The following is a 68,535-nucleotide window of genomic DNA, read 5'->3' on the forward strand; positions in this document are numbered from 1 at the left end:
AGTTTATTTTTCCTGCCAAAGTGTCTCCTGTACCCCTTGACAATGCTGTTCTGATTTTTACAGATGGGTCTTCTAATGGTATGGCAGCCTATTCAGTTAACAATGACATTAAATCTTGGTACACTGGGTCTTCTTCGGCTCAAGAGGTCGAATTGCAGGCAGTTTTTTCAGCTTTACAGGCCATTCCTGCTACGCCTGTTAACCTTTATTCAGATAGTCATTATGTGATTCGGGCACTCCAAGTCATAGAGACTGTGCCCTTTATTGGGACCTCTAATAGTAATGTTCAGAAATTGTTTCGTGCCTTGCAAGCTCTCATTCACTCACGTACAGAACGATGTTTCTTTGGGCACCTCCGTGCTCATTCTCACCTGCCTGGTCCCCTCAGCCAAGGAAATGAAATTGTAGATCTTGCCACTAGAACCAAACCCCCTCTTATTTTGTTAACTCAAGTGCAGTTAGCACAGCAGTCCCATGCTTTGCATCACCAAATTAGCCGTGCTCTCAAGCAACAGTTCAAAATCACTAGAGAAGTGGCTCGACAAATTGTAAAAGCTTGCTCTTCCCGTTCTCAGTTACTACCTGTCCCCCATTATGGTGTTAATCCCAGAGGCCTTTTACCTAACCACTTATGGCAAATGGATGTGACCCATATTTCTTCTTTTGGTCGATTAAAATATGTTCATCTGACCATAGACACTTATTCTGGATTTTTAATAGCCACTTTGCAATCAGGCGAGGCTGGTAAACATTGTGTAGCCCATTGCCTCCGCTGCTTTGCATCAATGGGCCAGCCAAAATGTATAAAAACAGACAACAGCCCTGGATACACGGGTCACAAATTTCAAACATTCTTACGGAAAATGGGAATCAGTCATAAAACAGGAATTCCCTATAACCCCCAAGGACAAGGCATTGTAGAACATGCACACTTGACTCTCAAAAATCAACTTTTGAAAATAAAAAAGGGGGAACTGTACCCCCTCACCCCCCAGAATTAGCTAAACCATGCTCTCTTTATTTTAAATTTTTTAATTTTGGACAAAGAAGGTCGTTCAGCAGCCCAGCGGTTTTGGTGTACTAATTCCAACAAAGACACGCCGTTGGTCGTGTAGAAGGATCCACTGACTGGGCAGTGGTCAGGACTGGATCCAGTTCTCATTTGGGGTTGAGGGCATGTTTGTGTGTTTCCACAGGATGCTGAAGGCCCGCGCTGGCTCCCAGAGAGGCTGGTACGCCAGGCAGGATCCCTCCATAGAAAACAGGATGAACAGACTGAAGCTGCAGGATGACCAACAACCTCCACTTACGATGACAACTAGACAAGCTCTGCTGCCGTCTTGGAGTCAGATTAAGAGACTTACTGAGATTGCTTCCAAGCTGGTTCGAGAGACAGGACAGCCATTGAATTCTTGCTATCGATGCCTACCCAGGCAGCCACCTATTGGACTTACATACCAGACCCCCCTCTACTCCACCCGGTGGGCTGGGGAGAGCGTGTTGTTCCCGTCTATGTCAGTGATCCCAGGGCTCTGGGAGCACCCGCTAATGATCACATCCAGCATGCTAAGGTATTTGCTTATAATTACACAGGACTCACCCGTGATGTTCCTATCTGTTTCCACCGTGAGGGTTATTTTCCAGGCTGTGTTCTTGTATCTACTTATGTATATTACAATATAAAAGGTGTTAAATGGACTGTGTTTATGTCAAGTTTAGACAGGCGATTTTCTGGCTCTGCACCCTCTGATTTGCCGCCGCTGCCCGGAATACTTCCCTGTGAAAAGGAGCCGGTTGCTTCTACTCTGCACGTGCCCTGGAGACGTTGCCGTGAACCGACTGCGACTAAGATTCCTATTCTTGGGACGACTCAGAGCATATATGATTGGACCCCAGCGAAAACTGACAATGGGTATTTGGGAGACAAGGGTTTTGATCTCTTTTTTTTTTTTTTTTTTTCTTTTTCCCCGTAATTGCATCAGAAGAGACAAGGGTTTTGTTGAGGGGCTATGGACAACTACTTCAAAGGTATACCAGACTAGTCTCTGGAAACTTGTTGCAGGAATGGGTCAATTCTCTGCAGAGAGTATGGTGGACTCTACACCAAAAATACGCCTAAGGACTATTTCTGCCTGTGTCCCTGAGCCTTTTGTGCTCATGATAGGCAAAGTGAATATTCGCACTGTCACTCATGGTTTTGAAATATCATGCCTTAATTGTCAACTAACTAATTGTATACAATCCCTTGCCTATTCTCATAGAATGGTTGTGTTATACCGCCCTGCTTTTGTGGTGGTCCCAGCTAATGTCTCTGGTCCATGGTATGATGATAAAGGATTGCAAATGTGGAAGGAGGTGAACTCTATTTTGCTAAGGCCTAAAAGATTTATTGGGCTACTCATAACTGGCATTGTAGCTCTTGTTACTGTAATGGCATCCGCTGCTGCGGCTGCAGTGGCGTTGACACAGGAGATACAAACTGCCCATTATGTCAATAATCTCTCTAAGAATGTCACTCAGGCATTGGGAACCCAAGAGCATATTGATAAAAAGATTGAAGACAGACTGGACGCTTTGTATGATGTGGTCCAGATTCTGGGAGAGGAAGTACAAGGGCTTCGGCTACGCAGCCAGCTCCGCTGCCATGACAATTATCAGTGGGTTTGTGTAACTCCCAAACCTTATAATGAGAGTAACTATAATTGGGCTAAGGTCCAAAATCACCTGGCAGGAATCTGGCACTCCGCAAATGCATCTTTAGATTTGCTCCAACTTCATCAAGAAATAACAGGCATGTTGGAGACTCCTCCCCTTGATACTAGCATTGCTACAGAAGCCCGAGATTTTCTCAATCAACTCTTAGGGCATGTTCCATCTTTTGGAAATTTTAAAAGCTTATTCTTTATGATTATTGGGGCTTTTGTTCTTCTCCTGCTAATTTTGTGTGTTACGCCTCTGCTACTGCGACTGATTGTTAAGAATATTTTGGCTGTTAAAGTTGCCATACACTCCACTAACTTGCAAATGAAAGCTTACCAGCGACCCTCCAATTAATTATAAAGGGAAGGGAGAGATGTTGGGAGCTGTCCCGAACACGGGAGAGTTAAGGTGCCCGGAACACTGGGGTCCTTGAGACACAGCACCTGGCGCCTTAACTCATAGCTCTGACATTCTTGGCCTTTCTTCTAGCTCACGGAGGGTGCTGGAGATAGCAGTAGCAGTTATAGAAGGTCACTGAAGTAATCCTGTGCACACAGCCCTCGTAGCTTATAGCCCCCCCTAGGCCCTGCACACTCCTTTCTCAGAATTGTTAATTACACTTGGGTGCTCTTTCCTTGAACTGTCTGAGTGATCATAGTTGAGTATTTGTAGCTTTTTTGATATCAGAAAAAAGTTAAGTTGTAGATTAGAAAACTGCTTAAGCGAGGGAAAGGACTATCAAAGTGACGTAAGGTTAAAAGAAACAAGAACTGTTTTGTTTTCTGGTTTAATGAAGACATGCACCACCTGTTCCTTTGCATTTTGCTTCTCCTTTGTTCTTATCTATATAAATACAGCAACTGAAATGAACGAGGTGCGGCAGTCAGCAAGGACTCCGTCCTCCCGTCCCCATCTTTTTGTTGTCTCTTCATTTCTCAGCCTCGCCCCCTAACTCCAGGTGCCGCACGTCGCCGGCTGGCTCCGGCAAATTTGTAGTTCAAAACTGGTCTTGGCAAAGCAGACAAAAACTGGGGAAAGGATACCTTATTCAATAAATGATGCTGGAAAAATGGGATCCCTATCTCTCACAATACATAAAAGTTAACTCAAGATGAATTAAAGACTTTAAGACCTGAAACCATAAAAATTCCCAGAAGAAAACCTAGGAAAAACTCCTCTGGACATTGGCCTGGGTAAAGAATTTGTGACTAAGATCTTTATAAAGCAAATGCAATAAAAACAAAAATAAACAAATGGGACTTAAACTAAAAATCTTCTGCACAGCAAAAGAAATAATCAACAGGGTAAACAGACAACCTATAAAATGGGAGAAAATATTCACAAACTATGCATCTGACAGAGGGCTAATATCCAGAATCTATAAGGAACTTAGCAAGAGAAAAACAAAAAACTGTATTAAATGGTGGGCAAATGATATGAATAGACATTTTTCAAAAGAAGATATACAAATGGCCAACAAACATATGAAAAATGCTCAATATCACTAGTCATCAGAGAAATGCAAATTATTTAATTTTTTTTTTTAGTTCAGCATATTACGGGGGTACAAATGTTTAGGTTACATATATTGCCCTTGCCCCACCCGAGTCAGAGCTTCAAGCACGTCCATCCCCCAGATGGTGCACACCGCACCCATTACGTGTGTATATACCCATCCCCTCCCCCCCAACATCTGCCCAACACCCGATGAATGTTATTACTATATATGCACTTAAGTGTTGACCAGTTAATACCAATTTGATGGTGAGTACATTGTTTTTCCATTCTTGGAAAAACTTCACTTAGTAGAATGGGTTCCAGCTCTATCCAGGATACTATAAGAGGTGCTATATTACCATTGCTTTTTTGTGGCTGAGTAGAACTCCATGGTACACATATTCCACATTTTATTAATCCACTCATGTATTGATGGGTACTTGGGTTGTTTCCACATCTTTGCAATTGTAAATTGTACTGCTATAAACATTCTAGTGCAGATGTCTTTTTTATAGAATGTCTTTTGTTCTTTTGGGTAGATGCCCAGTGATGGGATTACTGGATCAAACGATAGTTCTACTTGTATCTCTTTGCGATATCTCCACATTGCTTTCCACAGAGGTTCTACTAGCTTGCAGTCCCACTAACAATGTCGGAGTGTCCCTAATCTCTCCACATCCACACCAACATTTATTGTTTTGGGACTTTTTGATAGAGGCCATTCTCACTGGAGATAAGCAATATCTCATTGTGTTTTTGATTGGCATTTAGAGATGCTGAGCATTTTGAGAAATGCAAATTAAAACCACAAGGAGATAATCAGAATGGTCATTATTAAAAAGTCAGAAAACAATCTGTCTGAGCATGGTGGCTAATGCCTGTAGTCCTAGCTATTCAGGATGCTCAGGCAGGAAGATCGCTTGAGGCCAGGAGTTTGAGACCAACCTGGCCAACACAGTCCCCACCTCATGAAAAAAAAATAGATGTTAGTGCAGATGCGGTGAAAAGGGAACACTTATATACTGTTGATGGGAATGTAAATTAATACAACTTATATGGAAATCAGTATGGAGATCTCTCAGAGAACTAAAAGATCTACCATTCATCCAGCAATCCCACTACTGGGTATCTATCCAAAGGAAAATAAATTATTATATCAAAAAGATACCTGCGCTTGTATGTTTATCACAGCACAATTAACAATTGCAAGGGTGTGGAATCAATCTAAGTGCCCATCAGCTGAGGACTGGATAAAGAAAATGTGGTTTATATACACCATGGAATACTACTCACCCATAAAAAGGAATGAAATAGTGTCTTTTGCAGTAACTTGGAAGCCATTAACCCAGGTGCAGTATCTCAGGAACAAAAAGCTGTTAAATACCAAGTGTTCTCACTCATAGGTGAGAGCTAAGCTATGGCTATGCATGGTCACACAGAAGACACAATGGATACTGGAGACGCAGAGGGGATGGTGGGAAGGATGAGCGATGAGAAGGTACCTGTTGGACGCGATGCACGCTGTTCAGGTGGTGGGTAATGCCTTAAGCCCAGACTTCACCATTACACAGCATATCCATGTAACAAAACTCCACTTGTACCCCCTATATCTACTGATATAAAAAATTGGTCTTGGAATATTCACTCTACACTTAAAGAAGTAGAAAAAGTTTTTTTTTTTCTTTAATCTGCCCATCTAGCAGAGGTTTGTTATTATCTTGGTAAGTCTTTAGTGTTTTGTGATGGTACTTGTCATGTTATTAAATTGCGTTAAAACAAAGAACAAAATCCCTTTGCTTCTGAGAGATCTCAAGTTTCTTATAAGTATTGTTACCTTCTTTATTTTAAAATGCCTTATTGTCACTCTGGTTATTGAGATTCCAAAGCTATCAAAGTTGCTCACTCTCGGGTACCTGTGCATTTATCTTAATCAAGCGACCAGTTTCTTCTGACAATTCTTTTTTATTATTGCCTTCCTCAAGCCCACACCCCAATACAGAACACTGAGACAGCCCAGCTATTTTTTTACACTCTAAAAGCTTTGATTTCTCTCAGCAAGTAGCCACTACTCACATGGCCACTAGGTGGCGCAAAATGCTTAATAGTTCACCTTAAAATGAAGCTATTATAGAAGTAATTATGTGTATTTGGCATGCTCTATGTATTTTAAATTACTTCTACACTATCAAAAGAGCTACCCTGTGTATCAAACCCACAATGTTGTAAAAGGTGACAAATAAAAAACAGGAGCTCAACCTTTCCTACATTCATTTTATACAGGTAAAAATATTAATATGTTTTAGTGAGTGCATGTGTTGCAGGAAGTGTAAAAGCACAGTCGTGTTCATATTCCAAGTCTGGCTTGGTGACTGTTGATACATTCATTTTAGAAGATTTTATTTCCGGCTTTGAATACCCTTGTAAATTGTGGGTATCCTAATACACACTTTATAGAATGGACTAGAACTAGACTGTGGAAAGCTGTCAGTGCCCTCACCATCTGAGATGTGTTCTTACCTTTGGACCAATGACTGGTAAGTCTTTGTGACATGGTGACATATGGAGGACTCTACTCTCTTTGGGTGTTTTTTGGTTACTCTAATAAATTAAACAACCATCTGGCCTTGGTGTTTCCCCCATGCTTGTCTGAAGGCGCTGCTATGAGCTACTCAGAAAAAATAAGTCTTTTGAGAGAAACATAGAAAGGACAGCGCCAGGGACTCAGTGGAAATGGCTCTACCAGGTATTCCTGACTCTTGATAATCCAGAAAATAGAACTGCGAGAACAAACGTGCCAGTTTAAGCTGATGCTGCCGCCCCTGGTGAGATTGTACCAGGGGACTTAAAAATTAGGGTTTACAGGACTGTTCTGGTGCAGAAGCAGCCAAATTCAGGACCAGTGGAACAAGGAAAATGGCTGGATGAAATTGTTAATCAATATTTAATTATGGTGGTTTATTTTAGAATGTCATAGATATTGTTTCAAATGTTCTATTTTCTGATAGGGATATGAGAAAACCATTTTCTTTTCTTTTTGATTTATCTATCTGGGACTCTCAGTCTTAGCCTATGCTTATGGAAACTGAAACTAAACACTCTTTGAATGGTATCTTGTTCCAGTGGAATCTCAGAATTCAGGAAAAATATCCTATAGTAAATCTTAATATAGGTTACAAGGAGAAATTAAAGCTGATGATGACTCTCAATTGGAATTCTGACAAATGCTTTTATAATATTTTAAGCTTAGAAGAAAATCTCAATTATTCTTTGTTAAAGGACATTGAGTAAAATTTTGCTTTCTGTAACTCTCCCCCATACATCTATAAACAATCAAATATTGTTGTAGACAGAACCATTGGCATAATATATGATGATTCTATAGAAAACTGGACATATATTTCTTTCCTACAAACTAGGCAAGGTGCTTTTTATGTGGGTTGCTTTGTGTTTTTACACAGCAATGTAGTAATGTGCAATGGCTCAACAGTCCTTGTATCTACAAATTTGAAATCATGATTATGCCAGAAATGTCACATCTAATGGAAAATATTTCATTGGGTATTAAATTATTAAAGAGCAACAAGCATTGTAGTTCACATGCGGAAACAAGGTCTACAGAGTCCTCCTAGGACACTGGTTCATAGCTTATTGAGTCTCCACCAGACAGTGGAAAAGAATGCTGCTTCTGACAAGCCAGGATCGCTGGCGAGCTCTGGGCATCTCGGAGAGAACGGGATTTCCTCCGGTTACAGACGCCGCAAGCAAAATTCTGAGGCCATGGGTCAAGGGAGAGTTCTCAGAATAAATGAGTTGATGAGTTACTATAAAAGTATTCCTAGTTATGACAGAAGTGTTTATAATTAAGACCTTATAGGCTAAAGCCCTCTAGATAGCTGCTAATGCTGTAGTCTTAACATCATTAAGGCCTTTGTTTTGTTAACTACACAACAAGGAGTTCTTTACATCTTAGCCCTAAAACAGGCGAATTAAAAGACACTATCAATGAATGAGACTGAATTAGAACATTTCTGAACAGTCTTATTTGGTCAGTTCTGTACCTCAATTAAGGTCAGGAACTGTGTAGGAAAAAATGTTCCAGTATTAGACATAAGACAAAATTGTGCTTGCTTGATTATTTAATATCATACTTGAACATTTCTCATAATACTGCCTGATCAAACTCTGAGTATTTTAGGGATTGTAACTTGCCTAAAAAGAACCCAGCCAGCCCTGTGCGATGAGAGGTTAATCTGTAGAGAGCCGATAAGGTCTGATGGCTTTTGCTTTTTCTCTGGTAAAGGAGATAACACCAAGGTTACGTTTTATTGCCCTGTAGTACATTAACCGTTTTGAATCTCTGACCTAGCAATTGCTCCTGTCAGAAACGTACATCTCTGTTTTTCAAATACTCTTTGCATCAAGTCTCTTGTATTCTTCCTTCCTAACTCATTAACGAGGGAACCACATAAATTTCTCCCAGAATCAGGCATTTAGAGAGGAAGTGCAGGAGCAACAGGTGAGAGGCTCGTGTTGTGTGAAGGCCCATACTACACAGAGGACGGGCCGATAAACCGCGGCACAGCCGCCGCGGCTTCTAGATGTTGCTGTGTGTTCCGGCGCTACGACCCGGCTGGACTGCAACCGCCGCCGAAGACCTGAGCCACTTCTGTTCCAGGAACCTCGCTGTTTTTCCCCCTTTAACCACTGCTTCCCTAAAAGCCAGTAGCTTCTTCTGTCACCTTTACCAGCGACATTAATACAGTACAAGGGGCCCCCTTCCTCCTGTTGCTCACTTTTGCACTGAAGTCTCAGCGGGATGAATCGGCCCGGTGGGACTTAGGCCTCTGTGTGCCTGAGCTTCAGAGGCTCGGGGAAGTGCGATCTCTCATCTCTGCTATCGGAGGCAGGACTCGGAAGGCAGGGGAAGCCCACAGTACTCTACAGCTGTTCAAATCTGACAGCCCCCGGAAACCATGACCGGCATGCATGCACTGGGCACCGTGAGGGGTGTGTGGAGCAGCTGCGGGAACACGTGCTTAGTTTGTGGGCTATGTCAGTGGTTCTTAAAGCTCAGTTAACTCACAGACTCACAGAGATGAAAAAGATGACTGTTTTTGCTTTAAGCCATTAAGTTTGGGGTTGGTTTGCTGCACAGCAATAGAAACATGTATTATGTATTTTTGTGTGTCTGACTTCTTTTTTTTTTTTTTTTTTTTTTTTGAGACAGAGTCTCACTCTGTTACCCAGGCTAGAGTGAGTGCCATGGCATCAGCCTAGCTCACAGCAACTTCACACTCCTGGGCTCAAGCGATCCTCCTGCCTCAGCCTCCCAAGTGGCTGGGACTACAGGTATGAAAAATTAGCCACCATGCCTGGCTAATTTTTTCTCTATATATTTTTTTGTTGGCCAATTAATTTCTTTGTATTTTTAGTAGAGACGGGGTCTTGCTCTTGCTCAGGCTGGTTTAGAACTTCTGACCTTGAGCAATCCACCCACCTCAGCCTCCCAGAGTGCTAGGATTACAGGTGTGAGCCACCGTGCCTGGCCTATGTGTGTCTGACTTCTTCACTCAAAATTGTTTCTATGAAATTCATCCATGTTGTTGCATTACCAGTAGTTCATTAATTTCCTTGGCTATTATAGTATTCTGTTGTATGAATACACTATATTTTACTTACTCATGCACTGTTGAGGAACTGTTTTGTGACAACATTTGAAAGTAATCTGTAGATATTATGTCACTTCACCCTGAATATTTTGCTATGTATATTTAAGAACAAGGACATTTCTCCTGCATAACCACAATACCGCCTTCACCCTGAAGACACTTAGAACCGATACAATGTCATCAAGTACACAGTCTACATTAGGTCCCCTCTACTGTCCCAGTAATGCCAATAGTAAATGTTATTTTGAGCTGTTAAATTTTGACATTGCTTGCTAGGGAGCAATAGATAATTAATAGAGTGGCTCTGCTTCTTCCAGCAGGGCTGTGCAGGGGGTTCGGTGACTTTATTTTAATTTTTCTTGAGTCCCGCAATATTTTATACATAATGTTTTTACCAACCGGGTTGTAAATGAGTTAGTTTTCTTTATGACTGCCTTTTAAATCCATGTTACTGATCAATATTTTGTTTGTTTACACACCATGAGAATTTTACATATCCTTTTGTTATCAATTTCTAATTTTATTACAGTATGGTTGTAGAACATAGATAGTTTCTAAGATAATGATACTCTGGAATTTATTGGAGTTTTCCTTATAGAATAATGCATATTTTATCTTATTCTGTGTGACTTGAACTATCATGTTTTTTGGGGGTTTTTTTTGAGACAGAGTCTCACTGTGTTGCCCAGGCTAGAGTGAGTGCTGTGGCATCAGCCTGGATCATGGCAACCTCAAACTCCTGTGCTCAAGCAATCCTTCTGCCTCAGCCTCCCAAGTGACTGGGACTATAGGCATGCACCACCATGCCCGGCTAATTTTTTCTCTATATATTTTTAGTTGGCCAATTAACTTCTTTAAAAAATTTTTTAGTAGAGATGGGATTTCGCTGTTGCTCAGGCTGGTTTCGAACTCCTGACCTTTAGCGATCCGCCCACCTCAGCCTCACAGAGTGCCAGGATTACAGGCATGAGCCACCACACCCAGCCTATCATGTATGTTTTTTGGGCTTTTTGTAGCCTTTTAAAAAAATGAATCTTACAAATCTTGGACCTAATATTATTTCCCTTCTTTGCTTTCCCTTCTTTGCTTTCACTACCCTGTTAAACTGGCTCTCTGGGGGAGAACCAAGAAGTTCTGACTTGTAGCCTTGCTGATTGCTGTAAATACTTCCACCATGGTCAGCATCAAGTTACCAGTAATTAACAACTGTCTTGCAAAATTCCTGAATAGTTTAGTCTGCTCGGTTAGCCAGTATATGACAGCTCCAGTACATCACCTTTCTTTCTTTCTTTTGTTAAAGATACTTGTGTTTATGATTAATAGATTTACCACCTTGGATTCACTTATTTTCTTAATCTTATTTTCCCTTTGCTCCAATTTCTTCTTCTTTTAAAAATGGCTTTCAATTGTCTCTGTAAGCTGCTACAAACCTTTTGTTGGAATGAGAGGCATAAGAATATGGTTATTTGGCCAATAAGGAAAGATTGAGCCTTCTAATTTCAAAAAGTTTAAATCTTCATTCAGTTCTCACAGTCCTTGCTGAGCTGCTCAGGGTGTGTCCCATGCGTGTGCGTCTCAGGGGTCACCTGGTACTCCTGGGGGTTCAGACTTGAATTAGGGAGTCTCCTGTCACACTCTCATTTTGGAGATTCGCTACATCTCCCACCCGCAGGGGCCCTCTGTCTCGGTTCCTCTGGCCAGAAAGCTGGTGTTTCTTTTGGACTCGGGGCTCGTGCTGCCCACGGTGCAGCTCTGCACCTGGGGACTGAATTCAGGGCAAAGCTGGGCGAAGAAAGGGGGAACAATTGAATGGCCTCCCAAAGGACAGTCCCCTCTCCAAGTGTCAACTCTCTCTACAATCCACCTGCTTTTGTTTATTTTTCAGAGTCCTTCAGCAGTTGCTTTTTGTATAGCTCCCAGAGCTTCTAGTGGTGGTCAGTGGGAAAAATGGGCTCTTAAACTACTGCTGTAAAATTTAAAATAAATTAAGTATCATGGCTAGAAATAAAAATCACAGGCTCTTGTAATTTTAAATTTTTTCCACACTCCCAGGGGCACATGACTGTTTTAGAGTACTCTGAATTTGTGTGTGTAGCCTGAGATCCTGCTAGTATTTCTGTTGCATGTGCCCGTTTACCTGTCACTTACTAGCAAAGTGGCACTGAGTGTTGAAGCTATCAACTGCCTTAGATGTCATTGAGCCCCTTCTTTTGACAGAAAGGAAATGAGGGCTCACAGAAGGGGAATAATTGTTCCTGTCACTCAGCAAGTGCATGGAAAGACAGCCGCAGAGCTCAGCTTTGTCGCTGTGGTTACTCAGGCATCTGTCAGAACTGCCTAAGTGCCAATGAACACCCTGGGCTACTTACTGCAGCTTCCGGGAGATGATATATGGAGCTTGAGGGAATGGGAAGCTTTATGTAGTGGTAGAGGAGGGGCATGTGATAAAACTAAATCCCAGATCTCAGCCTCTTAACCTGCTGTGCGACCTTGGTCAAGTACCTTTCTAAGCCTCCATTTGTCCTTAAATAGAAGTAATGATAGTATAGTAAGTATATAAGGTGCTTTTTCTTGGTTTGAACTCCGAAAGACAAAATTTATAAAACATTTGGCCCATGCCTGGCTCAATAAATGTAGCTCTTTAAAGTTATTGTTATTATTCTTTGAAATTCACAAGTGCCCCCAAAATATTTAAGCATTTTTCATGTCCTGATATTTAATACAAATGAATGCATTATGAGAGGACTTCTTTTATGGGTGAGTTTGCTGATGCTCTCAGCCAATTCTCATGAGTGTGGCTGTCTCGTCAGTCTGTCTATCTTAGCGTTAAAGGAACAAGTCCCACCTCCTCACTTGCACCCTCATTCCCTGGGCATCAGAATGAGAATTTTTATTGTTTATAAAACTTCAGAATCACTCAGTACATGATGACCTGCCATGTTTAGGGCTCATTATATTTCTAGTGTACTCCCCCTTTCTTTCTCTAGGAAAGACATTTTAGACCTTGGACACAAGAATAAAAGGGCACGCTGACATCTGGGAGGGAAGAAGCCCCTCCTCTAAGCTACATCTCCCTGAGTACCCGTGTCTCACCGACCATACCAGGTTCTGATCCCAGAGCGTTTATTGCAAAATAAGAAAGGGCAGTCTGAGGAAGATTCACTCATCGTAGAATTTCGGCAGCTCATTGCCCAAGATGACACGATGGTCCACACCAGCAGCTGTGATAGTGACCAGGTAGATGACACCCCCACTAGAGCCGTCCCGGCTCATGGCCAGAGCAATAGCTGCAGAGGGTTTCAGGAGCGAGAGAGGAGGAGAGAATGGCTCAGCTTCAAAGCCCTTTCCTTCCCCTCCTGTCCACATGCCTAGTGCCACTCTCCCCTCGAAACCCCTTCAGAGAGGCATATCTAGTGGGGTGCTGGTACACTGGCTCCAAAAAGGGCCTTCACATGCAGCCTCTGCTGATGTCCATGTGTGACTCCTCCCACTATGACCAGTTTCAAGTTACAGATACCACGCAGCTCACAATACTTGCAGATTTAACAATCCGCTCTCATGAGCTGGCCTGAGCCAGCCCCGGCACGCCTCTGGTTCTCAGGTGACTGCCTAGCTCACCTGGTGCACGCAGAACAGTCCTGACTTACCCCCACCGCCCCACAGTCCCATCCGGCTTCGCATTTGTCCTGCCCCCTTTCACTCTCAAAAGTATCCCAGTTTGGACATTGAACTAAACGGCCACCCATGTATTCCTCTTCCTGTTCCTCATGATGGACTTCGTCCCCACGTTGAAAAGCCCTCCCCAGGTGCCCTTCCCGCCAGGTTACCGTCTGTGGTGAAGCGCCTGCACTCCTCAGGGGACATGCCTGGTTTATACGCTGCGTCCACGTAGCCGTAGATGTAGGTGCTGCCCGAGCCTCCGATGGCAAAGGGCTGTCGGGTCAGCATTCCTCCCAGGGTTCCATATACCTGGGGGCATCCTCACGTCAACTAGAGAATCGTCGAGGCTGTCCCTCCCACTGAGACACGCAGGCGGTCTCTGCAGCCTGCACTGAGGCCCCGGATCTCTTCCCCGGCATTTGAGACTGTATTGCGCTTTCAGAGGTAGTGCCTTTGGAACTCATTGCTAGAATGACAAATGACTCCATCTCCCAAGGTAGGGAGTGGGGAATCTCGAGGGAGGAAGTGCTTTGGGAGGAACTCACCTGGCCCCCTTCACGGTGGTCCCAGCCAGCTACCATGAGATGCGCAGACAGGTCCTCCCGGTATTTGTAGGTGATGTTTCTCACCACGGTTGCAGCAGCCAGAACAAGTGGAGGTTCCTCCAGTTCCATCCTGAAGGAAGCGTTGGGAATAAGGGTCGGTATAATTTCCTTAAGTCCCACCCTCCTATGCCATTGCCATCATCCCTGCCAAGTGACACCTGAAACCTATAGCTGTAACAGTTCAAACTCCAGCTTCCCTCCCAGGTGTACAGGGGAACAAGAGTCTCATACCACCAACTGGTACCACCAAGCTGGCACTTGTCCACCCTCTTTTACTCAGCCCCACCCGCCCATTCCCCAAGGACAGCTCTCTTTTGGCTGCAGGGGTCCTGCCCTTATGGGTAAAAGCCAGTAAGTTTACTTCCTTCCCAATGACCTTGATTTCTCACATAGTAACTGCCTGATTTTATGGTGGGCCATGTAATCATTTTCTTCCTGATTACTTATACTAGGACAGTGATTTACAGTTTTCAAACTGCTCTCACATATATCATTTGGTTCTCAAAATAGTTATCTGGCGAGATACTGTTATCTCCTCTTTACAGATGCAGAAACTGGCCTAGAGACTCAAGTGCCAGAAGGAGCTAAAATACGAATTTTTCATTTCCTAGTGCGGTGCTCCTGGAACGGGACGCTGTTCAGGGGTGTGCAGGGTGGGGGCGCTCTAGCGGCAGGGAGTCAGGCCCGGCCTCATACCCGTGGAGCTCCAGCTGGCAGGCGGCCATGTCGGCCACGGCTTGGGCATCCGCCGCTGACCCCGAGAGCGCACAGTAGATGCGCTGGTGGAGCGGGGACAGCTTGTCGAACACTCGGTTCACCACCGCCTCCCTGCCAGGAAGAAGGCACTGTCAGCGTGTGGGAATTTTTGAGGTTGGTCATTCAATGCTTCTCGAGTTTTCTTGACAAGAGCATAGCATGACATTTAATGTTTGGATTAAAGGAGGATAGTCATCTTAGATAAAGTCACCACTGCAAGTATTAACCAAAGTTAGACTTATTTTTAGGCTTGGGTTTTATAGCAAAACAAAAACTACTACGTTAAGAAAAATATGCCTTTTATCAAGTTTTCCTTCCTATTAACAATCTTGAAGGAGTTACATTATGTTCTATAGAACATAACGTAATAATATTGTCTAATCACATGTACTCCTTTCGCATGTGAGGAAACTGGCTAGGAGGGAGACATGTGAGAAACCCGTATCTGCTTGGCAGACCTATACTTTTTTATCCCCAAATACACATGGAAGGAGGCCGCTCAAAATCTCTCTCCTGGACCCCACTTGGATCCTATTCCTTTAGGCTCATCCCTGCACACTACAGGACAGCCCACGTAAGCCCTCAGGTCCTCTCCCATGAATTCCGAGTCCCAAGCCCCCCCAATGGCTTTATTATAGTGGCTTCTTGGGAAAGTCAACTCCATTTCCCAAAGCTCCACTCCACCACGCCTTTGACGAGTGGGCAAGGAAAGGTGTGTTTGGGCAGCGCTGGCTTCGTTCCAGTGCACATGTCTCCACTGGTACTCACCCTGCCGACACCCGGGAGTCGGAACCCAGCACCACGCCCCCGTCAAACTCCACTGCCATGATGGTGGTCTGCAGAGACAGAGTGCGGAACGTGGGAGAGGAAGAGCCTGGGTCCCCTCGTGCTACAGGAGAGGAAACATTCCCGGAGGAGGGACGTGACTGGCTCGGATGGCACAGTAATTCAGGCCAGAGCTGACTCCCAGTACGGCTTCTCCCCGCCACTGCCCACTTGATTGTTTCATCCAGCGGCAGGGCAGTGTCACAGCCTGGCTGTGACACAGCACAGAAAGAATCATGTCCCTAAGCCCCAGGTTTCCCAAGTGGCATCTTTTCTATTCCAAAGAGAGAGGTGGGGTGAGGATCCTAGGGCAGGAGCGCTGCTTCTGGGGGCGCTGGGCAGTCGCTCGCAGCGGGCTTGTCTCCACCACGCTGGGTGTGCGGAGGGGGACAGACCCAGCACAGAGCAAGTTACTGTGAACTTGGGAAACAAGGTCAGGGGGATTTTTGTCCTGAATTCTCCACCCCACCCCCACTTAATCAGAAATGAGCTCTTTCAGTTTGCTGAACAAAGGAAAAGATCGAGGAGGTCAGTGGTTAGCATGGCCAGGAGTCAAGGCAGGAGGGAAATAGCAAAAAGCACACAAATGGTTTAAAATAAAAACATTTCCCTTAGGGATTTCTGATCAAGAAGTAAATGGGTATCTCAGTAGCCAGGGGAAGAGATCTGTACCAAGACAGGATTTAACTGGGGAATTTAAGCTGACTTTTCCAGGTCAAGAACAGAGTTTAAAAAAAGTGAGGGAGGGCAAAGCCACACTTTTTCTACTTCTGTTGAATTGGAAGGAGCCTTAAAGATCCTCGGTTCAAATGAGGAAACTGAGACATAGAAAACGCAAATGACTTATCCAAGGTCACACAGAATTAACAGCAGACCTGAGACTAAACCCCAGGTCTAACTCCTCTCCCTTGTTTTGACTTCTACTTCCTACCTACTCCTTTGGCAGTGAGAGGAGATTTTTCAATTTATAAATGGCTTTGTTGCTACCTTTCTCGCCACAGCAGGTCACCCTGGCCCCCTGGGACACCGCCCTGAGCATGGTTTCTGACCTACCGACTTACCACGAACAGGGGCAGAGAACAGAGGCAACTCCATCAGAGGCTATTCCTCCATAACTCAGCTGCCCTGAGCCAGGTGGTGGCAGCAGTCTGAGAGCAGAGGCCAGCCTGGGGGCGCCGTCTGCCCCGTGCCCAGCCCGAGCAAAGCCCCAGCGGGCGGAGCACGGGGGTGGGCAGGGAGGACCCGCGGAGGGAGCGGGCAGCACCGGGCCAGAGAGGAGCCTTCTGGGCCGAGCTGGGGAGGGCGTCACTGGCCCACACAGAACCCCACCATCAGCGTTTGGGCTGAGTTCCCCACGGGCACCTGTATCAAAGTCTGTGAGACGAGTTGCTCTTTCTCAGTAAGTGCCCACATTCGCTTCCCAAGTGCCGCCCTACCTCACCCGAGGCACCGTTGCCTCGTGCGTGTGCCCGTCCCCAGGGCCTCTTTCGGTTTAGCCAGCGCCCGCCGTCCAGCCAGAGGGAAAGCGAAAGCGGGGGCAGCTTCCCCGCGACGCCTCCAGCTAAGAGCCAAGGCACCCTTCTCCGCCGCCTCGCGCGGCCACCACCGACCCTGGCCGACCCTTCGCTCGCCGCGGGTGCAGGCTCCGGCTGCGCAGGCCACCTCCCTGCGCTCGCGTCGGTCTCCCCATTCTCTTTCCCACGCTCCCGGGGTCTCCCGGCCTTCGCCCCTCCCCCAGCTCTCAGGCCAGGCCCCTTACCCCGGTGTGGACTTCTCCCGCCCAGGGCGACTCCGGGCTTGGCGCTCCCGCCCGCAGCATCCTTGCGGCGCCGCGCTGCTCGCTGCCTGTGCGCTGCTTTGGGACGGACCCTGCCCGCGGGCGCCGCCGCAGCCCCGCCCCGTCCCGCGCCCGCCGGGGGGCGCCCGCGGACTCCGGGAGAGGTTGGCGCCCGCGCGACGCTGCGCCCGGCACATCTGCCCCGAGACAGGTGACGCCGGAGCGCAGCCGCGAGGCGGCCGTGGGCAAGTTCGTGCACGTGGACGGGACGAGGCCGGGAGAGGAGGGACGCGCGTGCGTGATGGGGAAAGTGGGGCGCCAGCGCTGCGCCCCAGCACCTCTGGTCTAGTTCCAACCTCGCCCGGGGCGGTCTGGCGGCCGCTTCAGCTGCGGGCGGGCGCGTCTGGTGAGCGGGCGGCCGCTTTCGATTTCGCTTCCCGTAAACGGCTGGGCTTCTCGGTAGCAGGGCCCGCACCAGCCGGGGCCGGGACTTTCCGGGAGCCCCGCCCCGCCCCGCCCCTCCTGCTGGTCCCAGCCGCGGGCCTGCGCGCTCCGGGGCGCCCGGGTACTTGGGCCCGGCGCGGGCGGCGGAGAGTTCCAGGCCCGGAGAGCCCCGCGCGCAATGGCCGGTTCAGGGGCCCCGGCCGCCTGCGGGCGCCCCTGCCTCTCCCGAGCTTCCCTCGCTTGGCTGGGGGCCACGCTGCTGCTCGTCGCCGACTGCGCGCTGCTCCGGCCCGCGCTGCCCGGCGCGCTCTCGCTGCTGGCGCCCCCCGCGCTGCCGCTGCTCCGGGTCTGGGCGGTGGGCCTGAGCCGCTGGGCGCTGCTGTGGCTGGGGGCCCGCGGGATCCGCAAGGCCACGGTTGGCTCCGGGAGCGAAAGCGCAGGAGTCCAGGGCTGGCTGGCCGCTTTGGAGCCCTTGGCGGCGGCGCTGGGCTTAGCCCTGCCGGGACTTGCCTTGTTCCGAGAGCTGGGCTCCTGGGGAGTCCCCAGGGACGCCAGTAGCACCAGGCTACTGCACTGGGGAAGTCGCCTCGACGCCTTCGTGCTCGGCTACGCAGCGGCGCTGCCCGCGGCCGCCGTGTGGCACAAGCTCGGGGCCCTCTGGGCGGCCGGCTCCGGAGACGCTGCGCGCCGGCTTCTAGGCTGCCTGGGCTCAGAGATACGCCGCTTCCCGCTGGTCCTGGGCCTGGTGGTCCTCTCTTGTCTTGGTAAGCGGACACCGGGCGAGAGGGGAGGACACAAGGGCAGGGATCAAAGGTAATGCTGAACGAAGTAGGCGGATTCTGGAAAATGCAGATCGGGAGAAACGTCCTAGCTCCGGAGACGACTCAGAGGAGCGGAGAGAGCCCTGCTCTCGTCTTCAGGAGTCCTGGGCTCCAGCCCTGCCCCAGGCCTCGCCTCACCGGCCACGGTGGGCAGGTCCTGTCCCTGGGGCCAACCATGCTCGCCTCTGAGAGGAGGGTGTTCAACTCCATGATGTCTAGCCTCCTAATTAAAGCCCTGAAGGGTCTGGTGGGGCAACCATGGGGTAGTGAGCTCCAGGGCAGCCTCTTCCGGTTGGGGATTGTGACCCGTGTCTTCTCTCTGCCCTCCAGGATAAGGGCGAGGGGTAGGGCGGGGTGGGCGCAGTCTCACTGGAGCTGACCTGCCGAGATCTAATGTTTGCGACTGCGGAAGTGTCTCCTGTCTCTCCCCAGGGGAGATGGCCATTCCGTTCTTCACCGGCCGCCTCACCGACCGGATTCTGCAAGACGGGACAGCGGCTGCCTTCACTCGAAACGTAGCTCTCATGTCCGTCCTCACCATAGCCAGGTCTGTGGGCTGGGACGGTGTCCCTGGGCATGGGGCCTGCTGCCCGCGTGCTCTTCGGGGCATAGGCGGCCTCTGTCCGACCTCCTTCCCCGGCCCCTAGCGCAGGGCTGGAGTTCGCGGGCGACAGCGTCTACAACAGCACCGTGGGCCGCGCGCACAGCGCCCTGCAGGGAGAGGTGTTCCAGGCCGTCCTGCGCCAGGAGACCGAGTTTTTTCAACAGAACCAAACAGGTTTCTTGCGAAATTCTTTCATTATGCACGTGTGTGCTGTTTGTGTCCCTGTCCCTCCGCTTTTACTTGTGGCCTTCCTTTCTCTCTCTCTGTCTCACACACTACACACTGTATTTCTTACTCTTGATACACCTCAGGAGCTAAACATTGTCCTCTTTACCTTAAAGAAAACCTAGAGTTTTAATCTAGGATTTTTCCATAAATCTATTCCTTCTTGTGTCTCCTTAGACAGGAACATCAGAATTTCAAACCTGGAAATTTTCAGTCAATGGAGTCCAACTGCCTCATTTTACAGAGAAGGCAGCTGAGGCCCTAAATGCTGACGCCTGCCCAGTCACATGTGGTGGGGACAAGCTTAGGTCTTAGCCAGGCCCTCCTCTCTGAGACTCACTGTCCCTGCACTGAGATTCGCAGACCTCCCAGGCCCCAACTGGTTTGCCTTGGCCTCCTTAGAACGCCGTGTCCACACTACCCGGCACACTGGCTCATCGTCAGCTCCTCTCCTTACTCAGAAGCGGTTTCATTCTATCCACCCTCTTCTCCCCGACCCCGGCAGGTGCCATCACATCTCGGGTAACAGAGGACACGTCCACCCTGAGTGAGTCTCTGAGTGAGAGGCTGAGCCTGCTGCTGTGGTACCTGGTGCGAGGGCTGTGTCTCTTGGGGTTCATGCTCTGGGGGTCACTGGCCCTCACCATGGTCACCCTGGTCGCCCTGCCTCTGCTCTTCCTTCTGCCTAAGAAGCTGGGAAAATGGTACCAGGTATGTCCAAGGGCTTGGGTAAACCTGTACAGACTCTCATCTCCCAGACTTGCTGGACTCAGTTCCTCTCCGGTGGTTTTCCGTCCAACTCTCCTGGTACCCTCACTGGTTCTCCATCTTCATGGAACTCACTGTCCCTGAAAGCCATGTTCTCAGATTGCTCAACATCGATCTTCATATTCGCTGTGTCTTCTCTTCTATCTTCTGCCCACAATCTGTCTGTAAGAATATGAACTCTAAGCCATCCTGGGTCACTTTCCTCTTCCTCGTATTCCTTAAGTATCCAGGGGGTATAGCTGTTTCTCTTTGGTCTCTTCGTCTCTACTCAACTTTAATTTCCAAGCAGGTCTTGTCCCGTATGGTTTGCCAACTCTGTGTGACATCTCTTGTCCCTGTCTCCACAGTCACTGGAGGTGCAGGTGCGGGAATCTCTGGCAGCGTCCAGCCAGGTGGCCATTGAGGCTCTGTCAGCCATGCCCACAGTCCGGAGCTTTGCCAATGAGGAGGGCGAGGCCCAGAAGTTTAGGCAAAAGCTGCAAGAAATAAAGAAACTCAACCAGAAGGAGGCCCTGGCCTATGCAGTCAACCACTGGACCACCAGCGTGAGCCCATCCCTTGTCTCCTAGATGCTGTGACTCCATTCCCTTTACTGTGACCTTGCTCTCACCCTGGGAACTGGTTGGTTCAGTGTTTTCAACCCAGTAACCTGAGGCTCAATGACTCTACTCAATGTCCCTCACCCCCTCCCTCATTTTAGGGATGCTGGATGGCTTCTTTTTGCTGTGGTACACAAACTCCACCCAACCATGTGGACTGGAGAGGTGCCATGTCTTCCAGTCCCAGGCTTTCCTTTGCCCCTCCTGGGAAGCCCAGGGAGCCAGAATTTCCTATGCTTGGGCCTGCTTCCAGCTGGTCCGTGTGGATGTGCTATTGACAACCATGGGAGCAGTGGGAGGCAGGGATGAGAACTAGACCAGCAACCAGTGCCCCTGGCTTGATGATATCATCTGCTAACTCGGTGACCAGGACAACTAACTTTCCTTCTCTGAGTCACTATTGGCCAACGTCACATTCAGGAAGGCCTTTTATAGAGAGCAAAATGCTCCCCAAACAAAGCGATGATAGTGATGGTGACAAAGATAATGATGACCTCTGTATTTGAGTGATGCGTCATGTATTTGAGTGAGACCCGTGGACTCTCTGTGGTTCATTCTCCTTTCTGCCTGTCGAGCCTGCTGATGTTACTTGGGGGAAGGGACTTTATATCTCCTTCATGCTAATGAGTCTGGTTCTCTGTGTCCCCTCCAGATTTCTCTACCACAACCCATGTCTTCTGTGGTCTCTCCGTAGATTTCAGGGATGCTGCTGAAGGTGGGGATCCTATACGTTGGTGGGCAGCTGGTGACCAGCGGTGCCGTGAGCAGTGGGAGCCTCGTCACCTTTGTTCTCTACCAGATCCAGTTCACCACAGCTGTTGAGGTGAGGTCCCTGCAGCGACACTCCCAGTGCCGTTCCTGCCCCTGGCCTGGCACCCCGTGTGCTTTTCTTCCATTCTTTACCCCTCTGACTTCACATCGTGCTGGCAAGCAGATTAGGTCTCCCTACTTCCCTGTCACTCTTCATACCTCCCTCCAGGTACTGCTGTCCACCTATCCCAGGGTACAGAAGGCTGTGGGCTCCTCAGAGAAAATATTTGAATATCTGGACCGCACGCCTCGTTGCCCACCTCATGGTCTGCTGACTTCCTTAAACTTGGAGGACCTTGTCAAGTTCCAAGATGTCTCCTTTGCCTACCAAAACCGACCAGAGGTCCCAGTGCTGCAGGTACAACCTACCAATCCCTGCATTCCACCTGTCACAGCTGCACTTCCGCCTTCCCCGATTTCCCTCCTGCTCTCAGCCTACTTGACAGCAAGCACAGGTCCTTCCTAACCCTTTAAAGGCAATGAGAAGCGTCGTCTGTTCCACACATCTTTCCCAAACTCAAGGACCTCTTTGGGCTTGCAAGAAGAATGGAGGAGGAGGCTTCAAAGAGAAGGCTGTCACATTCCAAGGAATTGCTGCTGCTGTCTTGAGCCTTCCATCTTGCCTTTTCTTTCCATTTGAGATGTGGAATGTGATTTTTCCCATTTCCTGGTGGTATCTGATATCAAGTGTGTGGCATGGTGGTACTTGGTCTTTGCCCTTGCCTTCGCCCCATCTCTATCCTTGGGGAGGTGTCATCCAGAAATCTGTGCTTGTGGGAGGATAGGAGTTGCTATACTTCCCATTTTTCTTTGACGGAAAGACATCATACTACATAGCATCACAATGACAGTGACAGTCTTGATGTTTGGGGCCTCTTAGGGGCCTCAGTCTGCCTCTCATTGTGTGATTCCCTGGCCTACAGGGGCTGACGTTCACCCTCCGTCCTGGCGAGGTGACAGCACTGGTGGGACCCAATGGGTCTGGGAAGAGCACAGTGGCTGCCCTGCTGCAGAATCTGTACCAGCCCACCAGGGGACAAGTGCTGCTGGGTGGGAAGCCCGTCTGGCAGTACGAACACCACTACCTGCACAGCCAGGTGTGCAAGAAGATGGCATGAGGGAGGGTGGGGAGCATCAATAAGAGTGTTCTCTCTGAGTATTTGAAAGGAGGGTTAGGGAAGGACAAGAGAGCGTGGGTGGCGATGGGAGTGTGGTCAAGAGAGAGGGCATGTGATTCTCTGATATGCTCTCAGGAAAGAGTTTGAGTCTTCAGTCTCTAGATTACCACACTCCTTGTTCCTTGCTTTATGACTATTCATCATATCTCATCTCAGGTGGCTGCAGTGGGACAAGAGCCACAGCTATTTGGAAGAAGTCTTCGAGAAAATATTGCTTATGGCCTGACCCAGATGCCATCTATGGCAGAAATCAAAGCTGCTGCAATGGAGTCTGGAGCCCATAGTTTCATCTCTGGACTCCCTCGGGGCTATGACACTGGTACTCTCTCTACTCGTGTCACCACACAGTCACCTGCACCTTCATGAAACCCCAGTAGTCTTGCTTTTATTCTTCAGTGCCTCCCGCCCCACAGATACCAATCTGAAGCTGTAAGACTTTGGTCCCAGGACTCCTTTACCCACACATCCTCAAAACTCCTTCACCTTCTCCAAATCTCCCCTATCCAGCTGCATCTGCCAGTCCTTGGTGTGTATGTGTGTGTGTGTGTGTGTGTGTGTGTGTGTGCACCAGTGTGTGCACATGTGGCCACTCAGTGCTCAGCTTGGCTCTTGTCTCTGCAGAGGTAGGTGAGGCTGGGAGCCAGCTGTCAGGGGGTCAGCGACAGGCAGTGGCCCTGGCCCGAGCATTGATCCGGAAACCACGTGTACTGATCCTGGATGATGCCACCAGTGCCCTGGATGCAGACAGCCAGTTACGGGTGAGAGAGTCCTCTTCCTGCTGTCTACATCCCGCCCAGTCTCCCTTCCTTTATTCCTCCCATGTTAGTTTAATTTACTGACATCATAATTGTACAAGGCAATCAATGCAATTTTCAGTTCCCGTTAGCTTCTCCTCAAGGCACCTAGAATCAGGTAAAGGAGACTGTCTACAGACGCTGGATCTCAAGCCACACATAAGGGAAAGACCATCCTAATAGTACATTAACATCACGTGAGCTTGTCCTGGCCGCCAGGCATGCTACTGGCCCTTTGCACGTCTGCCTCCCACATTTACTCATCGCGAATCCCTGGGAGCTGGGCGTTGTTGTCCGTCTTCTCCCGCTGACAGAATGGAGGCTGCCAGAGGCTGCACGCCTGCTCCTGCGGAGGCCTCAGAGCTGCTGCAGGCACAGCCTGGGTCCAAGTTCAGGTCCGCCCGACTGGAGTTCTCACGCTCCTTACCACACCGTATGCTTCCCTAAAGTCTAATATGAAACTTCCCAGTGCATGGGTACAGAGAAGACCGTTCAATACCCTGTACTCTTCTCTCACCAGAGGACTCTGACTTTCATCCCACTTTTGCCCCCTGGTGTAAATAGTCCAAAGAAAACAAAGGTTTGGCAGGGAAGCTCTCAGAACAGGACTCCTCGGTGTCCTTGGGGTGGTTGGCCGAGCCAGCAGTGATCGCGTGAGGCCCGTCCCAGACCTGGAAACGGGTGTCTCCCTGGGTTGGGGTGCGGGCACTGACAGGCCCGCGTCTGTTTCCAGGTGAAGCAGCTCCTGTACGAAAGCCCCGAGCGGCGGTCCCGCTCTGTGCTTCTCATCACCCAGAACCTCAGCCTGGTGGAGCAGGCGGACCTCGTCCTCTTCCTGAAAGGCGCTGTCTGTGAGGCGGGCACCCACCCGCAGCTCATGCGGAATGGGGGGCACTACTGCGACATGGTGCGGGCACCCGCGGGTGCTCTGGAATGAAACTCTCAGGCTCCGTCTTCCTCTTTTCTCCTCTCTGTGGTGGAGAATCCGGGAGCAAAGATCTTACCAGCGCTGCAGGGTGGGTAGCTGGTCTAGGAGTTCGCTGAATTTCTCCAGGCAGGGTTTAGAGCCAGGGACAGGCTTCGGCGTGGATGGCACTCTGAAAATGAGAAATATTTAGAATGCACATAAAGGAAGATCGGCCACTTTCAATATGACCAAAGGCATCAATACCCTGTGGATTCTTGATATTTATAATAAAATGGGCGTTTTCTACCGTGGTTTCTGTGTCCCCGCCCACGGGGCGGCTGCGTTTTGCAGCGCACTCTTCAAGAGAGGAGCGTCTCCGCTTTAGCAGCCGCTCCGCTTTACGGCCCTAAGCGCACCGTCTCCCCTGAGTTTTCTGTTTCCTGCGATTTCCCCTCCACTTCCCCGTGCCCCACGCCCGCCCCGCGGAAGAAAAAGACCCGCCACAGCGCCCGGCAGGGCACCGGCAGGCGGCGGAGCGAGCGCCAGGCGGGCGGGGCGCGGGGAGCCGCCCGCGGGGCCCCGCCGTCCTCCCGGGCTCCCGGGCCGCGCAGCGGCGCCTGCGGGACATCTCGGCGTAGCTGCGGGACATCTCAGCGTAGCGGGCGGCTTGTCGGGCAAATCCCTCCCGTTCGGGCACGGCCCGTCGTGTGACGTGGGCCGTTGCTGGGCAGATGAGGCCAACACAGGTTGCAAGGAGAGGCGGGGTTTAGAGGAGTAAATGTGGCCCCGCCAAGCCAGGAGCAACGCCCGGGTGGGGGGTGGGGCAGACAGGACGCGTTCTTGTGGTGGCTGAGGATTAGGGAGACCGTTGAACCTGGAGGGGCCCTAGGAGGGACCGCGTCGAAAGATTCAGACGGTCCCCTCTCTTGGCGCCCCTTCCCCGCCCGCTGCGGGCTTATCCTGTCGCGGTTGCCCCAGCACCTGTTCTCAGGGCTCAGTGGCCCTCGTACTCCTTCCCGCCAATGCTTTCATGAAACGATGCTCACACGAACGCCCCCACCCCCACGTGAAACTGCTCCCAGCGCCGGCCGACCCGCGGCTTCCTGGTTGAGATGGTCCGACCCTCCCCGCTCCTTGACTGGTTCCAGAGGACGCCCTGCCTCAATGTCTCTCTGTAAACCACCGCCAAGGGGCCTTTCCAAAGCGCACCCCCTTTTCCATCCATTCTTCCGACAGTTCATTGCCCAGCGTTTCCCCGACTCCGTAAGGCAGAGGAGCTGGTCCCCACTCATTGTGACACTCCTGGTTCGGACACCCACCGTCCTTTTCTTGGAACGGGCAGGGGGACGTGGAAAAAGTCTGGTTCCCTCCCCCTTGGGCCGTGGCTTTCGCTTTCACTTCCCTCTCCGGGAGCCGGCGGCCCTGCGGTGGCTCGGCGGTCATGGCGCTACTGGACGTGTGCGGAGCCCCCCGAGGGCGAGGGCGGCGGCCGGACTGGGCTTTTCCCGGTGCGGGGAGCAGGCCTGGCTCGGGCCCGGGACACTACAGCTTCTCCGTGCGGTCTCCGGAGCTCGCCCTCCCCCGCGGAATGCAGGTCGGGGGATGGGGAGGCTGGAGGAGGGTCCGTCTGAGATGCTGAGAGGCAGGGGGCGGAGGGACGCGGCGGGGCCAGCCCTAGTCCAGGGGGGCCGACCCTGAGAAGAGCCCACGTGGGGGTGGCCGGAGTTAGGAAGTGCTGGTTAGGGCGAAAAGCTAGGGGCCGGTGGGGGCCGTGGGAAGAGGAGAGAGCTTTCCTGCCCTGTCTCCACCACGCAAACCAGGGAGCCTTTTCCTGGGGTTGTCGTACGGTACAGGGGCGTGTAGAGCTGCAAAACCCACGAACTTCGGCAGCTGCCTTCCCTTAGCAACTCACTGTTGCGTGACAGAACAAGCCACTTGGTCTAGGTCTCCAGCCCCTCTTCTGTAAAACGAGGATGCTGTTAATAAGACGTGTTTTGCTTTGCCGGAATGACCTGTGCGTGGAGAAAACCCGGAAAGTCGCTATTACAATTTTCTGTAATGGTAATGTTTGTTTTCTTTCATTTCTATTGTGCTGGACAATGGAGAAGGCTGGTGTCCCCACCTCTTCTTTCTCCCAAGCCGCGTCCTCCGAGAACTTGGTTGTTCAGTGTTCCATTTACTATGGTTGGAGAATTTCTGCTCATCTCCTTAGCTGGAATATTCTTGAAACCCTTTCCTGGAGCCTCGTGCTACAGAAGTTTTTATTGTCCTTTCTCTACCTCTTCTCACTCACCAGCCCACTGAATTCTTCCAGTCCCTGAGTGGGGACAGAGAGAGGAACATTCGGATTGAGATGGCCCACGGCACCACCACCCTGGCCTTCAAGTTCCAGCATGGGGTGATTGTGGCCGTGGACTCTCGGGCCTCGGCTGGGAATTACATCGGTGAGTGTGGGCTCCAGCAGGCAGCGTGGCAGGGGGCCTGCTCTCCGTAGGAGCCCAACTCTGCACCGATGCTGAAGGGGATATTGATTTAGGGCACTCAGGGAGAACTGTGCTTCATCCCTTCTCTGACAAAACTCCATCTTTTCCCAGCCACCTTACTGGTGAACAAGGTGATTGAGATTAACCCCTACCTGCTCGGCACCATGTCTGGCTGTGCGGCAGACTGCCAGTACTGGGAGCGCCTGCTGGCCAAGGAGTGCAGGTGCGTCAGGGCTCTCATCTCCTTTCTTAACCAAGTGGCAGCGTCCTGCCTCTCCGTGGCCACCGTTGCTCACCCTTGCCCCAGGGGACCCATCTTGGTGCTAAGATTGTATTTCACAAAACAGCCTTTTGGAGATAAATACCTTCTCCCAAATCTTAGATAATTTGTCGATTTAGCCCTGACCCCACCAATCCGGGTGGGACAGTGTCATTTACTAGGCTTTCTTTATGTATTTTATTTATTTATTTATTTATTTTTTTAAGACTAGTCAAGTGCAGTAGTGAGGAGGGGGGAAAGTAGTAGAACAAGGAGTTCAATCTGTAACTGACTATGAACAATCACGTGAGATAACTCACTACCTTCGGACCAGCCTCTTTATGTATTTTAAATACGTTATATTCAAAATCTTTCTCCAATCTTTAGATCCTACAAAATAATTCCTTATCTCTTCAGTCATTTCCTGTGCCATCCAGCGGGAGGAGCTAACCTCCTCCGGCCCCTCTAATTCTCCCGCCTTCGTCATGTCCTCACCCAGGCTGTACTATCTGCGCAATGGGGAGCGCATCTCTGTGTCCGCAGCCTCCAAGCTGCTCTCCAACATGATGTGCCAGTACCGCGGCCTGGGCCTCTCCATGGGCAGTATGATCTGTGGCTGGGACAAGAAGGTGGGTACTCCCCACCCCATGCTCCCCACGGCGGTGCGATGTTCCCTGTTGCACGCCTCCCTCCCTCCCCTGCAAGACACGCAGCACATAGAGCACTGGGTTACAGGACTGTTCCAGTACAGCCCTGGGCTATTTCTTTGTTCAGATATCGTATGTATTTTGTAAGTTCGCCTCTTTTGTTAAAATAGTTGACTTCAAACTTGTTTTCTTATTGATTTCTAAAGCTATATGATTTTACCAACATGCTATCCTAATTCAAATGTCCCTGTGGTAATATTCATTCTTATGTCCACTTTTTATGACTCACACTTTAACCTTGTTAAATTGAACTCCCTCTTCAATTTCAATCTGGAAGCTTCTTTTATCTTATAGGGTCCTGGACTCTACTATGTGAATGAATATGGGACTCGGCTGTCAGGAAACATGTTCTCCACTGGTAGTGGGAACTCTTATGCCTACGGAGTCATGGACAGTGGCTATCGGCCCAATCTGAGCCCTAAAGAGGCCTATGACCTTGGCCGCAGGGCCATTGTTCATGCTACCCACAGAGACAGCTATTCTGGAGGCGTTGTCAATAGTAAGAGACCACCACCACCACCACCCCTGCGATGGGTCAGGGAGGGTCACTTAAGGTTGGAGATTCAGGGGAGGCAGAATGGCAGGGAGGAGGTTTTCCGAGTCAGCAGGGCATTGAAGTCCCAGTAATGTGTTTTAAGCATGTGTGTGTGTGTATTGTTGGCACCATTGACATAATCCCATTAGCAGGAGCTCACTGCGCTGAAAGGTGACTCCATGCTCTTTCTCACTCGTCTGCAGTGTACCACATGAAGGAAGACGGCTGGGTGAAAGTGGAAAGTACAGACGTCAGTGACCTGCTGCACCAGTACCGGGAGGCCAATCAGTAAAGGTGGTGGCGGCTGGGCAGACCTCCTCTGGGAGGGACTGGTGACCCAGGGACCTCTGCCTGAGTAGCCTCCCGGAGAACAGAGGCCTGACCTGGGCCAGAGGGAGAGAACAGGCTCCTTAGCCAGTGGGGGCCGCAGGAGTTCATCTTCTCTGTGTTTTCTACTTCAAGGAGCATTTCTCCCAAGGAAACTTCTGGGTGCCCCTCTAAGTACAATAAAGAAAAACGGTTATACTTGTCTCTGTGTTGTGGCTGAGTGGTGTGGGGCTGTGGTTGTTGGGGGAGGGGACAGGACATCAAGAGGGGCTTTCCTGGAGAAGGGGGCCCCTACCCAAGAAATGGGGCCTCGCCAAGTATTTCTTCCTGGGTTTCCCTTCTACACTCATCTCCGCAGGACTCAGGAAGGCTGACCGTTGTTGTCTGAGGACACTTATTCGCAGTTTCATTCGGGTTAGGGCCCTTTCCACAGAGGCACACCTGGAGACTCCTGTGTGGTCCATCGTAAGGGCTTGGTGACCGGGACTAGGGCACCTAGAACAACTGTTTTTGACTCTACAGAGTGAGATGGAAAAGCTCCCCCTCGCTGGGTGTGGAATGGTAGGCACCACGCCCTTCACCCAAGTAACGCTTCAGAGGTATTGCATACGGAATGCACAGAGAGACGGTAGGGGTCCAGCTTCACCGCGCGTGCTGGATAGTGAGATGACAGGACGATGACTGAAGCAAGTGGAGACAAGGAGGGCTCCATAAAGTGAGGAGTACGAGGGAAAGCACAGCCCGAGGCTGGGAGAGAGAGGCAGACGTCATGAGATTGTCCGAACCTGCTGGATCTATGGACCGGGTCACCTCCCAGAGAAGAGTTCACGCAAAGGCTTGAACGTAGAAGCGGCCGAGCATGGAGCTTTCTTCATTAGGGAGAGAGCCTTAAAGTCCCACAATGGACAGGGTTGGGAAAATTTTAATAATTCCTTACTTCCAATCCCCCCACCACTATTTCAAACTTCAAGTGACTCATCATAGTTACTCCAATAACATATCAAGAGGGTGGTTTGGAATCCACGTGATCCTCCCTTTGGGATTTTTTTGGGGGGTGGGGGTTGGGAGGTAGTTTGGACCTGAAGAGTTGTTTCTGGAATAAACAAATCTTCATGCTCTGTAGGTGGGCTCCGGGTGAGGCCTGGGCCCTTGAAACCTGATTACTGTTCTAATCCGGGTTCAGGCAGACCGAGCCTCACCGGGTACCCGGCACCTCCTCTGTGCTGGGGGTGCTGCCGCATCATCGGGAGCACACGCGTGGGGGCTGCCGAGCGTGCGCCTCTCCCGCGCTCGGTGAGGACGCGCGAGGACACAGGCACGGCCTGCGAGGGGCGAGGGGCGAACGCTGGAGCAGGAAGCGCCTGCGGCCTGGCCAGGGCGGCTGCCTGTTTGTCGCTGGGGGTCTGGCTGTGATGTCACCCCAGACCCTCAAACTGGAGCCTGCACGGGGAAGGGCACTTCTTGAAACAGGTTCAGAGCTCCAGGTGGCAGTTTTGAGAAAACCCATTGCTTCTCCACTTACAAATCATCTCAGTCCCTGAAACAGCTTTATGTCACGTAATGACAATTAAAACTGTCCGCAGTTTTGCGTCGCCGAGGACCGCTGCCTGGGCAGCAGGAGCCCGCGCGGGGACCGTGGGCGGCCCGGGAAGCGAAAGCGAAAGCGAAAGCGGCGGAGCCCGGCGGCCGCGCCCGCGAGCCGGGCGGCAGAGGGGCGCGCCGGCGACCGCGAGCGGCTGCGTTTCGGAGCTCGGTCCTCCGCGCTTGGCCGAGAGCGCCCGGGGGCCGACGCGGCCGGTGAGCTCGCGCGCATGGGGACCCGTGCGCCCGCCGGGACCCGGCCCAGCACGCCGGCCCGCGCCCCGCGTCCTCGGGCGCCCGGGCTGCAGGGCGGCTCCGCTCTCGGGGGCTCGGCGGCGGCAGGCGTGGGTCGGAGGGAGGTCGGGGCTGTTTGGTATTGTGTAAGTGTGAGGCTGCCGACGGTCACGCTGCCCGGCTCCCTGGGACGGGCGGAAAGCCGTCTGTCGCCGGACGGCTGTGCTGATCGCCACGCGGCACCCAGGGGGCTTTCGGGGTGGGGAGGACCGAAGGAGAAGCCGATGGCCCGTGACGGGGGTGGCGGACAGGTGGAGGGCGGGAACCAGGATTGGGACTCCACCCCTCACCTCTCAACTTCTACCCACAGGCGGCGCCATGTGGCTCCGGGACCCGAGACCCTGGGCCTGCCTGCTGCTGGGGGACGGGGCCTTGCTCTGGTCGCTTCGGGGGCCCCTGGGGGCTCTGCTTCCCCAGGGCCTTCCAGGACTGTGGCTGGAGGGCACCCTGAGACTTGGAGGGCTGTGGGGGCTGCTGAAGGTGGGGGGGCAGCTGGGACTGGTGGGGACCTTGCTGCCCCCGCTCTGCCTGGCGACCCCCCTGTTTCTCTCCCTGAGGGCGCTGGTGGCCGGGGCCGTGAGCGCACCCCCAGTCAGAGTGGCTTCCGCCCCCTGGAGCTGGCTGCTGGCGGGCTATGGGGCTGCGGGGCTCAGCGGCGCGGTGTGGGCTGTGCTGAGCCCTCCCGGAGCCCGGGGCAGAGAGCAGGGCCAGGAGAAGAGCAAAGCCTTGATGTGGAGGCTGCTGCAGCTCTCCAGGCCAGACGTGCCCTTCCTCGCCGCGGCCTTCTTCTTCCTCACTCTTGCTGTTCTGGGTGAGTCTGGAGAAGACATGCAGTTGGGGGTGGGAGAAGGGCCTTGGCCCCAGCACACTCGCGGTTATCCTCCTTGCCTCTTTCAGGTGAGACGTTAATCCCTCACTATTCTGGTCGTGTGATTGACATCCTGGGCGGAGATTTCGACCCCGATGCCTTTGCCAGCGCCATCTTGTTCATGTGCCTTCTCTCCGCGGGGAGGTAGGTGATGGGCAGCGGGGCCCTTTGCTTTCTGGGCCTTCAGTTCCTGACTCCATTTCAGCCTGTTCATGTACAAAGCACAAAACAAACTAAAATGTGGTCTTCTCCATTCTGTTTCATCCATTCATTCATTTCTTCCTTCCTCCATATTTATCCAACATCTGAGTCCGTGTCCATTACCATGGGCCCGAGTATGAGCCATACGAAGGAGCTTAAGTGCCAAAGGGACCTGTCTCCGTGGCCTCTCAACCCTTCCGGCTCTGTGAGATTCCATTTCCCCTTTCCGCGCCCTCCCCCACCCCTGAGTCTGTCTGCACAGCGTCTCTCCAGCGCCGGCCTTGTGCCAGGGTGGGCCTGTTTCTCCCTCTTGGCTCCTCTGTCCTCACTCATCTTGCTGGGAGGCTTATTCCTTTCTCTCCAGCCTCTGCTCTCTTTTGCTCTTCTCTTGCTTTTGCCTCTTTTAGACATAGGAGTCTGCTCACTCAAAACAAACAAACAAACAAACAAACAAACAAACAAACAAAGTGCTTGGCAGGGCCAGACAAGGGAAGTGGATGAGGTGAGTGAGGCTCCTGGGGTGCAGAATTGAAGGAGGTGCCCACTCACCGTACCCCAATCCCAGCCCGCTTCATGCTGCCCCTTTTTGATGGCCAGAGTGCGTTGGGCATGCCCTCCGCAGCCAGCTCCTCCCGCGCCTCAGTCCATACTTGCTTCCGCTGACACCACACCACGCGCCGCGGCAACACATCAGTCGCCATGAATGCATGACGGTGGTCCAATACGGCCATAATACCAGGTTTTTACTGCGCCTTTTCTCTGTTTAGATACGTTTAGTGCACAAATTCCTACCATTGTTACTGCAGCCCGCCGTGGTCAGGACAGTGCCATGCCCCCGGGTTTGCAGCCCAGGAGCAACGGGCTGAGCCCTGCGGCCTGGGCGTGCGGGGCGCTATGCCGCCCGGGTCTGCGTGAGTGCCGGGGACGTTCGCACCACGGGGAAACCATCTAAGGACATTTCTCAGAATGTGTCCCTGTTGTTAAGTGACACATGGCTGTACTGAAATGTGAACTTCTTATTGATCAATCCACTGCTTTTGTTTAAAAGTCAGTCCCCAATTACCTTTTGTTTCTCTGTAACCTTTGGCATTAGTATAATCTCTTATTATTGCCCTGTTTCTGCAGTTTGCTTTCATGCACTCCTTTCCACTTCCGGATCCACTCTGCCTCCTTTGGAGAACTTTTCTCCTCTGGGCCATCAAATATGATCTTTCCTGGTGACTTAGTTCTTTGATCTTGAAAAACAGTTTTCCTATGGAGCTAACTCAGTTCGTCTGTGCAGGAGGTTCCCAGGTCCATATTGCCATGCCGGGCCCTGGTCTTGTACACCTAGTCGCCTCCTTGACCCTCCCGTCGGATCGCCCTGTCTCGCCCCACACTCCACAGACCCAGGACTCCAAATGCTTCACACACTCTCCTGGCTTCTTGAAAGTGGCACCCCTCTTATCCGCATTCGTGAAGCCGTCAGTGTCCTGGGCTCCCTGCATCACCATCGTCTTCCTCACGTTCACAGCCCTGCTGTTTCTACCTTGCGGTGTCCCTGCCCGCCCGTCTCCCCATCCACACTGCCGTCATCAAAGTGCAAACCCTCAGCCTTCCACGTCTGACTCTCCCACAGCCGCCTCAGTATGGCGACTGAATTCCTATCAGAAGCCCATGTTTTGTGAAAAACATGCTTTTATTTCTTTTCCTTTAAGTTTATTGTGGAGATTTGGTTGGTCTAAGAGGAATTCTCCAACTTTGGGGATGAAGGATGGGGACAGCATGACTCTGGGGTCCTGGAGAATGGGGTCCGGGAGTTCACGGCTGTAGTTCCCAGGCCCATGTGTCCTTGCCCACGAGGAGGGGCTCCGGGTGGGGAGGAAGGAGACCAAGACAGAGGGCACGCCGAGGGCAACACTGAGGAAGGCCAGGGCAGAAGCAAGCCCGGGCTGTTTCCACGTGTCTTTCACTTCTGTCGTTGCCTCCCTGCGCCCAGCACACACTGGCACCCCGCGCATACTCATGAGTTTGCGCATGTTGGGACTTTGTTCCCGTGTCCGCTCAGCTCACTGCGTCTCCCCGTTTTTCTGCCCCGTTTATTCCTATGCCTCCTCCCGCCCTCCTCCCCTCCCGGTCTCTGGTTTCTTTGTCCTTTGCCTCTCCTGGCCCCTGCGCTGTCCCTGCCTTTGCCTTTCCCTTCACTGCGGGCCCCTTGCTCTTCCTGCCTCTCCTCTCCCCTCACCCTGCCACCCGCTCCTCCTACCCACAGCTCGCTGTCCGCAGGCTGCCGCGGAGGCTCCTTCGTCTACACCATGTCCAGAATCAACTTGCGGGTCCGAGAGCAGGTTTTCTCCTCCCTGCTGCGCCAGGACCTCGGTTTCTTCCAGGAGACCAAGACAGGTGAGGCCTGGGGTCCGGGCCTGGGATTCCCTGGGACATTCCTTGCCCCTCGGCGCCCCTCCACCCGCGCCCCTCCTGCCTTCATCCCTGTGGCAGGCCTGGGCTGCCTTTCTGCCTTTGGGGCCGGGTGGAGGGGCAGCCTCCTCCAGCCTTCTCTCTGCAGGCGAGGGGGGGTTTAGGGGAGGGGCCTGTGTCAAGGGGACAGTCAGGAGGGCGTTTCGGGGGTCTCTGCAGAACGCATGTTTTCCTCACCTGCTCTGTCCTCCCCAGGGGAGCTGAACTCACGGCTGAGCTCAGACACCACGCTGATGAGCGGCTGGCTTCCTTACAATGCCAACGTGCTCCTGCGAAGCCTGGTGAAGGTGGTGGGGCTGTATGCCTTCATGCTCAGCATATCGCCTCGCCTCACCCTCCTCTCTCTGCTCGACGTGCCCCTCACCATAGCAGCCGAGAAGGTGTACAATGCCCGCCACCAGGTACATGTGGATGTTAGGGAACCCTGAGGGGGGAATAAAACTTAGAGGTGAGGGGGAGTCCACATTTGTAGCTAGAGGATCCCCTAGAGAAAGATGTTCTCTTCTCAGCCCTAAGGCTGGGAGGTGTATTGTCGTGTATCCCATGTTCTGTGTGTCATCTTCCATCAGCGGGGCTTGGAGTCCAGAAGGTCCATGACCCCCTAGGACTGTAAGCAAAATGTATGTGTGCAAGAGAGGATGGGGCATTTTTCTGGGGAAATGATAACTTTCCAGCAGCTTCTCAAAGGAGTCTTTATATCCCCTCCTCATGAAAGATTAAAAATGATACCTTGGAAGGTTCTAGGTAGAGAGGTTTTCGCTTTAAAATCAGCAGAAGGAATTTGGATGGGGTTCAGGGAAAGTAGGGCGTGTAGTGAGGAGTGCTGAGCCTGTCAGGACCACCTTCTCTGTTCCTCTTTGACTGTGGTGGAACTTCCTTTACCTAACATTTGCCATTTTGACCATGTTAGTTGTATAGTTCCATGGCATTAAGTGCACTCACGTTATTGGGCATCTATTGTTACCATCCACGTCCAGAACTTTTTTCATCTTCCTAGAATAAACCTCTGACCTATTAAATAGTAACTCCCCCACTCCCCAGCCCTGGCAGCCACCATTGTATTTCTGCCTCTGAATTTGATGACTCCAGGTACCACATATAGACCTAAGTAGAATCGTACAGATTTGTCTTTTTGTGAGTGACTTATTGTCTTAGTGATGTCTTTAAGTTTGGTCTATGTTGTAGCAAGTGTTAGAATCTTCTTCCTTTTAAGGCTGCACAATGTTCCCCTGTGTGTGTAGCATGTTTAGCTTATCTTGTCATGCATTGATGGACATTGGAGTTGTTCCCACCATTTGGCTATTACAAATAATACTGCTATGAACATGAGTGTATAAGTGTCTGCTCAGGGCCCTGCTTTCAAGTTTTTCAGGTTTGTATCCAGAAGAGGAATTGCTGGATCATATGGTAATTCTATCTTTAATTTTTTTTTTTTTTTTTTGAGACAGAGTCTTGCTCTTGTTGTCTGGGCCAGAGTGCCGTGGTGTCATCATAGCTCACTGCAACCTCACACTCCTGGGCTCAAGTGATCCTCCTAACTTAGCATCCTGGCTTATTGGGACTACAGGTGTGCAATCACACCTGGCTAAGTTTTGTATTTTTAATACAGACAGGGTCTCACTCTTGCTCAGGCTGATCTCTAACACCTGAGCACGATCAATTGTCCTACCTCAGCCTCCCAGAGTGCTAGGATCTCAGGCATGAGCCACCTCTCCTGGCCTATTTTTAATGTTTTGAGGAGTTACCTTACGGTTTTCCATAGCAGCTGCACCACTGTACATTTCTTCACCAGCAGTGCATGAGGTTTTTAATTTCCTCACATCCTTGCAAACACTTACCATTTTCTGTTGTTGTCATTTTTAAAGTATAGCTATTGTAATGCTTTTTATTTGCATTTCTCTAATGATTAATGATGTTAAGCATTGTTTCATCTGCTTATTGGCCATTTTTGTATCTTTGGAGGAATGTCTTTCCAAGTCCTTTGCCCTTTTTAAAATTGGGTTTTGTGTTGTTGAGTTGTAGGAGTTCTTTATGTATTTTGGATAGTAATCCCTTAGCAGCCATATGATTGGCAGGTATTTTCTTACATTTCATGGTTGCCTTTTAACTCTGTTGATAGAGTTCTTTGATACACAGAAGTTTTCATTGATGAAGTCTGATTTATCTTTTATTTACTTATTTATTTTTGTTGCCTGTGCTTTTGGTGTTATATCCAAGAAATCATTGAGAAATCTAGTGTCAGAAAGCTTTTCTCCTACATTTTTCTAAGAGTTTTATAGTTTTAGCTCTTATGTTTAGATCTTTGATCTGTTTTGAATTACATATCCATCTTTCTTAACTATCTGTGGCTCCTTCTTCCTCATCTACGTAAGGGGTAGTTAGTTCTTCTAACTTCCTCATCCAGACATAGGGGGCAGAAGAATGACATCAAATGAAAGGTAAAAAAAGTAGCATGTATCTCCTACACCGCCTGACACTGAAAGCTCAGCAATATCTTGTTCCCTGGGTCCTTTACTCTTCTTTTTTCTGGACAGAAAGGCAAGGAAGAGGGAAAGAGAACAGCTGGGTATTTTAGGTCGACTGGGAGCATCCAGGGCTGGACCGAGACGCGGGGCGGCGCGCTTCTGCTGCATCAAGCTGGGTGTTCGCTGCCCTTTTCCAGGCGGTGCTTCGGGAGATCCAGGACGCAGTGGCCCGGGCGGGGCAGGTGGTGCGGGAGGCTGTGGGAGGGCTGCAGACCGTGCGCAGCTTCGGGGCGGAGGAGCACGAGGTCTGTCGCTATAAGGAGGCCCTGGAACGATGCCGGCGGCTGTGGTGGCGGCGGGACCTGGAGCGAGCCGTGTACCTGCTCTTGCGGAGGGTGAGCGGCTGAGTAGCGGGGAGGGTCGGGAAGGGATGGGAGCCCACGCTGGTTCCGGGGTCCCTTGAGCTCAGGCTCACAGGGGCAGGGAGGGGAAAGCATGGGAAGGCCTTTCTTGGCCCCATCTCTTCCTTCTCCCTCCCAGGTGCTGGGCCTGGGCGTGCAGGTGCTGATGCTGAGCTGCGGGCTGCGGCAGATCCTGGCCGGGGAGCTCACCCAGGGCCGGCTGCTCTCCTTCCTGCTCTACCAGGCCGACGTGGGCAGCTACATGCATGTGAGTGAGCAGCCCGTGCCTGCCCTGCCCCTTCGCTTCTCTCTCTGGCTTTCTGGGCCGCGGGCTTTGTTTGTTCTCCTTAACAAAACAAAACAAAAACACCACAATAATGTTGTCATGGAGAATTTCAAACTTATGCCAAAAAAAGACAAAATAATATTATGAACCCACACATACCCATCACCTGCTTTAACAAGTGTCTTGTTTGGGCTGTAACCCCACTGCCCCCGCCCTTGCTATGTTGAGGCAAGTCCAAGGTATTATATCATTTCATCTGTAAATAGTTCAGTGTGTAGCTCTAAGAGTATAAACATCTTTTAAAGTGTATAACAACAAAGGTATTATCACACTAAAGAACTAACAATAATTCATAAAATTTGTTAAATACAGTCAGTGGTCAAATTTCCACTTGTGTTATAGATGTAAAATGTGTCCATGTGTGTATCTGTGTGTGTCCCTGTGTGTGTTCATGTGTGTCCGTGTGTGTCTGTGTGTATATCCGTGTGTGTCTGTGTGTGTATCCATGTGTGTGTCCGTGTGTGTCCGTGTGTGTGTCCGTGTGTGTGCGCAAGTGTAAATCAGCATTCAAATGAGGTCCACACATTGTGATTGGTAGATATGTCCTTTAAGTATCTATTGATCTATCTGTCTAAAATGTCCCCTTTGCAGTTCAGTTTTCAAAGAAATGGGTTGTTTGTCCTGTTGAGTTTCTTACGGTTTGGATTTTGTGTATTCAACCCCTGTGGTATCATTTTAATATGTTCTGCTGCCTCTGTATTTCCTGTCAGTTTGTACATAAACCTAGAAGCTTGTAGGATTCAAGTTTTTTCTGTTTCTGACAAGACTCCCTCCGGGTGGTGGGTGGTATGTTCTTCCTCCAGGAGGTGACGGTGCCTGGTCTCTGTCTGTGGTGCATCAGCCATGGGGCACAGGCCCCGAGCCACCAAACGTGCAGGGCTGCAAATGGTGGCGCTGTCACTCCTTTACGCGCTAGCTGGGACGGGTCTGTGAAGGGAGACCTCCCATCAACTACTCCGTGGCTACCCGTGGCACAGCTCGATTAGGAACGGCAGAATAAGCATTTAGTTCTCAAAAATAGTTACTTCATCCAGGACTTTATTTAAAAACTTTGCTAGATATTTTGTAAGCGTCTTTTGTGTGTGGAGAGCCGCGCGAGGCACTCGGGAGGCTGCGACGAGGAGGTGGGCACCCGCCTGCTGTTCGGGGCTCCCGCAGGCCCGAGCCGGGCGGGCTGCGCACGCAGCCGCTGCGGGGTCTGGGGGCGGAGGCCCCGCTGCTCGCTGGGAGAATGGCCTTCGCGTCCTTCCTGCTGCAGATGGGAACACTGGGGTGTTGGTGCCGCTTTATAATCCCAGTCAAATTGCACATTTAAGGGTTGAGAGTCTGTGGATAGGGGGAGGAGGGTGGCTGTGGGCGGCGTGTGTGTGGAGTTGGGACTTGGCTCCGGGGGAGGTGAGTGTGCTTGGCTGCCCTCCCCTTCCCGTTTTCCAGGCGCTGGTGTACATGTGCGGCGATATGCTGAGCAACGTGGGGGCTGCCGAGAAGGTCTTTTCCTACCTGGACCGACAGCCAAACCTGCCCTCACCTGGGGAACTGGCCCCCAGCACTCTGCGGGGGCTTGTGGAATTCCAGGATGTCTCCTTTGCATATCCCAATCGCCCTGACCAGCCTGTGCTCAAGGTGCCCGGAAGAGGCCATGGGGAGGGACCCTGGACCCCTTGCTTGCTGCCGCTGTGTGTGAGCAGGCATCACAGCCTGCAGAGCATTTGAGAAGCTGGCCTTGCCTCCGCCAAGACGAGATAGGGAGGGGTCCTGAGGGAGAAGAGGTGGCCCCAACTCTTCCCCGTTTCCAGGGTCTGACGTTCACCCTCCGTCCTGGCGAGGTGACAGTGCTGGTGGGACCCAATGGATCTGGGAAGAGCACAGTGGCTGCCCTGCTGCAGAATCTGTACCAGCCCACCGGGGGACAGGTGCTGCTGGACGGGAAGCCCGTCTGGCAGTACGAGCACCACTACCTGCACAGCCAGGTGGGTGGGGGCACAGGGCGTATGCAGAGACAGGGTAGGAGATCCAGGGGAAGGAGCACCAGGGCCCAGTCGAGGGAGGCAGGCGAGGAGGAAAGCAGGGTCCCTGCCATGGGGTTTACACACGGTCCTCTGCTCGTGTCACCTGTGCACAGGTGGTTTCGGTTGGGCAGGAGCCTGTGTTGTTTTCGGGTTCCGTGAGGGACAACATTGCTTACGGGCTGCAGAGCTGTGAGGATGACAAGGTGACAGCTGCTGCCCAGGCCGCCCACGCTTATGACTTCATACAGAAAATGGAGCATGGAATGGATACAGGTATCTTCTGCAAACTGTAAGGCTGCCCTTCAGCAAAGAGAGAAAATGGAACTGACTCTTGGTGGTGAGGGCTGTGACCTTTCCTCTCCTCCCACCTGCCCTCCCGGCACACCAGCAACCCTTCAGCCTGCCCCCGGCAGTCTCGGTCCCCAGAGCAGTGCGGGCAGCGGCTCCTCCAGGAGGGCAGCCCGGCCGCCCCGCCCCCGCCCCTCCCGCGCGTCCTAGTGGAAACGCCCGCACTCCCGTCCTTCCTGGTGGGGGAGAGTCGGGTGGCCCCTGTGTCTGAGGAAGGGCATTTCTCTGACTTCCTCAGACGTAGGGGAGAAAGGGAGCCAGCTGGCTGCGGGGCAGAAACAGCGACTGGCCATTGCCCGGGCCCTTGTGCGGGACCCGCAGGTCCTGGTCCTGGATGAGGCCACCAGCGCCTTGGACGCGCAGTGTGAGCAGGCGGTGAGTGCGCGGGGCAGGCGGCGGGGTGGGGGCACGGTGGGGACACGGGGGGGGGGGGGACCAGCCTGCGCAGAATGGGGCGGGCAGGACGGATGCCCACTAGTGCGCGGAGGGCCTGTGCCTTCTTGGGGTTGGGGGTGGCTGGGGAAGCGTGGTGTGGGGACAGCCCCGCTTGCCCCGGGCGCCCTGTCGGTCCTCCGGCTGCAGCCGTGTGGCGGGGAGTGAAGGGCAGTGCGGGCCGTCGTCTACCACCCTTTCCCCTTTCCTGCCTTCTCTTGTCCCCACGCCTTCTTTGCCCTAAGTCACAAGACATGGTGCCCAGCTGGGATGTGGTGTCCACGCCACGCTTACCTTTCTGAGGCACCGCGACCCTCCCCCGCAGCTGCAGGACTGGCATTCCCGCGGGGACCGCACGGTGCTGGTGATCGCGCACAGGCCGCAGGTGCTCCGGCGCCCCCACCAGGTCCTGGTGCTCCGCGGCGGCGAGCTGCGGGGGCGCGCCCAGCCCGGCGAGGGGCAGGACGCCTATTCCCGCCTGGTGCGCGGGTGGCTGGAGGACGACTGCGGCCCCAAGGACCCCGGGCCTTCCCAGGGCCATCTCCAGGACCCGGAGCAGCTCCTGCTTTGAGTCTCCCCGGGGGTTGTCCTGGGCTGGAGGCATGGTGGAGATTCGGACTACGCAGTGCTTTTGGCAGGGTGGAGCGGGTGGGGTGGGTGCTGTTTGTGCCCAGGAACCTTATTTCCTGGGTGCGTGAGCTGTGCCTGGTGCTGAGTAGTGGTCTGTGCATAATAAAGATATTTAAAATATTGTCCTTATTATATAAACAGTTCATATGGAAAATTTAGACTGTAGAGAAAAGTACAAAGAAGAAAAGAAAAACTACCCATTGTTTTCCTCCCAAAGAGAGCTGTAGTTACTACTTTGCTGGCTGATCTACCAGTCGTTTAACTCTGCTTCATGGTACAAATTAACCAATATGACATAAATATTCATGAGGTTGCCTTTCTGTGTCCTTGCCCATTCTCACCAGTGTCTGATATTTGGGGGAAGCTAGGGTGTGGAGGGACAGACAGCAGTGCCCTGATAAAAAGTGTTAATAATAACATGATAATGGCTACCGTTTATAGACTTTTAATATGAGGAACTAAGCTAAGCATGTTTCTCATATTATCAGTTTTAATCCTTATCTCCAACCGTATAAGGTCAGTTATTATTATCCCCAATTTACAGATGAGGAAACTGAGGCTCAAAGAGATTAAAGGACTTTCCCAAGATTACACAGTGGTGGAGTTGGAGTTTGAATGCAGGCCTGACCCCAGAGTGCACACTCTCAACCAATTAACTATAGTGCATCTTTTGTCCGTAATCTCCAATCCCTAATCAGATCACGCAAAGCTCTGTTGCTTCCAGCTCCGAATAGCTCTGAGTGGATGATCTTCTCTAGTCCCATGGTTAGAGCCTTCATTCGTAGTCTTAGATGATCTCATCTGCAGAGAAGTTTCTCTGCCATTAGTTCCCCTCCTCCAGCCATCCTTCATGAAGTCATTTTTCCTTCTAAGGCACATGGGACAATGCCACTTCCATAAGATCCTTCAGGTGCTCTTATCCCCTCCTGCCGAGATCCTTTTCAGAGCACACAGGGTCTTCCGCCGATCTGTGTCACCCTTTCCTGTTGCGTTCAGCCCCAGCTGCAACAAACCTGCCCTCCCCAGTGCCCGTGTGGCTTTGCATACGGTGTTTTCTTACCCATCCCCTGCTCCACCCTGTGCTGGTTTCTGAGTTCTTAACTCAGACGTAACTCGGGGTTCGGGTCTTCCAGGAAGCCGTCCTCACCTCCTCCGTCTGAGAAAGTGCTCTTGCCATGTGCTTCTGTCACTCCTGGGCCCTGCCCTCCTCTGTCCTTACACTAGACCGACACACCTAGGGGGATTCATAGTAGACAATAAATAAAAAGTCTGTTGAATAAATGAAGAAATGTCTCCGCTGTCCTCATTCTCCATCCTCCCTGCCTGTTCTCACCACTGAAAGCCCAACGTTGCACATGCCGCTGGTGCTGGGAGGTACTTACCTTGGACGGCTCCTCTTCTAGGAAACAGAAACTTTCACATTCCTAGAAACAGCAGGTACTTTCCACGGTTAGCAGTGAATTCACCAGAACTGGTTTGGAGTTTTCTGCTTGGCAGCTGTTGGGAGCAGGGTGGGGCGAGGGTGGGGAGATTCTCATGCAGACCTGCCTTTGCTTCCTTCTGGGCCTGCTCTGCTCTCCCCCCCCCTCCAAAACTCCACAGAGGGTAAAATAGGCATTTGGAGAGAGAGGAGAAGGCTGGTCTGATTCCTTTGCCTCCCCACAAAATGTCCTTTCTGTTTACAAAGTGGGAAATAATTCCTGCATCTCCCGACCTTGTCGAAGCTGAAGCCCTCATGGAAGAGGATGGTCTGTGAAAAGTCTGATATCCGCAGTACCCATAGGTCATAGCACTTTAAACTTGGAAGCACCTGAAAAGTTATGTAGCAGCCAAACCTTACCTTACAGATAGAGAAACTGCCCTGAAATCACACAGCTAAGTGGGCTAGAGCTGGGAGGAAAACTTAGGTATCTTGATGGGCCCCACAGGAGGGTGTAGTAGACCTTACGGTCTCAAGATATCCCTAGAATTTCTTGTCCCAGGGGAAACTCAGATAAGCCTCATGTCAGGGACATAGAAACTGTTCCCTGACAGTCAGAGTGTCAACCCAAACTCCTACAAGTGTCATCCTGTCGCGCCCGCCTCGCCAGCAAGGAAGACGCGGCAACTGGAGTTCTTCTGACCATGCTTTAATGGGGTTCCCTTTAGACTTACATGATGCGGAAGACCCAGCCCGGCAGCGCGCAGGCCACTATATACCCCAGAAGTACAACCCCTAAGCTGCGATAGGCCGCTCAACTGTCGAGCCCCCAAAGCATTAGCCCATATCAGGACCCTTTGTTTGCATTCTCGCGCCACAGGGCAACCGACAATTGTGCCTGCGCTGAACTTGTTAGCTGCTCTAGGCAAAGCCGGAAACAGGCGCCAACTTGTAATGGCGTTGACACCGAGCCCCACATCTCCCCCTGTTTTATTAATTTAATGAGAGCTGAGCAACCGTTCAGCACCATCTTTCGACCGTGCGATCAAGGTTGCAGAGCCTCACTTTCACCAGCAACCACCTATCCTCGTGCAATGAGCACAACTCGGAGGTGTGCAAAGGCTGGCTGTGGGATAGGAGACATGCCTTATTTGGTGCAATGGGAGAGACCCCTCAGAGTACAAAGGCCATGTCTGCTAAAATACCTGGGGGTAGGAGCGGGTGCAACCCAAAACTAGGCTAACCTTTTAGCATGGTCAACCACACCTGTGCAGACTGTCTCAGTTCAAGCGCAGCAAATGTCTGTGCCAATACCACATGGTCCGTGGCTGCAAGACCGAAACAAAGTCATAGAGCTAGGAGCTTCAACAGGAACAGGAATGTATCTAGGCAAGCAAGTAACAATGGCAGAAGGGTGAGACATGGCATTCCAACACAATGTATAATTGCACGTATTAGAGGAACAGTTCACATGTGTACCAGAGGGTTTTTCCGTGGATACCACCCAGATAAACGGGGGCCAAACACAGACAGGTGTAGGGGCAAAGGTCGAGTTTCGCCCTCCCGCAATCACCCTCACAGAACCTTCAAAAGAGTCGCTAAGATTCCATGCGAAACTAGCATTCCCTGCCATACCCCCAGCCACCAATGGACAGGGGGGCCAAGTCTGTGCAGCTTCCGTTAACCCCACACAAAACACAAAGTCCCCTTCAAGGAGAAGGATCTATTTCCCTCCAGTTTACTACTCCGCGTGTCCAACGGCATGTACGCAGTGCCCAAGGAAACATTAGTAGAAGAGAAGCGAGGGAAAATTGGTGAGTTATGTGTCACAGGCATCGGCAGGGGAGGCACTGACAGGATCTTTTAGCGTGGCTCCGCTGCCGTCCTCGCGATCATCCATGCTGTCGTCAGGAGGAGTAGCCACTGGGTCCCCATGCTGCTCTGGAGGCTGCTGCACCGTTCTGGTCAGCCGCGTGGGCACCCAGATGGGATTGTCCTGGTCCTGTGGAAAAATACAAATAGCTCCCCTGGATCTCATTAACACTGGATCCGGGCCTTTCCATAGGTTAGACAACACATCTTTCCACTTCACTAATTCTTTCTGTGGCGGAGCAGGCGTGACATGCCTGTCTGCTGCCGAATGTCCCTTGACATCTAAATTTAAAAAATTTAAAGTAAAGAGAGCAAAGGAGAGGCATCCTTTGGGTGATAGCCCTAGCTGTAGGGCATCTCCCCCTTTTTGTTTTTGTAAGTACATTTTGAGCGTGCCGTGAGCACGTTCCACGATGCCTTGTGCTTGAGGGTTGTAGGGAAGACCGGTACGGTGCTCCACACCCAAGCGAGTGCAAAACTGCTGAAAAGATTTTGAGGTATAAGCCGGGCCATTATCTGTCTTAATAACCCGGGGCTTGCCCCAGGCTGCCCAAGCTTCTAGGCAGTGAATGATAACGTAACTTGCCTTTTCTCCAGCCAGAGGCGTGGCATGAAGGACGCCTGAGCACGTGTCAACAGACACGTGAACATACTGAAGCTTTCCAAAGGATGGGACATGAGTTACATCCATTTGCCACATATGTAGAGGACGCAAACCCCTAGGATTTACGCCTGTATGAACAACAGTGCGATAAGGAGCACAATTTGGACATTGCAGTACAATCTCACGAGCATCTGCACGTGTGATGTTGAACTTAAGTCGTAAGGTTTCAGCTGGCACATGATAAAGTTTATGAAAGTCTATGGCGGCGGCGTGGCCATCAGACACCCAGAGGGCGCGAGTGGCGCGATCTGCCATAGCATTTCCCGCAGCCATAGGTCCAGGTAACAAGGAATGAGCTCTGATATGCTGAATGGAAAATGGGTTTTTCCTATTTTGAATAGTATTCCTAATTTCTGTAAATACAGAAAAGACAGTACTCTTGGCAAGAATGTGAAAGGAGTTCTCTAACTGTTTAACTGCGTTGACCACATAAAAGGAGTCTGAGATGATGTTGATAGGTTCAGTGATGGTACTGAGAACCAGACCGACTACGGCACACTCTACTAGCTGAGGAGAAGAATAGTTAAACTGTTTGGTATACACCTTGTCCTGAATGACATAGCTCCCAATACCTGTCTTAGAGCCATCGGTATACACATTCAAGGCATCAACCAAAGGTAACAGTGAAGTTACTCTTGGGAAAATAAGCTTGTTCCTCATTGCAAACTGCAACAAGGCATGTTTGGGATAATGGTTGTCAATGCTCCCTGGGAAGGTGCATCTCAATATGGCCCATGCATCAAGATTGGCACATAAGGTGTTCACCTGATTGGCAGTATATGGACAAATCAGGCTATCAGGGTGACGCCCAAGAGTAAGCTGCTCTTGCACTAGCTTATGGGCCGCGAGTAACTTTTCAGAGGGTAAGGGCCACTGGGGCACCCACACTGGCTCCTCTGTATTCCAGGGTATGGGCAGAGGATCCCCAGCGGCGAGTGGCCCCCAAGAAAAACCCAGCCCTTCCCAAGGCGGGGCATGCGGAGGTGGGCGGTACCGCTCACAACCTGCTGCTTCCTGAAAAACCGGTTCCTCTTTCTTTTCTAGTTCCTCCCCCGCCTCCTCCCCTGAACTTGAGGAAGTAAGAGAAGAGGAAGAAGAGGAATCATCCTCAGAAATATTTAATTTCTTAAATTCTGACAGAAAAAGGCTATCTCCTCTGTCTTCTGTCCTGTCCTTTCCTTTGTTATTTTTATTCCTGGTACTTTTACATTTCTTTCTCTCCCTTTTCTTCTTTCTCTCCCTTTTCTTTTCTCTCCCTTTTCTTCTTTCTCTCCCTTTGCAGGTCGGGCTGCGCTTTCCCTCCCTGCATTTTCCTTTTTTGAGCTCTATATTCCTTTTTTCCACCTTTTACCGTGGTACCTCCCTTACTGCTTCTCTCTGAGCTTGCTTCTTGCAAGTCACTCAGTGCACTTTGGCTAGCTGCTACGCGCGGGCCTGAAGTCTCATCATACAGGCATTTCATGATAATAGGCCACAAAAAGGGCCGCAGCAGAATATTACCCATTTTTTGGAAGCAGGGGAGTTTTGGCCGTCCCACACGTCAGTTCTGAACTCACCTCTGTCGAGGTCGTCTCCGCTGGTGCTTCAAAGTTGCACGAGGTCCCGGGTTTCGGCACCACTTGTCGCGCCCGCCTCGCCAGCAAGGAAGACGCGGCAACCGGAGTTCTTCTGACAGCGCTTTAATGGGGTTCCCTTTAGACTTACATGATGTGGAAGACCCAGCCCGGCAGCGCGCAGGCCACTATATACCCCAGAAGTACAACCCCTAAGCTGCGATAGGCCGCTCAACTGTCGAGCCACCAAAGCATTAGCCCATATCAGGACCCTTTGTTTGCATTCTCGCGCCACAGGGCAACCGACAATTGTGCCTGCGCTGAACTTGTTAGCTGCTCTAGGCAAAGCCGGAAACAGGCGCCAACTTGTAATGGCGTTGACACCGCGCCCCACATCATCCGTGTGGTAACTACAGATACTAGTTAGTACTCCTGGTTTACCCCAGAGTTCTTTTCATTCACTTCTCCTACCCCATCTCCATTTGATATCCTTGCCCTATAATTTCCCCACCTTCTTGTCACTTACCTTCAGTGTCTTTCCCCATCAGCCCTGTCTTACTTTTTCTACAGGAGGAGCTGAATGGAGAGGGGAAACTTAGGAAACTCATTTCTTTGGACCCCAAAAGAACCCATCTGCCCTGCCCCATAGGGAAACGACATTGAATTCCAAGTCCTTTGTGCCCCTGCCTAGTGGCACAGCCACCTGGCATCCACATGGCAGTTGTGAATCAAGAGGAGGAAATGTGGAGTTGTCAGAATTTTGAGGTGGGGAAAGACAAGGGGATAAGGAACAGTCTTCCTTGTGTGCCAGCGCTGAGAGTGAGCCAGAGGCGAGCCTGTTGAGGCTGATGCCATCTAGTGGTCCTAGGAAATACCAGGTTTAAAGCTAGAGTTTTATGGAATCTAACAAATTACAATAATTCTAATAAAAATAATCATTCCCTGGGTGCTTACTATGTGCTATTTCTGCACTAAGTTCCTGACGTATACTTTTCACTTTATTGTCAAGATAATCCTATGTGGGAGGTATTACTATTCCAATTCTAAGAATGAGAAAATGGTGTTTTAGAAACATTTACTAACTTGCCTGGTTCACACAGCAAGGAAAAGTGGACTTTGCCCAAATTTACAACAAAACTCCTCAAAAAAGTAGCTTATACTTCTTGATTTCACTTATTTTCCTACTATTCTCTTTTTTTTTTTTTGCATTCTTTTTTTTTTTTAATTATTTTTTTTATTTTGGCATATTATGGGGGTACAGATTTTAAGGTTTCAATAAATGCCCATTTCCCCCCCTCCCCCCAAAAGTCTGAGTCTCCATCATGACCATCCCCCAGATGGTGCACATCTCACTCACTATGTATGTATATACCCGCCCCCCTCCCCCCTCCCACCTGCCCAATACCCTATTACTGTAGCACCTATGTGTCCACTTAGGTGCTACTCAGTTAATACCAGTTTGCTGGAGAATATATTTGGTGCTTGTTTTTCCATTCTTGGGATACTTCACTTAGTAGTATAGGTTCCAGCTCTAACCAGGAAAATATAAGGTGTGCTATATCACCATTGTTTCTTAGAGCTGAATAGTACTCCATGGTGTACATATACCACATTTTATTAATCCATTCTTTGATTGATGGGCACTTGGGCTGTTTCCACAGCCTTGCAATTATGAATTGTGCTGCTATAAACATTCGAGTGCAGGTGTCTTTTTTGTAGAGTGTCACTGGATCATTTGGGTAGATGCCCAGCAATGGGATTGCTGGATCAAATGGTAGATTCACTTGTATCGCTTTAAGGTATCTCCATATTGCTTTCCACAGAGGTTGAACTAGTTTGCAGTCCCATACTATTCTCTTTTTTAAAGGTAGAGTTTATTTAAGTAGGCAATATATCAAAGTGGTTTTGTGAAGCCTCAGGCTAATTGCTTTCTTTTAGTTTATGTATATTGCTTGTTTTTAGGAAGTTGGGTTGAGCAGGCCTATCGCAGTAAATTTTTGGGATGAAACAAAAGGGCAAGCGCATAAGGGGCCAACCAATCAATGTAAAGGTCAAGCACGTGGGCACAAGGGATCAATCAATGTAAAGGTCAATTGCGTGGACTGGTTATGTACCTGGGGTATAAAGGGCTCCGTCCCACAGTGCTTGGGGTCTTTGTCCCAATAGAGGCCGCCGTGTCGGTGCTCTGGGACTTGGACCCTAGCTCGAGCTAGTCAATAAAACTCCTCTGATGATTTCAGCCTCAGTGACCCCGTCTCTTTGTTCTGTGGTCCTACGGTCTCCCGCTCTAACATTTGGGGTCGTCCGGGATCTCGCAGACCTCTGAACAAAATTCAGGACTGAGGGAGGAGTGACTAGAGACTAGGTTTTCTGGAGTAGCCCAGTAGTCAGGGCCGACAAGGGACCTAGGCGGACACGCTGGTGGGTCGTGGGTTGGGGTTGGAAGGAGACGTCTTCTGACCCCGGGAAATCCCTAGGGCTGACCTAGGAGCTGGAGGCTCGGTCAGAAGGGAGTCGGGGACGAAGTCCGGACTAGGTTGGTAATTGTTTGTGTCTTTCATGTTTATCTGTGTCGTTTGGAGTCCCTGGTTGAATGTTTGTGTAGTCCTCTGTCATTAATAATCCTTTTTTTTCTTTTCCCCCTTGAATGGCTCGTAAGAACCAATCACAGGGAAGCTAAACAGGATCTGACAGAGGCCAAGTGCTGCTGCCCATTTTGTGAGGAGCAGCAGCAGCGGGCAGCAGGGGAAAGAGAGACTGCCAGTGACACCCTCGACAGCAGCGCCTAATCAGACGAACTAATTTTACTTGTTTTATTAGATCTTCCAGGTGTACTTCCTGTCCCTCCCCTCCGCAAGCATGGGACAGACCCAGTCAACACCCTTGTCCATCTTGGTAGGCCATTTTAAGGATGTGAGGGCAAGGACACATAGCGTTTCCCGGGAGGTAAAGAAAGGAAAGTTCATCACCCTTTTCGAGGCAGAGTGGCCGACCTTTGGGATGGGATGGCCACGGGAAGGGTCATTCGACACCTCGCTCATTGAAAAGGTACAGGAGGGGCGAAAGCCACAACCCACTGGATTACCCCCCGCAGGGCCACCCCCTGTCCTGCCGGATTCCAATCATTCCAATCTCTATCCAGACCTTATAGCTTTGGAGTGGAATTCGCCCCTGCCCTACAATCCTGATGCGGCTCCAGTGGCCCAGGGTGCTGCAGGTCTTCCGGTAGAGGGTGCGGGGCCTCCAGTAAAGGGCCCGGCCCAGGGCACCCGGCAGCGAACTGGTTGGACTCCAGATCCAGAGCCAGTAAAGGCGCTCCCTTTACGGGCGTGGGCCCCCCTGGGGCAGATGGAGAACAGGTGCATCAATACTGGCCCTTCTCCACTAGTGATCTCTACAATTGGAAATCCCAACATGCTAATTTTTCTGAAAATCTGAGGGATTTAATTCACCTTTTAGATTCTGCCCTTTTTACTCACCAGCCCACATGGGATAACTGCCAACAGTTGCTTAAGGTTCTTTTTACAACTGAGGAAAGAGAGAGAATCCAAGGAGAAGCACGGAAGCTGGTCCCAGGGGAAGACGGCAGACCCATCATCAACCCATGGGTCATCGACCAAACCTTCCCACTCGAACGACCGCCCTGGGACTACAATGAGGCTGACTATAATGAGCCAGACTCTGATGGCCGGTCTCCGGGCAGCGGCACGAAAGCCGACAAATTTGGCCAAGGTAGGAGATGGCCGCCAGGGGCCCAAGGAAAGTCCGGCAGCTTACCTAGAGAGAATTATGGAAGCCTTTCGGCAGTACACTCCGATAGATCCCAGCGTAGAAGAGAGTAAAGCGGCCGTCATGATGGCCTTTGTAAATCAGGCAGCCCCAGACATTAGGCGAAAGGTGCAAAGGATAGATAGGCTGTGCGAGAAAACTCTACAGGACTTGCTAGGAGTGGCAGAACGAGTATATAAAAACAGGGAAACGCCCGAAGAGAAGTTAGAGAGACTAAGATTGGAAGATAGAAAGTTTCAGGCGGGCGAGGCGCGCAGGGCGAACAAAGAAATGGCCAAGATCCTGCCAGCTGCTACGGGGGGGGGGTAAGGGGGGCGTCAGCTAGGGGCAAGAGGCAGAGAGGGATCCCGAAGAGGAAGGCTAGAGAAAGATCAATGCGTCAACTGCAAAGAGCATGGACATTGGGCTAGAAACTGTCCCAAGAAGATGGGGGACGGCACAGGCATGGATTCCCCGAAAAGGTCATGCTGATGGGACAGGTAGAGGATGAGTAGGGAGAATGAGGCTCGGTCCCCCTCCCCGAGCCCAGGGTAACTTTACAAGTAGAAGGGAGCCCAGTCAGTTTCCTGGTGGACATAAGGGCAGAATATTCGAGGGGGCAACTGGATCTAAGCCCTACCAGTGAACTACCTGGTGAAAGTCAGACTTGAGTTCAGGGCAAGTGAGTCATGCCTTCCTGGTCATTCCAGAATGCCCTACCCCGTTATTAGGAAGAGACAGACTCACGCAGGCGCTAGGACCTTGGAGGCGCCCAGCGGCGTACCTGTCCAAAACGCTAGATCAGGTAGCGGCAGGGTGGCCAGCATGCGGCATGCTTGCGAATCCTCGCGGCTGCTGCCTTACTGGTCAAAGACGCCGATAAGCTCACCCTGGGTCAGCATTTGCAGACTACCACCCCTCACGCCATAGAGGGGATCCTGAAGCAGCCGCCAGGACGATGGATTACAAATGCGAGGCTGACTCACTACCAGGGGCTTCTTGCATCGAGTTCCGGACTCCTGCCATCCTGAACCCGGCCACGCTCCTGCCGGATCCCGGGCCGGAAACGCCCGAGCGTAGCTGCCTCGAGATCCTGGCCGAGACCCAGCTGGCCCGGAAAGACCTAAAAGACCGCCCTCTCCCAAACAGCGACCTGACCGGTTCACCGACGGGAGCAGCTTCGTCCGGGACGGACACAGGTACGCGGGGCGGCCACAGTAGATGAGCAGGGCAAGCTTGTCAACACGCCTTCCACAGGGGACCTCGGCCCGGAAGGTGGAACTGGTGGCGTTGACGGAAGCCCTCCGCAGGGCCCAAGGAAAGAGGCTGACGGTACACACCGACAGTCACTATGCCTTTGGGACAGCACACATGCATGGGGCTCTCTATAAAGAGAGAATTTTCATCACGGCAGAGGGCAGAGAAACCAAACATAAGCCTGAAATACTTCAGCTGCTAGAAGCCATTTTGTTGCCAAAAGCGGTGGCAGTAGTCCACATTCCGGGACACCAGAAGGGGGACTCTCTTGAAGCCCGGGGCAACCGGGCTGCAGACGCTGAGGCAAAAAGGGCTGCGGGAGAACCAGCACTAACGATGTTCTATGTTTGAGCTTGCCACCTCCTGGGATGGGAAAGATGCCCCCCCAACCGGATTATTCCAGCACGGACATAAACTGGGCCAAAGAAAAACTGCAGGCTACACAGAGTAAGGACGGCTGGTTCCAAGATGGAGAGCATCGCCTAGTTCCTGAAGCCCTGGGGAACCACCTACCAGGACACTTGCACCAGACAACGCATCTCGGAAAAAAAAAAAACAAAGATGCTACAGCTGCTGGACACTGCACAGCTCAGATTCAAGTCACAAGGAAAGACAGCAGAAGACATTGTCCGGAACTGCCGTGTCTGCCAGGTCATGCAGCCAGGGAGGACCAGAGGGACCCATGCAGGTACCAGGGAGCAGGGGAGGCAACCAGGATTATTTTGGGAAATAGACTTCACAGAGGTAAGACCAGGAAAATATGGGTACAGGTATTTGTTAGTCATGGTAGACACCTTCTCAGGGTGGGTGGAAACTTTTCCTACTAAAGGAGAGACTGCTCTAATAGTGGCAAAGAAAATATTAGAAGAAATAGTTCCCAGGTACGGGCTGCCGGAGAGCATAGGGCCTGACAATGGGCCAGCCTTCACAAGTCAGGTCCGTCAAGGGCTAGCCCGGGCACTGGGGGCGGATTGGAAGTTACATTGTGCATATAATCCCCAGAGCTCAGGGCAGGTAGAAAGAATGAACAGAACCCTAAAGGAGACTTTGACTAAATTGGTCCTAGAGACTGGCGGGGACTGGGTGACCCTTCTTCCCTTCACCCTGTTCCGAGCCCGGAACACCCCATACTATTTAGGCTTAACCCCCTTTGAGATTGTATATGGTACCCCTCCACCTGTAATCCCCAAGATGAGCTCTGAGGCCCTCCCAGAGCACCCTAGAGAGGTGCTGCAGGCTGTGCAGGCTCTGCTACGTGTCCACAGCCAAGTGTGGCCGGCCCTCCAGGCCATCTACCAGACAACTGGGCCAAGGAGTGAGAGTAATAAACACCCGCATCACCATCATCAGCCAGGGGATTGGGTATGGGTGAAACGGCATAACAGTAAAACCCTAGAGCCTAAATGGAAAGGACCCTTTCAAATAATTCTTGTTACCCCCACTGCACTTAAGGTGGACGGAGTGGCGACTTGGGTACACCACTCCCATGTGAGACCTGCCAGTGAGGACGACCAGGAGCGGCAGCAGGACCAGTGGAAGGCAACAGCAGACCCCAAAAACCCGCTAAAGACCAGACTGACCCGCGTGACAGCCGCAGGCCACAGCTCTGCGGGGACAAAGGGTTAGATGGGACAGCTGACTCAAATCTTCGTCAGACTGCTGGTCTTCCTTCTGGGACTGGACTTGGGGTTGTGGCTCCTAAGGACTGGACTAAACTGCAAAGATGTGCCCTGGTAACCTTTTTTGTTTGCTACATAGGCTGTTTGTGGGCGTATTGTTCCTAGAAAGGGTCTCTACAGCTGTAGCCATTGACTCAAATCCCCACGTGCCCTATAACCTCACGTAAAAAAAAAAAAATAACTAACTCAGAAACCCATAAAGTTTATAATAAGACTTCAGAAACAGCCCCACTGAACACCTGGTGGCCAGACCCATATTTCAATCTAGAAAGAATTAGCCCTCTAGAAGAGATAAAGGGAAAAGTGGGGGCAGTACCAGGGGCGAGTGTCCATGGGCCAGAATGGGTTTTATGCATGTCCGGGGTTTAGAACAGGAGAGATGAGCCACCCCCGTGGGGGGATCGAGTCTCTCTACTGTGCAGACTGGAGGTGTGTGACCACCAATGATGGAGAGTGGAGATGGCAGGTACAACCTCTTTTTATCGAAATGTCTTATGTCTGGCCATGCTCACAAACCAGGTATGCCCCTAACTGTAACCTCATACGTGTGAGGTTCACAGATGAAGAGAGCCTTTTACAGCAATAACCTTGGCCACTTTTTTTGGCCTGGGGGCAATAGGAGCAGGGACAGGTATCTCATCCTTGGCAATGCAACATAAGGGGTTCAATAGCTTAAGGGCTGCAATAGATGAAGATGTAGCCAGAATAGAGGAGTCCATCTCCCATTTTGAAAAATCCCTAACTTCACTGTCTGAGGGGTGCTGCAGAACCGGAGGGGGCTGGACTTAGTGTTCCTCCAGCAGGGGGGCTGTGTGCGGCCCTAGGAGAGGAGTGCTGCTTATATGCAGACCACACTGGGGTAGTCAGAGAGTCTACGGCTAGGGCAGGGAGGGACTTGCACGACGGAAACGAGAGCGTGAACAACAACAAGGATGGTTTGAATCATGGTTTAATAGCTGCCCTTGGTTAACTACTTTGTTGTCCACACTATTAGGTCCACTCATTGTGCTCCTCCTAATTCTCACTTTGGGACCATGTGTATTAAATAGGTTAATAGTTTTCATTAAAGAGCGGATAAGTACTGTTCAATTAATGGTATTGTGGCAGCAATATCAAAGCCTTGGGCGTGACTGCGTAGAGATGCAAGAGGTCAGAGACCCCAAGGACGAGCATTCTTGCTCATAAGGACCAAAAGAAGGGGGGAATGTGAAGCCTCAGGCTAATTGCTTTCTTTTAGTTTATGTATATTGCTTGTTTTTAGGAAGTTGGGTTGAACAGGCCTATCGCAGTAAATTTTTGGGATGAAACAAAAGGGCAATCGCACAAGGGACCAATCAATGTGAAGGTCAAGAGCGTGGACAGGTTATGCACCTGGGGCATAAAGGGCTCCGTCCCACAGTGCTCGGGGTCTTTGTCCCAATAGAGGCCGCCGTGTCGGTGCTCTGGGACTTGGACCCTAGCTCGAGCTAGTCAATAAAACTCCTCTGATTATTTCAGCCTCAGTGATCCTTTCCCTTTGTTCTGTGGTCCGACAGTTTCCCACTCTAACAGTTTAAAATTCAAAAGGCTTAGCTTGTATGCCTAATGTTAAAAAAAAAAAAAAAAAAAAAAATTCAAAAGGCATTACAAAATATAGAGAGGGAAGGCTTAAGTCCCATCTTTTCCCATGGTTTGCTAACCCCCCTTGCATAGGTAATCCACGCTGTGAGCTTTATGTTTATCCTTCCAGAGAAATATATGTGTATTTAAGCAAATATATATGTATTCTTGCACCCTATTTTCACAAATAGTAGCTCCCTGAATCCATTGTTCTAAACTTTACTTTTTAAGTTAAAAATATAGGGCAACAATCAATAGAGTGAATAGACAACCTACAGAATGGGAGAAAATATTTGCACACTATACATCCAACAAAGGGCTAATAACCAGAATCTGCAAAGAACTCAAGCAAATCAGAAAGAAAATGTCAAATAACTACATTAAAAAGTGGCAAAAGACACAAACAGAAGCTTTTCAAAAGAAGATAGACTAATGGCCAATAAACATATGAAAAAATGCTCAATGTCTCTAATCATCAAGGAAATGCAAATCAAAACCACAATGAGATCTCACTTAACTCCAGTGAGAATGGCCTTTATCAAAAGTCCCAGAACAACAGGTGCTGGCGTGGATGCGGAGAGACAGGAACACTCCTACACTGTAGGTGGGACTGCAAACTAGTACAGCCTCTATGGAAAGTAGTATGGAGATTTCTCAAAGAACTAAAAGTAGACCTACCATTTGAACCAGCAATCCCACTACTGGGTATTTATCCAAAGGAAAAAAAGTCATTTTATCAAAAGACACTTGGCATCCATATGTTTATTGCAGCACAATTCACAATCTCAAAGACGTGGAATCAACCCAAGTGCACATCAATACATGAGTGGATTAACAAAATGTGGTGTATGTATACCATGTAGTTCTACTCAGCCACAAAAATAAATGAATTAATACCTTTTGTAACAATCCTGGTGGAACTGGAGACTGTTCTCCTAAGTAAAGTATCACAAGAATGGAAAAACAAACACCACATGTACTCACTATTAAATTGGATCTAATGATCAACACTCATGTAAAACTCAACAGAAATCAAACAGGTGGGAAGGGGGAGGGGGATGGGTAAGTTCACAACTAATAGGTACAGTGCAGACTATGTGCATGATGGATACACTTATAACTTTTGACTTAAATTGTACAAAAGCAATTCATGTAACCAAAACATTTGGACTCCCATAATATCCTAAAATAAAAAATACATAAATAATCAATGGGACCTTAGGAGGAATGTGCAATACTCTTATCCCTTATTTTTAGTAAAATGTCTGTGTATAACTAATTGCCACTTGTTAGATATTGTCCAAACTCACTTTTGATCTTGAGTGTTTTTACCTTCACAGACTTCATAAAAATAAAAAGAGTATTTGCTTGTTCCTATTATATTGTAACCAGTAGAGCAAACAGACACCTTTTTTCCCACAAGTGACTGGGTCAAACTGAGGCTAACAGGAGGGTATAGAGTTTAAAGAAAAACAACTTAAAGTCGCCTGGCTAATGTCAACACCGACAGTAGAAACCAAGTCCCTTTACTCAGGATTAGTGGCCTCAAAATGTGCTTTCTCTGAAGCAGCACTTTACTAGGAAATATGAAAATCCACGGTGCGGCGCGCACCGGCTGCAGCCGCGAGGCCTCGCCACAGCCGCACTGGCAGTCCACGGCGCTCGGGCCGTGCGTTGACCACGGGCCCGTGTTGCTCTTGTGTGGTGAGGAAAGCTTGAGAGCACTGAAGCTTGTTTTACTCTACAGGCAGCTTTACTTGTAAGGTAAATCAGAACAGGTAACACATACATATATGTTTTCATTATTTTTAAATGTTCGCAATTTTATTTTGATAAATGAAAAATTAGAAAACTATCGCGGCTGCCGGCTACAGTCGCTGTGCGCGCCCATCTGTGGCTGTCGACTACAGTCGATGCTGGTGCCGAAGTGGTTAAAAAAAGAGACAGAAGGAAGAGGTGGCGGAGGCCCAAGGTGAGCAGTATGAGAGACTCAGACACAATGGGAGGGAGAAAGAAATAACGCCTGTAATATCGCTGAATGAACAGACACTGAGGGCACGTGAGAGGCCTGCTAAAGCTATGGAACTTCTGGAGCCAGTTTGTGAGCCATACAATTCAGAGACGGTGACTTGCAATCCGATGTCTGACCTTTACTTCCTTTCCCGCCTCAAACTTGTTGAAATGTTTGACCAAATCTTCTATGAACATGAATCATTCCTACAATATTTAGTTGAACTGCACATATTTCTCGAAACAGTAATATAATGCTCTAGTATACTTTAAACATCGTGTAAGTACATGGTGTGCTTATTATATTCAGGTCATTTCTAAGACTGTTTTAGTGCCTATTGATGATGCATTTCCAAGGCTAAAAACAAAATGCTGTTAATGCATGTATAACCAGAGACACCATGCATTGTGTTTTTGCAGGGACTTCGTTTTAGAGATGATCGCTGCCTGGGGCCTCTGCCTTTATGAAGGAAAATTTGCAAATTTTAGCTAGCTCTGTGTTATAATGTTCATGTTTTATTAAAGAAAAACATGTTTCTGTACTAAAATAAAACCCTAATCCAACCTTTAAAAAATAAAAAAAAAATACAAATATACAGCTAAATAGTATTTTACTTTATGGACGTTTCATATTTTATGTAGCCTGTTGAGGATCCTCCTATTGATCAGTACTTAGGTTATTGGAAATTTGTGCCATTGGTAGCAATGACTTGTATAGACATCGTAATGCACATGTGCAAAAATATGAGTATGATAAACCCTAAAGGGCGAGTTGCTGAGTCCAATATAAATATTATTAATATTGATAAATATAGCAAAATTGCCTTCATAGAGGCTGATTTACAATCCCAGCAGCAAGATGTGAGTTTGTACATTTCACCATTTTTTACCAACACAGAGTGTTGTTAATTTTTTAGATTTTGCCAATCTTATGGGTGAAAGTGGCATCACATTATACTTGTCACTTGCTTTTTAAAATTATGACCTATGTAACAAAGATACTGCACCTAGGAGTAAAAATTGGGATGAAGAAGCAAGATGAGAAGAATAAACAAACATATACACATGTGCAGGCACACACAACAAATCTGTCAAAATATTGGAAAATCAGAATGAGGAATGAAATGTGACTATAACTATAAAAATCACCAAGAAAATGACAATTTAATTGAAACACAAGGCAGAACAATCACAAGTTACATGAGGCAGATAAAGTAAAAGCATTCTAAAGTGTTTCTTTATTGGAAGGAGGTTAGAGATACAGATTAACTTCAGATGTTGCCATGTTAGGCAGTCACATTAAAAATGTAGGACTAACTCTTAACTAATGTAATTAGAATTTAAAACTCCTAAACCAGTAGGGGGAAATTAAAGAATGCTTTAAAAATGTAATCAATTTAATATAAGCCATGAAAGGGGAAAAAAAGGAGCAATATCAAAACATAACAAATAGCACAATATATGATAATAGAAACAAATCCGGATAGCTTAGGAATCAAAATATGTAAATAGTTTAAATCTGGGAATTAAAAGAAAGAGGTTCTCAGATTGGATTGAATCTGGCTTAAAATATAACAAAATTAAAATATTACAAAATCCAGTTTTATGCTGTATGTGATTCACAAGAATCACAGAGAAAACCTAAAGACATGAAAGGTTAAAATTAAAAACCAGTATAAGATCATGAAACAAAGACTAACAGAAGACAGCTTGTGTAGTTACAGAAATGTTTAATTTAATTTAATTTTTCTTTTTGAGATGGAGTCTCACTCTGCCACCCCGGGTAGAGTGCAGTGGCATTATCGCAGCTGCTCACTGCAACCTCACACTCCTGGGCTCAAGCGATCCCCCTGCCTCGGCCTCCCGAGTAGCTGGCACTGCAGGTGTGCGCCACCATGCCCGGCTACTTTTCTATTTTTTGTAGAGGCAGGCTGCTGCTCTTGCTCTGGCTGGTCTGGAACTTCAGGCCTCAAGCAGCTTCCCACCTCAATCTCCGAAGTAGTGCTGGGAAGTAGTGCCGGCCTAATACTCTCCTTGGGATTTCATTCAGCATTTTGGAGAAAATGTCCCCTTTCTTCTCCTTTTTATCTTCAATTTCTCTTAGCTACAGATGCCTTCCACTTAATTCAGAAACTTGAGGTCTTTCCTATTTTAAAAGTATCTTCCCCTACCTAAATGAGTTCCCCTACACGGGAACTCATTCCTGTTATCTAACCCTAACTTTGTCACCATTACCAACCTCTCCCTATCCCCACCACCCTCTCCTCCCAACCTCGGGTAACCACTCTTTCATCCTACAAGATAAGCTCTTTTAGATTCCCATACAAGCGAGAGCATGTGGTATTTGTCTTTCTGTCCTTGGCTTATTTCACTTAACATAATGTCCTCCAGGTTCATCTGTGTTGTTGCAAATGACAGGATTTCATTCTGTTTTATGGTTGGATCATATTCTACTGGGTATATGCACCACGTTTTCGTTAGTAATATTGTATATTTCCAATAGCTAAAAGAGAGGATTTTGAATGTTCTTATCACAAAGAAATGACCAGTGTTTGAGGTGATGGGCATACTAATTATCTTGATCTGATTGCTACACAATACGTACACGTACATCACACTGTGTCCTATAAATATGTACAATTATTATGTTAGTTAAAAACAAAATAAAACAAAAAAATATTAGTTTTGCTTTTCTCCCAAATGGGAGACCCATTTTTTCCTTATTTTCACGTTCAAAGTTCCTGTAAGACTGTTTATATCTGTTGTCTTCATTTTCTCATTTCCAATTCACTCCTTACTCTTTTGAAACAGGGCTTTTACCTCAACTCTCTGCTGCCCTGTTGAAGGATGTCCATGCCCCACTAATGATAAAACACAGAGCTCTCTTATATTGTATCCTGGTGAACATTTTTTGCAACATTTTATTCCTTTGAGAATGCTATCTCCATGTTTCTTTTCTTTTCTTTTCCTTTTTGTGGTCCTCTGGGCTTATAGAACATTGTGCCGTCCAAGTATTCTCTCTTTCTTCTGTTTCTTCTCTGACAAAAAAATCGCCCACTCACTGCTCTTGAGGCAGATGCTTGAGACTGCGGCCCACTCTTCTCAAGCCACACACTCTCCGCTGGCAGTCAGCACCCCGCAGGAAGGGGACCCGTGGGTCAGAATAGGCCAGGGTCAGGGCTAAACGAGGGTAGCTGGATACATAATACGCAATCCGCCTAGTTCTTCTAGGGCCCTATGCTATGCAGATTATTATTTCTCTTCTTTCCCCAGCCCATTTTTATATACCTAATTACTGTCAGTGATTCTGCAGTTAAACAATTCTTGAGTGGCATAACTCAACTGTATGAAAGTATTCTACCTAGTATCTCATGATGAAAACTCTTCTACCTTGATTGGTTATCAGTCGAAGGAGTTTCCAATCCTGGGGATGCTAGAAAACATACCTACGTATACCCTGAGTGAATATTTTTTGGCTGTGTTGTGTGAGGGCAAAGCCTAGTCTGAAGAGGCTGAAGATTTTATCATCTGATTTTTTCCTCTCTCCAGAATGGGTTCTGGGTGGGTCCCCTGGGCGGTGGCTCTGCTAGTGAATCTGAGAAGGCCGGATTCCTCCCTGAGACAAGGTACAGACGCTCCAGGTAAGAACAGAGCAATTTTTTGGGGGGGAGGGTGGTGGTGTATGCAAGAGTTGGCATGGGGAAGGGATGCCTTTCCCAGGAGGTCTAGGCCACAGACCAGACTGGAAGTGGCTTCTGACTTCAAAGAGTGGTGCAGGAAAGTACTTGGGCCAAAAAGTCCCCCTTCCTGGGAGCAGGGACTTCCTGTAACAGCGCCAGGGATGCAGGAAGAAGGGAAACATTTTGTTTGTTCAGGGTCCGTACCCTAGCCGTGTCAGTGGAGGACTGGAGGCGGTCTGGGAATAGCTACCATTCTTCAGCTAGGACTCGCTCTGATGGCTGTGGCTGCTTCTGTACTTGTCCAAGCGGGGCATATGTGAACAAATGAAATTGGAAACAAAGGTTGCTACTTCTGTTGTTTATTAGGCCCCTGTTGTATGGTCAGAATTGTACTAAACAGTTTTGGGAAGTAAGAGAAGTTGATTACATTATCCTTGTCCTCAGGATACAAATTATTTGTCACTATTATTTTTCTAGCTGAGGAGATAGGCTATGCACACATGAAGCAAAGTCATGCCATAAAAGCACATATTTGTGAGCAGAAAACAGGATGTGGTATGCCAAAAACAGAACCCTCTTTGCATGTCTAAATTTCGTTAAATATAAGAGAGGAACAAACCTGGGGAGGATCCTTGTTTTCTAGAGAATAGAAACCACTCTGAATTTTTGGTGCCTGTTAAACAACACAATTGAAAAAAACCAGCACAGAATTCTTGGAACCTAATGAAATTAAAAAGCTTCTGCACAGCCAAAGAAACTGTCAAGAGAACAAACAGACAACCCACAGAATGGGAGAAAATGTTTTACACATCTGATAAAGGGCTAATAACTAGAATCTATTTAGAACTCAGGAAAATCAGCAAGAAAAAATCAAACAACCCTATCAAAAAATGGGCAAAAGACAAGAACAGAAACTTCTCAAAAGAAGACAGAATAATGGCCAACAAACATATGAAAAAATGTTCAACATCTCTAATCATCAGGGAAATGCAAATCAAAACCACAATGAGATATCACTTAACTCCAGTGAGAATGGTCTTTATCAAAAAATCCCCAAACAACAAATGCTGGCATGGATGCAGAGAGAGAGGAACACTCCTACACTGCTGGTGGGACTGCAAACTAGTTCAACCTCTGTGGAAAGCAATATGGAGATACCTCAAATCGATACAAGTAGATCTACTATTTGATCCAGCAATTCCATTACTGGGCATCTACCCAAAAGATCAAAAGTCACTTTATGAAAAAGACACATGCACTCAAATGTTTATAGCAGCACCATTCATAATTGCAAAGCTGTGGAAACAACCCAAGTGCCCATCAATTAATGAGTGGATTAATAAAATGTAGTATATGAATACCATGGAATACTACTCAGCTTTAAGAAGCAATGGTGATCTAGCACCTCTTGTATATTCCTGGATAGAGCTGGAACCCATTCTACTAAGTGAAGTATCTCAAGAATGGAAAAACCAGCACCACATGTACTCACCAGCAAATTGGTATTAACGGATCAACACCTAAGTGAACATATAGGAGTAACTTTTATTGGGTGTTGGGAGGGTGGGAGGGTGGAGGAAGGGATGGGTATATACAACCACAATGAGTAAGATGTGCCATGTTTGGGTGATGGACACGCTTGAAGCTCTTACTCGAGGGGCGAGGGGGGCATGGGCAATATATGTAAACTTAACACTTGTACCCCCATAATACGCTAAAATAAAAAAAAAGAAAAGAAAAAAATCAGCACAGATTTTAAATGATGATGAAAAATTTGGGCTGTAAGAGGACGGAGAAGAATATAAATGCTGAGGAAAAGGAGGTGGAACCTCACCGGAACGTAGCTCCTGAGTGAGAGATGGGCACGCTGGCCCAGGAAGATCATCCGTGCAGCTCAGCCTGGCAGTGCCTGGAGGGGCCTCTCAACTTAGAAATGAAAGTAAATTTACAATTTACAAAGATCGATGGCAATTACCCTTCAAGTCTCAACTGAAATGCCATTTCTTCAGGTCTTTCCTAACCTACCTACATTATTAACCCCATTTGAATTTCCCTTTGTCACGGTGGTGGTTCTCAAGTGCGTAGATCTGGGATAACCAACCCAACAGGTTTGCAGCAGGTTGTAATCATTGGCCAGTTTGAGGACTCTTTCCTCTTCCCTTGTATCAGTTCCTACTCTTTCCTCTCCTTAGAGAATCCATTCTGAACCTGTCTCGTATGTCTTTACGTATGAGGGCAGCCTTTAAAAATATGTAGCATTGTTTTTCTGCATGCATTAAAATTTGTTTTTTGTATATTAAAAATTTAGCAAATGTCATTGTGCATGGAATTGCATTCTGTTTCTTTTCTCACCTAACACTATGCTTCTGAGCATACAGAGGTCAAAGGCCTCCTCTCTGCATGGAGTAGCTGAGGCAAGCCAATGAGGAGATTAGCTACCTCTCCCCACAAAGCCAAGTCCCTTAGATAGGGGTCACCACAGAGGATAAGAAAGCTGATAGAATATAGAGAATAAAAGAATACACGCAGACTAAGTTACAGTTTTAATAAAAAGATCAGAATACTCACAGCAGGGTACTTAGGAGACTGGACGTGAACGTCCAGCAATATGGTTAGATTCACACAGGTTTTTATAATCACAGGCATCAATTACCAGTTGTCAGGGTAACACATTTACATATCAAGGAATGCAGTTGCTAGGGGGTCAAAAGTCCTCTCAAAAGGCTTCTAATCTATCTAGGTGAACAAACAGGTACAAAGTCTTTCAGGGGCTAACTTCTAAGTTCTAAGAGGTAGTTATCAGTTAACAGGTATAACAAAAGTGGTATAGTGACTCTATATTTCTTTGATTTAGTTATTGTGGACTTAAAGGCAGACAGGAGAGAGCAGGAAACCCATCTATATAAAACAGGTGGTTTATAACCACTGGGGCACATCTCCGGGCAAAGTGCACTCACTGTCTCTGGCTCCCATCCCGCGGGCCGTATTTGCCCTGCCTTGTCTTTCAAGACACAGGGAAGCTCACAGATTCTGAGATACTGGGAAGCCTTCCTGGAAAACATCCCCACTGGAGATTGGAGAGTCCTCCCTTGATAGCAGCCTCTAATGAGTGAGCCATTGAGTTCACACATTCCTTCAGGGCAAACCCCTGCAAACTCCTGTTTCTGTCTTTAATATAGTAATATAGAGTTATACAATAAAATAATGGCCTTAGGAGCCACATGTCATTGATTCCTCAGTCATATTTTCCTGACACCTCTCAAATCCACGTGTTCTGCCATCATTTACCAGGTGTGGGTTTTCCCAGAGGTGGGGGCTGGTTCACGGTCTTTCTTTTGGTTTTCCAGAAGATTTTGTGGTTCAGGCAAAGGCTGACTGTTACTTCACCAATGGGACGGAAAAGGTGCAGTTTGTGGTCAGATTCATCTATAACTTGGAGGAGTGCGCACGCTCCGACAGTGACGTGGGGATGGCCGTGGCCCCGAGGCGCTGGGGCAGCCTGACGCCGAGCGTGGGCCGCGGACGTGCTGAGAGGAGCAGGGCGGCGTTGGGCGCGCTCTGCCGGCACTACTACAAGCGGGCGCCCTCACTGTGGGGAGACAGGGTGAGTTGGACGGTGGGCCCTGGCCGGGTTCCGGAACGTCTTCCAGGTGAACCTGGCCATGGCCCTCTTCCTTACGAGAAGCAATTTCTGCTTCGGGATAAACAGATTATGAGCATTGGAGTCTGAGCACGTGCTCTGTCCCCAGTGTGACTACTCATTATCCTCACAGGTCAGGTCGCTGTGGTCTCCGTCTCAGGCCTCCAAGGTTTCAGCTACTCTCGGACCGGAATGCCCTCGGATACTAATAGACGTGGTGGCTGTGGTGGTGCCTCATCAAGTTTCAGTCCTCCTGCACGCACTGACACACCCTGTTTCCGAGTCTTGGGGCGAGATTTCCCTACACTCCAGTTTCACGTGGCTGATCTGGGAAAGACATTAGGGGTAGTGATAGTCCCTAAAGAGACTCCTGTCCCGGCTTGGTGGCTTTTCTTTAGTGTCTCATTTTTCTCTCCCTTCCTAGTGCAGCCAGACATGGCAGTGTACCCAGAGAGGGCCCCACTCCTGCAGCAGCACGATCTGCTGCTCTGCTCTGTGACTGGCTTCTACCCAGGGGACATCAAGAGCAGGTGGTTCCGGAATGGGCATGAGGAGAGAGTTGGGGTCATGTCTGCCGGCCTTGTCAGGAATGGAGACTGGACCTTTCAGACTATGGTGATGCTGGAAATGACTCCTGAACTTGGAGATGTCTATGCCTGCCTTGTTGATCACCCCAGCCTGCAGAGCCCCGCGTCTGCTCAGTGGAGTGAGAATTAGTTTCCTGTACTCTGTGGGCCTGACTCAGGACCGTATAGACTCAATAGGTCCTGTGTCACCTGGGTACAGCACGAATTCTTTCCCTTGGTCTGGGAGAGTCGCTGAAATAGGAGTCCTTGGTTTAGGGTGGGAGAAAACATGGCAAACATATATTCTCATATCTTCCAAGAAATGAGAAGGCCTAATGCCCTCCTCACAGGCTTCCAACCTTGGGAATTGGTTTTCTCTAATACTTCGGTCTTGGTATTTAAGGGACATTCTTATAGGCTCTTAAGAATCAGTAACAGATGGGTGGGGCCACTCCATAGGTGCAAACTTTGGCCTCAAAGAACCATTGCTAAATTTATCCTTTCTATAGATGGTGTTTGATTTTGTGTGCAGTGCAGACTCTGGGATTTCAAGAAGGCACACTGAGTACTGGAGAGCATTTTGCTAACTTTGGGACCTGTTTCCTGTAGCAGCTCAGTCTGATTATCCTTGGAGAAAGATGCTAAGTGGAGTTGCTGCCTTCCAGCTGGGGCTGATCTTCTGGTGGGGGTGCTCCTCCGCCTCAGGGCTCAGAGAGGTAGTGTGCCCCGAGGAGCACCCTGCCCCCACCCCCACTTCCCACCTTCAGGGATCACGGCGATAATGTTTTCTGAAGCCCGAGCATTCTCAGGGATAAGCAGGGATGGAGCTCTCACGGGCCGTGCCCCATTCCTAAGTCGCGACATTTGGTTCTAACTGGGGCAATGCATTCTTCTCTTGATTTTTTTCCAGGATATGTGGAGACACAGATGCCTGGTGATGAGGTAACGTCTCTTTCCTTGTCTTGGTGGCACACCATCCTCCTGGTTCTCTGGCCAGAGGGAGACACCGTGGGGCTAAGGAGGCGTAAGGCTGGCTCTGGCTGGGTGGTCCTGTCCCGCGAGTCCCTGGAAGGGCGGGCGGGGCTGCCTCATGGACCTTCGTCACTGTCCCCACAGGCCTCAAGAGCTGTTCTCCCCCCACGGCCACACTAAGGTCCTCACTGGAGCTTCTGCCCCCGGAGCCTGAAGTAATGGCGGGTGGCCTGGGTCCTCGGCGAGGGAGAGGACACTCAGGAGGCCAGTGTTCTGGGATGAATATTTTCCGTGATCCTTGGAGGAGTCCCGATCTGATTTTGGAGTTTCGTGTTTTGAGATCATGCCTCTCCCACCCATCTGCCATTCCTCCCACTCGTATGTCGCTAATCCCCTGGCCACTGGCCAGAAACGCCCCTCAAGCCTGACCGTCCAGCCTCGAACGGCCGACTTGTGCTTTTCCGTGGTCCGCCCTACCCTGCAGGTCACGATGCCAAATGTTCCGCTCTTCCAACTGCAATCTCCACAGTCTTCAGAAGAAAAATGCTCGGTCACCTGTTTCCTTTTCACTGTGTTTAAAGAAACTTTTATTGTAAAATAAAACAGAGACATAGATAACCACTGAAAATATATAATTTCATGAATTATTTAAGGCAAAACCCCTGTAATCACCACTTGGGTCAAGAAACAGAACTTTGGCAGGTACAGCAGGAGTCTTCATGTGCCTCAAGCCAGTCAAAACCTCCCCCCCCAAAAAAGTAACCATGTCCTGACTTTTCTGTATTTCTTTGTATTTTTTTTTTTTTTTTTTGGTATTTCTTTGTAGTCTATTCACTCCAGTATGCATTCTTGGACATTATAGCTTAGTTGTCTTTTTTGTGTCTTAAACTTCACAGGTTTCTCCCCCATCCTTTTCTTTTCCTCATAATTAATCTGTTGAGAAGCCTTTTGAGCTGTCGAGTTCCCGCACTCTGGGTTTTGCCGGGGGCATACACATGTGCAGTTCAACACGCCCCGCGTCTTCTGCATGTCATGCAAATTGGCATCTAAATGCAGAGGCTGGGTCAGACTCTGGTTTGATCATTTTGGAAAGTCTGTAGGTGGTGTGGTTTTTCACCCTGAGACTCAGGACGTCCAGGCATTTCTTTGTGTTACAATCGCACTCACTGATGCTAATGCCTTGTTCTGTTTATTTATTGGGGATTGCAAAATGGTGGTATTTCTAATTCTATCATTCCTTCTTCATTATTTGCTTTCTTACTTGCTCTCTTACTTTGCTATTCTTATTTGCTTTATGTCTCCATAAAGAGACACTTTCCTTTATTTACTAGTGAGCCGCCCAATGGTGATGTGCAAAGGCAGGATCAATGTTTGACTTTCCTTTTATTTAGTTGTTTAGAAAAAACTCCAACAGTTTCTCCTCTGCTCTTACACAACAGCAATCATCAACGAAGAAGACTTCTGTGACCAAATGTGGGGATTTGTTTCCCCACATGGCAAACAGCGGACTCCAGTGGGTATCTTCCGACACTGTCAACCTGGGAGTAGTGTCACTCACAGGGCGAGGGCTCAGTCCCTAAGACTGTCCCCCCCTTTCAAACACCAATTATAAGTCCGGGCCTCTAGAATTTCTGAGCTCCAGCTTCAAGTTGGGGTTCCCACACACCCTTCTTGGGTTTGATTAATTTTCTGGAGCAGCTCACAGAACTCGGGGAAATGCTTACATCTGCTGGTTTAGTACAGAGGATATTGCAAAGGATACGATGAAGAGACGTGGAGGGCAAGGTATGGAGAAAGGGGCTGGGGTGTCCACGCCCGCCCTGGCACACCCCTCCAGGACCCTCCACTCGGCTGTGCGGAAGCTCTCTGGACCCAGTCCTCTTGGGTTTTCACGGACAGCCGTGAGGCAGTGTCACTAGCCTCCAGGGAATGGCGCGAGACCCTCTCTGGAGTGAAGGTCTTGTGACCCACAGTCAGGAAGGCGGGGAAGATTACAGTCCTGCCTCTGGGCAGGTGACAGGCGGGCTGGAGAAGGCCAGAGAGATTCTGGCTCCTGAGGCCTAACACACCCAACATCGTAACAAAAGACCAACAAGGGCTGTGGGAGTTACAAGCTGGAGACCGTGGATGAAAACCCTTATATGTATATTATAACACCACCCCACTTTTCAAGTTAATGAATTGGTGTCCTACTATGATCCACAGGTGACTAATCAGATTTTACTTTTCTTTTTTCTTTTGTATTATTATAAACTGAAGAATTTAAATATATTTGATGGGCTTTAATCTATTGCAATTTGTATCCCTGTTGAAGCTCAAATTTCTTCAAGTGACTACTTTAAGAAGTTTCCACTTGCCAAAAATGAAACTGAGTTTCTTTGACACAAGCCTTTTGCTGGTTTCCTTGTTACCTGGTCTGACAAGATGTTCCTGGCTTATCCTGGAATCAGCCATTTTTCCAGAAATCCTGGTTTATTTTCGGGGGGAGTGTCATTTGAGACCCTAACCAGGGTGAGGGTGCTTCGTCCTGCTGAAGCTGCAGCTGGAGTTGCCCCAACGCCGCGGCAGGGAGCCCCTACTGCACCCCAAACATCGCAAGGTGGGCCAGCTGGGTGCCAAAGAGAGAAACACTCAACGCCAGGGTGACTGGTCCCCAGCATTTATTAGGGGAACGCACATACGGAGTGGGCTGCTGAGTCGTAGCCTGGGCCAGTGAGAGAACAAAAGGATGCTCTGCCTGGGTCTGTCCCCAGGGGGGCTCCGGGTATAGAGTCCACGTGACAGTTTAAGGAATTTGGCTCAGGGCTGGGACCAGTTTATTTCAATGTTTTGGCAACAACTTAGATGTCTTTATCAGCCTGGGAGTGTTCAAG

At 49.6% G+C, this 68,535-nt stretch overlaps 5 protein-coding genes across 8 annotated transcripts; 4 read left to right on the top strand and 1 right to left on the bottom strand.

The window, feature by feature from the left end:
- Positions 1–12,972: 12,972 nt before the first annotated feature.
- Positions 12,973–17,657, bottom strand: PSMB9 (proteasome 20S subunit beta 9). Its single transcript, XM_012791386.2, has 6 exons — positions 17,472–17,657; positions 15,656–15,723; positions 14,828–14,959; positions 14,072–14,201; positions 13,694–13,835; positions 12,973–13,153 (listed from the first exon to the last, which is right to left on the bottom strand). The coding sequence occupies exons 1-6, from the start codon at positions 17,529–17,531 to the stop codon at positions 13,026–13,028; spliced, it is 660 nt and encodes a 219-aa protein (XP_012646840.1). The 5' UTR covers positions 17,532–17,657; the 3' UTR covers positions 12,973–13,025.
- Positions 17,658–17,675: 18 nt separating this feature from the next.
- Positions 17,676–24,950, top strand: TAP1 (transporter 1, ATP binding cassette subfamily B member). 3 transcript variants are annotated; one of them, XM_012791385.3, is made up of 11 exons: positions 17,676–17,895; positions 19,187–19,301; positions 19,402–19,532; positions 20,089–20,294; positions 20,699–20,896; positions 21,645–21,773; positions 21,930–22,118; positions 22,684–22,857; positions 23,095–23,257; positions 23,560–23,696; positions 24,466–24,950. In XM_012791385.3, exons 2-11 carry the CDS (start codon positions 19,192–19,194, stop codon positions 24,667–24,669), a joined length of 1,641 nt encoding a protein of 546 aa, XP_012646839.2. In that variant the 5' UTR covers positions 17,676–17,895; positions 19,187–19,191; the 3' UTR covers positions 24,670–24,950. The 3 variants fall into 3 exon arrangements, with proteins under 3 accessions (XP_012646839.2, XP_075859558.1, XP_012646838.2); XM_012791384.2 differs by lacking the exon at positions 17,676–17,895 and adding an exon at positions 18,004–18,697; XM_076003443.1 differs by lacking the exons at positions 17,676–17,895; positions 22,684–22,857 and adding an exon at positions 18,001–18,697.
- A 1,055-nt stretch (positions 24,951–26,005) lies between these two features.
- Positions 26,006–29,152, top strand: PSMB8 (proteasome 20S subunit beta 8). Its single transcript, XM_012791387.2, has 6 exons — positions 26,006–26,233; positions 26,936–27,083; positions 27,234–27,345; positions 27,881–28,010; positions 28,383–28,587; positions 28,827–29,152. The coding sequence occupies exons 1-6, from the start codon at positions 26,081–26,083 to the stop codon at positions 28,913–28,915; spliced, it is 837 nt and encodes a 278-aa protein (XP_012646841.2). The 5' UTR covers positions 26,006–26,080; the 3' UTR covers positions 28,916–29,152.
- A 1,455-nt stretch (positions 29,153–30,607) lies between these two features.
- On the top strand, positions 30,608–41,111 carry TAP2 (transporter 2, ATP binding cassette subfamily B member). Of its 2 annotated transcripts, XM_012791389.3 has the most exons (12): positions 30,608–30,747; positions 31,136–31,636; positions 31,723–31,837; positions 34,146–34,276; positions 34,547–34,752; positions 37,014–37,211; positions 37,357–37,485; positions 38,998–39,186; positions 39,360–39,533; positions 39,686–39,845; positions 40,159–40,295; positions 40,678–41,111. In XM_012791389.3, exons 2-12 carry the CDS (start codon positions 31,144–31,146, stop codon positions 40,921–40,923), a joined length of 2,178 nt encoding a protein of 725 aa, XP_012646843.2. In that variant the 5' UTR covers positions 30,608–30,747; positions 31,136–31,143; the 3' UTR covers positions 40,924–41,111. The 2 variants fall into 2 exon arrangements, with proteins under 2 accessions (XP_012646843.2, XP_075859559.1); XM_076003444.1 differs by lacking the exons at positions 37,014–37,211; positions 37,357–37,485.
- A 19,212-nt stretch (positions 41,112–60,323) lies between these two features.
- LOC105886027 (HLA class II histocompatibility antigen, DO beta chain) lies at positions 60,324–65,842 on the top strand. The gene is given in 7 exon segments (XM_076003593.1): positions 60,324–60,445; positions 63,832–64,092; positions 64,549–64,830; positions 65,300–65,368; positions 65,371–65,406; positions 65,601–65,632; positions 65,807–65,842. Coding segments are annotated over 7 exon segments (807 nt in total). The 5' UTR covers positions 60,324–60,354.
- The last annotated feature ends 2,693 nt before the right edge of the window (positions 65,843–68,535 follow it).

The sequence above is a fragment of the Microcebus murinus genome, chromosome 5 (assembly GCF_040939455.1).
Source record: "Microcebus murinus isolate Inina chromosome 5, M.murinus_Inina_mat1.0, whole genome shotgun sequence".
Lineage (NCBI taxonomy): Eukaryota > Metazoa > Chordata > Mammalia > Primates > Cheirogaleidae > Microcebus > Microcebus murinus.

Excerpts from the sequence above, each read along its gene's own strand:
- PSMB9 (XM_012791386.2), bottom strand. The coding sequence starts at position 17,531 with ATGCTGCGGGCGGGAGCGCCAAGCCCGGAGTCGCCCTGGGCGGGAGAA. Across the intron at positions 14,960-15,655 it reads GACTCCCGGGTGTCGGCAGG|GGAGGCGGTGGTGAACCGAG; the intron begins GTGAGTACCAGT and ends TCTTCCTGGCAG. Across the intron at positions 13,154-13,693 it reads CAGGCGCTTCACCACAGACG|CTATTGCTCTGGCCATGAGC; the intron begins GTAACCTGGCGG and ends AACCCTCTGCAG.
- TAP1 (XM_012791384.2), top strand. The coding sequence starts at position 18,112 with ATGGCCGGTTCAGGGGCCCCGGCCGCCTGCGGGCGCCCCTGCCTCTCC. Across the intron at positions 19,533-20,088 it reads TTTTCAACAGAACCAAACAG|GTGCCATCACATCTCGGGTA; the intron begins GTTTCTTGCGAA and ends CGACCCCGGCAG. Across the intron at positions 22,858-23,094 it reads ACCACTACCTGCACAGCCAG|GTGGCTGCAGTGGGACAAGA; the intron begins GTGTGCAAGAAG and ends ATCTCATCTCAG.
- PSMB8 (XM_012791387.2), top strand. The coding sequence starts at position 26,081 with ATGGCGCTACTGGACGTGTGCGGAGCCCCCCGAGGGCGAGGGCGGCGG. Across the intron at positions 26,234-26,935 it reads CCCTCCCCCGCGGAATGCAG|CCCACTGAATTCTTCCAGTC; the intron begins GTCGGGGGATGG and ends CTCACTCACCAG. Across the intron at positions 27,346-27,880 it reads CTGCTGGCCAAGGAGTGCAG|GCTGTACTATCTGCGCAATG; the intron begins GTGCGTCAGGGC and ends GTCCTCACCCAG.
- TAP2 (XM_012791389.3), top strand. The coding sequence starts at position 31,144 with ATGTGGCTCCGGGACCCGAGACCCTGGGCCTGCCTGCTGCTGGGGGAC. Across the intron at positions 39,534-39,685 it reads ACCACTACCTGCACAGCCAG|GTGGTTTCGGTTGGGCAGGA; the intron begins GTGGGTGGGGGC and ends ACCTGTGCACAG. Across the intron at positions 40,296-40,677 it reads ACGCGCAGTGTGAGCAGGCG|CTGCAGGACTGGCATTCCCG; the intron begins GTGAGTGCGCGG and ends CCTCCCCCGCAG.